The 71773-nt window shown below is 36.5% G+C and overlaps 7 protein-coding genes across 7 annotated transcripts; 5 read left to right on the forward strand and 2 right to left on the reverse strand.

The window, feature by feature from the left end:
• Positions 1 to 10020: 10020 nt before the first annotated feature.
• On the forward strand, positions 10021 to 11029 carry LOC116113085 (DNA-directed RNA polymerase subunit beta'-like). Its single transcript, XM_031399239.1, has 2 exons — positions 10021 to 10239; positions 10835 to 11029. The coding sequence occupies exons 1-2, from the start codon at positions 10021 to 10023 to the stop codon at positions 11027 to 11029; spliced, it is 414 nt and encodes a 137-aa protein (XP_031255099.1).
• Positions 11030 to 11671: 642 nt separating this feature from the next.
• LOC116113086 (indole-3-pyruvate monooxygenase YUCCA6-like) lies at positions 11672 to 13765 on the forward strand. Its single transcript, XM_031399240.1, has 4 exons — positions 11672 to 12301; positions 12531 to 12779; positions 13137 to 13259; positions 13565 to 13765. Exons 1-4 carry the CDS (start codon positions 11672 to 11674, stop codon positions 13763 to 13765), a joined length of 1203 nt encoding a protein of 400 aa, XP_031255100.1.
• Positions 13766 to 18976: 5211 nt separating this feature from the next.
• Positions 18977 to 21433, reverse strand: LOC116113087. The gene is made up of 4 exons (XM_031399241.1): positions 21199 to 21433; positions 20425 to 20969; positions 20122 to 20325; positions 18977 to 19357 (listed from the first exon to the last, which is right to left on the reverse strand). Exons 1-4 carry the CDS (start codon positions 21431 to 21433, stop codon positions 18977 to 18979), a joined length of 1365 nt encoding a protein of 454 aa, XP_031255101.1.
• A 14371-nt stretch (positions 21434 to 35804) lies between these two features.
• Positions 35805 to 36991, reverse strand: LOC116113180 (transcription repressor OFP7-like). Its single transcript, XM_031399340.1, has one exon. It carries the CDS (start codon positions 36989 to 36991, stop codon positions 35894 to 35896), a length of 1098 nt encoding a protein of 365 aa, XP_031255200.1. The 3' UTR covers positions 35805 to 35893.
• Positions 36992 to 49531: 12540 nt separating this feature from the next.
• Positions 49532 to 51456, forward strand: LOC116113035 (probable polyol transporter 3). The gene is made up of 2 exons (XM_031399171.1): positions 49532 to 49689; positions 49931 to 51456. The coding sequence occupies exons 1-2, from the start codon at positions 49584 to 49586 to the stop codon at positions 51325 to 51327; spliced, it is 1503 nt and encodes a 500-aa protein (XP_031255031.1). The 5' UTR covers positions 49532 to 49583; the 3' UTR covers positions 51328 to 51456.
• Positions 51457 to 58451: 6995 nt separating this feature from the next.
• On the forward strand, positions 58452 to 59974 carry LOC116113036. The gene is made up of 3 exons (XM_031399172.1): positions 58452 to 58798; positions 59052 to 59396; positions 59484 to 59974. The coding sequence occupies exons 1-3, from the start codon at positions 58511 to 58513 to the stop codon at positions 59955 to 59957; spliced, it is 1107 nt and encodes a 368-aa protein (XP_031255032.1). The 5' UTR covers positions 58452 to 58510; the 3' UTR covers positions 59958 to 59974.
• A 985-nt stretch (positions 59975 to 60959) lies between these two features.
• Positions 60960 to 63813, forward strand: LOC116113037. The gene is made up of 3 exons (XM_031399174.1): positions 60960 to 61422; positions 61513 to 61728; positions 63638 to 63813. The coding sequence occupies exons 1-3, from the start codon at positions 61192 to 61194 to the stop codon at positions 63716 to 63718; spliced, it is 528 nt and encodes a 175-aa protein (XP_031255034.1). The 5' UTR covers positions 60960 to 61191; the 3' UTR covers positions 63719 to 63813.
• The last annotated feature ends 7960 nt before the right edge of the window (positions 63814 to 71773 follow it).

Genomic DNA, 71773 nt, shown 5'->3' on the forward strand with positions numbered 1-71773 from the left:
AGTTGGCATTCTCAACTAGTGGTTGCATTATTGAAGACAAAAGATGCTCTTTAACAATGAGATGGTTGAAGTCATTATGTATCTACGGGATTGGACTCATGCAGACAAAAGACTATAGTACCACCCTGAAGATCCCGAACCACTTGACCTCTTCCAAAACACAGATTATGAATAATTTAATAAAAAATTATTTAATTGTTTAAGTTTAAATTAAATTTGCACATTGCAAAGCTAAAATTAAATTATCTCTTTAAATTAATTAAAACTATTATAACCATTTATTTATATTTATTTACTAATTAATTAAAAAATTAACACATCACCCCTAAAAAATTACATAACCCCCCTTACATAATTTTATAAGGATATAAAAAATTAAAGGGGCTAAATAAAATTTTTCAAGCTTGTAGGACCGATCTAGGCCTTGAGAAATCTCATGGGCCCAGGACCGGTCCTTCAAAAATTGGGCCTAGTCCCTCAAGGACGGGTCCCAAATTTGGGACCGAACCTTGAGGGCCCAGACTTGGGACCGCCTAGGCCCGGGCCTTGCCCACCTCTATGACATCATCTTCATTGTCTGTTCACTTTCCCAAGTTGAAAACATTCATTTTTTGGAACCAGAAAGAATGGGAAGAGTGGGATTGTGAGGGAGAGGAATTCATGCCATGTCTTGCTGGCTTGAGTATTGTACGCTGCCCCAAGTTAAAGGCACTGCCAGACCGCATTCTGCAGAGGACAACACTCAAGAGATTGAGCTTTAAAGAAAGTCCTATTCTAAGTGAACGATACAAGGAGGAAACAAGAGAGGACTGGCCTTAATGGAGCTTTCCCACCCGACCATCACGAGTTAGATATAAATTCATTCTCATTTACAATTACAATTCCTGATAATCTGAAATGTTGTCGGTTTCTTAATGAAGCTTTCCCACCCGATTTCATGTTCTCCTTCATGTCTGTCTTGCACAAGTTTAATGAAAATATTTTTATGAATTGGCCAACCAAATAAAAATAAGTCATGTCAAGATTTTGCTTGACAAAATATATAAATTCCGAACAATCAAAGTAGTGTGTCTAAATATAAGTTATAATAGAACCATAAATATTATATTGCATACCCTCTCAAGTGTTCATATACATCTAGATTGAGGTACAGATTGTAAGTTTCAAAGACACAAATTTCTTACATGATTGAATATTGTTCCATAGGTACCCATAAGTTAATGTCCATAAACTTGTCACAGCCCAAAGAAAGTCGAAACCCAACCAGGCCCATTATTCGATCATGTTGTTTGATACTATATACAAATCAATATAAATGGAGGTCCTACATATGTTTAATAGAAGAATGAAATAAATCGAGAAATGCTAGATATACAAAGAGTTTTTGTACAAAGTGATGTGGTAACTGTCACACCACCAGTTCAATCTTCTCTTTCTTTTCACAAACTAGTCGTGTGACACATACCACATCACTTTGTACAAAGACTTTTTATAAGAGTCATTGTATATCTAGCATTTCCCAAATAAATTAATGTAACAATCATTCAACATCAACTCCATCCTGCACACCTGATTGGAGAAAAGAACATTTTAAATCTATGTGCTAACTTTCAGAGCTCTCAAAATGCTGCCATGTCTAGTGCTTCTCACCAATAATTTTTGAGCATAACGGACCAATAGCAAAGACGACGGAGCAAATGTGCAGTTTAATAGGACTATCAACATGTCGAGAATAATACACCCCATAAGCAACTGCTGTTAAAATAAACTGAAGGGTGCCAGAAACCAATCCAATGATACCCGGTATTGAGCCAAAAGGCTTGCCATCTCCTGCATTATAAAACCAATAAAACTTGCCTTTCATTTTCCAGACATGCTTTCCTGGACTACACTTGAACCAAATCTCAATAATGCAAAATCCTAGAGTGACGAAAGATGTCACTGTAGCAAATAGAGCTAAATTGGACTTGTGTGCAGACGAAAGCTGATCGAGCGTGGCTGTTAAAACCTCAGTTACAACATTGGCAACAACCAGGACCCATTCCAATATCACCTGCAAGAAAGGATGTAATTAGAACTTGAAAATGAATATGTTTCCAAAAAAAATTCTCAACTTTGGTTAGATCTTTCACCGTTTTCCTAATACTTGTTCCCTGATCAACATCTGTGCAGCTTAAGTACTCGGAATCTGTGGGCGAACCATGAATAGGATGGATGTCATTGTTATTTTTCTCCTCTGTACTATCCTGGAATCCATTTGAGGTAAAAACTTGATTGACAAGATGGTTAAATGAAGACAATATCTTATTAAATTGAGTTCTCCAACGATCATTTTTAATGTCTATATAAATTAATATATCAAAACTTGAGATTCATACTTTAATATAGGAGTAATGTTCTGGTGGATTGCTTACCTTTTGACTTGAGTCATTTCTTATGTGATGTGCTTCATGATTGATCTCACTTTCAGGCAAAAGGGGTGTAGAGCTTTTACTCTCAGGAAAATGGGATGGAGCATTTGCTTCGAAATTATCCTGAAGAGCATAAACAAAACAAAATAGTGTAAACAAAATTAATCTAGCAAAAATCCACCAAGCAAATTAATCAAGTCTTCACAGACACCATATAAATCAAATAGTTATCTTGGTAACAGTGAGGTTAGAGTTAAAGCTTACATAAGCGATCTAACTTTTATTAAATATAATTTGAGGAACTGCAACAATAGGATGCTATATCATGTATTCTTCATGTTGAGATTTAGCTAAACCAAGTGTTTTGCAATATCAAGTGGAGTGAATATTTAACGGTTAAGGTTATTGAAACACAAATTTTTGACATAATTTCATCAGACAAATTCTTGTCTACTGATTTAAAACAGTTTGATGAACTTTTAATGAGAATTGCTAATAGTTATTTTTAATGCCAACTCAACTTTTCAACCATTGAATTTTCAAAAATCAAGAGTCTGCTTATTTATTTTAAAGATTGCATCATAAGTAACCCCTCAATCCGACAAGATACTAGAAAAGTGACACTGACACCAATCATCTCATATAAGAGTGTCCACCATTGGATCATTTTGATTCTTGTGCCATTTGTGGGATACCATTAGTATCTAACCCAGACATAGTAACTCCTTTTAGTAATTCAATGTGAGACTCCGGGACACAACAATGGAAACACAATATGTGAATTGATCAATAAACTATAGAGAGAAGGGTACTAACTTCATCTCCTTCAATTTCAGATAGATTGGCCATTGCGATCTTTGTCTCTCTGATAAAGTTTGGGCTGCTCTCAAAGCTGGCCGATTCAGAAGGCATGCTTAGTGCTTGAAACTTAATCTTTGAGATTGCATCATGAATACCATTTACTGGCTTTTTCAGAAACGACATCCATTCCTCTTGAGTCAAAGGATTACCTAAAAAAGAGTTATGAGACAATCAAAACTTAAACAAACTATATATAGAAGAAAGAAAAGTAGAATTTATCACTATCAAAAGAGTGAGTAACTAATAAAGTTTAAGCTAATCATTGCTCCAATAATATCATAAGCTAAGTAACGTGGCTAATGAAGGTTAATTCCCTGGGTATTGGATCTAAATAAAAAGCAGAATATGGGATGTCGACTCTTATCTTTTGTTGATCAGCGACACCCATATTTGAATTTGGGAAAAAGGATCTGCAATCCTCCACCTTATGACTAAGCCATGCCGCCAAAACTATACAAAATAGATGAAATATTCCCCGTTCGCTTGTTTTGTTTTTGGGGTTACTTTTTTTTTTTTTGTTCAATTGTACTTCTATCTGAAATCTCATGTTCCCTAATTCCTTGCCTCCATTCTCTCTTGTGAAGTGGTTCAATCACTTCAATTATTTCTATAGTATCTCAAAACACACAATAATGCAAATTCTCTCTTTTCTATTGACAAACCATATATGGATTTTCAGTCACAATAGCCAAAATTTAAGACAATATGGAAACATCAACTATAAACTATTGACTGGAAAACTCTCTCAAATCAGTTTCCCTGACGATAAATGATGTGACAAAAGCAAAAGTACATAACTGATAAAATGTTATAAGCAATATTGAGATATTTAAACTTCGATATCAATTATCACATTAAGTAATCACTTAATCCAAAAACAGAAACTATTTGGTGAATGTCTAACATTAATACTTAAATCTAGGTATGGCGAGGTGTTATGAATACAAAGATTTAGGGTAAGAATCAATTTAAGCAACTGTACACAAAAGATTATTTTAACACGTGATCAAGAAAAGTGCTCTAAAACAAATCATAAACAGAAATTTAAATTAATTCATTCATTCATTGAAATCAACATGGAATTGCATGTTTATTATCTCTTCTAGATGGCTGGGTTCTCCATCTTAGATAATAATTTATAATTTCCCTTTAATGAAAATATAATTTTATGGGTCTGGTATATCCTTGTAGCCGGTAACTTTTAATAAATGTATTAGGTCTNAAAAAAAAAAAAAACTTAAATGGGTTAGTGGTCAACATCGGTCAAGGGAAGTCAAAACAGTGGACACATATGGTCAACGCCGGTTAATGTCGCTGATTAATCACGGCATATTTAAATTAATAAATATTAAATTTAATTGGCAGTGTTTATTTGTTTAAAATTAATGTTGAGTAAATTGCATTAATTAACGCAATGGTTTTACACTTTTACTTGACATTATTTGATGTGAAATTTATTGCATTACTTTAAGTTTAAGACATTATTAAATGCTATGCAGTGTTGTCACTTGTCACCAAACACTTTATTGCATTAGTTAGCGTTATACAGTGTCTCTAATGCTATGCTACATCGCATGTCAAACATGCCCATTGTTTTACAAATTAAAGAAAAAAAAATCATTGTATATAACTATATATTATTGGAACTAGACTGAAAATATAAAATTGGTTTGGTCCAATGACTAAGGGAGGTTACATAAATTACTATAAGGAGGCTTTTAGTTAAGAAAATGCTATATTAATGGGAAGATAAACTACTTTAAAGATTACTGGTAAAGGAGTTTGGATCATATAATAATTTATTATAGAGAATGTTATATTAATAGACAGATAGATCACCTTAAAGATTACTGACAATGTTTAGGAAATGTGTTTGATAAATTAGTAGGTATATTATATTAATATATTTAGTTGGGAGGATAAATTGACGGGTATATTATATAGATTACTAAATTGCCCTTTATTTTAAATATTAGTATAGTATTGTTTTTTGAATCATTTATTTTAACCTCTTTACAATTGAAAAAACTTTATTTTGTAACAAAATCACCCTTACCCACCTTTAGCCACTGTCGACCGCCAACCACCGCTGGAAGTGACCGTAACGGTGCACGACCGATCGGATTTGGTCAACCATGCACCGGTGAGGCTTGGAAACATCTAGATTTGGTCGTGAAGCCAGATCTAGCCGTTTTACAACTAAAGACGTGGCCGTGAAACGGTCGACGTTTCACGGCCACAAATCTGGAAACAAAAGGTTTTAATGGGGGGAAAGTTTTAATAACACCCTCCCCCTAGGTATTTTGATTCCCCCCTATTTATCCTCCAAAAGTACTGTTTGTAAAATTTGTTTACGGTAATCTTATTTTACTTAACAATCAAACATCGTCATTTGCTCAATTTAAAAAATATTACCTCAAACCAAACGGGCCCATAATGTTATATTGAATATGTTTGGTTAGATTGAAATAAATTGGCAGGAACAATAGGTTATATGCCATGGGAAGGTTATAATTTTGAGGATGCGGTACTTATTAGCGAACATCTGATATATGAAGATATTTATACTTCTTTTCACATACGGAAATATGAAATTCAGACTCATGTGACAAGTCAATGTTCTGAAAGGATCACTAATGAAATCCCACATCTAGAAGCCCGTTTTCTCTGCAATTTAGGCAAAAATGGAATTTTGATGCTCGGATCTTGGGTAGAGATGGGTGATATTTTAGTTATTAATATTATTAATAATATAATATAATAATTATATTATTAATTAGGACTAAAACTGTAACAAAATTAAGATTATCAAGTAATCTTAAAATACTTAAGAAAGAGGTAGTATTCTGATTATCCTTATATAATCTTTTATTACTTGACAACCAAACATAGTAATGACAATAATATAAAATGATATTAATAGAATAATGAGCGATCACTCCAAACCAAACACACCCTAAATATTATCTTTGAGCTATCTTAGAATATTGGTCAATTAATTATCTTTGAAGATATTAGAATCTATATCTTTTTATACCTAGGGAAATTTAAATTGTATGGCGTAGATTTGTTTAATATTTTCACCATTATTTACAATTAAATAACAATTACAATGTTTACCCTATAAGATTGCTAAACAAAAAGGATAACAAAATAAAATGGCTTTAAAACCTTAAACTTTTAGATACAATTATGGATAAACATCAATTTGGTTTGGCAATAATGTCATTGTCTTCTCTTAAGAAATAATTTTCTACAATCTTTGACAAGTAATTGTTTAACACAACCAACCACAAACGCTTGAAACCCAAAGTTTTGGTAATCCTTGGGTTTATAACTATTTCCTCCTAAGGGGTGAGGAAAGCAACAAAACATCCAATGATTTCGGAAATTAACAAATGGACCCAAAAAAATTGATTCCCTTACCATATAAGGACTATAATACCGTTTGTCTAATTATTTTTTATTTTCAATTTTTATTTCTTAAACTTTTATATATTAACAAAAAAATTGAAAAAATAAAAACTGGAAAGTATTTCAAACTTTGTTTTGAAAAGACTTTAGTATTATTTATCTTCTTATGCTTCACTCTTTCATTTTATTTGATTCATTTTTTAGTACGTAATTATATTAAATTTAGGTTTTATAATTAGAGAAAGTGTAATANACATTCCCTTCTAATATTCTCATTAGTTCTCAAGAAAGTTGCCGAGTAATTAAAGAAGCAGATTAAGAAGATGGAGAGGAAGAGTTGTTGTGGAAGTAGCTATTCAAGTTGTGGTTCTACACCAAAGATGCAAACTACACCTGTTCAGGGGAAAGTTTCAAAGAAAGAAGAATTTGTGAAGCCGAGGTGATCACCAAGAATGAAGCTGCTCAGGCTGCTGCTGCTTCTAAACCTGCTGTGATGGAGGAAGAACTGTGAGTGTGAAGAAGGTAGAACATGTGAAAGTGAATTTGGCAAATTGAAAGATTGTGCTCTGAAAGAGCTTGAAGTTTTATCGCACACAGAAAAATAACATAAAATGACATCTGAATATGTTTCCTTACTGTCATTTTGAATTTGGTTTTTAATATGCTTGCCTACAGCTGTTGTGTGTAAAGCCCTTTCAATTAATATACAATTTCAAGATTGAAACAACTATTAAGAGTTAATCAAACATGAGTAATATGTATGCTGAAGAAGGAACATGCATTTCTCTGCATAATATAAACTAGTCAGTATTTTTGCCTACTCAAATATTAACATATATCGTTAATTATCTTCGTATGTTCTAGTATGAGAAAGTTGAGAAAATGTTTATAATTGACATGCTTGTACCTCGGGCGGTGTAGCTTAAGCCCATATTGAGAGCAGTTCTAATATCTCAAACAGTGGCAATTTATGACACTTTAAACTCCAGGAAACAGTAGTTCTGAAGCAAGTTAATGTTGCAGCCTAAAGTAGGTGATAAAATAGCTGGAAGACATGGAAATAAAGGTATCATTTCAAAAAATTTGCCTAGACAGAATATGCCTTATTTGCAAGGTGGGAAGACCTATTATGAGTACCTTCGCAAATGAATGTAGAACAGATATTTGAATGCTCGCTCTGGTTAATGGAGGATTTGCTAAATAGACATTATCGAATAGTACCTTTTAATGTGAGATATGAACAAGAGGTTTCAAGAAAACTCGTGTTTTCTAGTTTTCAGAATTATACGAAACCACTAAGCAAACAGCGAATACATTGGTATTTGAACCCGAGTATATTAATTTAGAGCAATTCTTAATTAGCATTCTCAATCCCTGAAATAATCTATCCAAATAGGACCCATCCTTTATGCCATAACATCCCAATATTAATATGTCAAACTTTTAGGAATTGAATATTTCTGAATCTGGGGGTTCTTTAAAATACCCAAATAGATGTAACTCTAAATGAAACAGAATATGATCATTGCACCACAAGCCTTATGCTTTCTGCAGAATTTTTAAATCCCCTGAAGTAACTTACTGATTGATTTCTGTGTTTTAATCTTCATACATATGTATGAGTACATAATTCTTCTTTATGCATGGGTACTAAGCTTTAGGGTGGAACTTACTTTGAAGAGGACCAGCTATCTTACAAAGGCGAAGAACATTGCCACAAACTCGTTGCAAAGCACAGCTGAATGACATGACAAGTACTGTAATTAAAAATGGTATATCGAAGTTTTTATTTGGAAGAATGTTCATGATCTTCGGCATCGTGAGGGGATTAATTAAACATGTGTCTAAACCAAGGTTTTAAAACCCGATCTGGGGAGTGACCTGGTTAGGTCACCGAGTTGACCAGTCGAACCAGTTCAACCACTAAGTCGAACCGTGATGTCATCATGTTGATGTCAGCGTGATGACATCATTCTAACATCAACATGACATATAAAAAATAATAAAATAATAAAAAAGCGGTTCAACCATTAGGTCAAATCGGTTGGACCGGTGGATCGTAACAAAAAATCTGGTCCAACTGGAGTTCAAATTGGGTCATTTGAAATTTTCGGTTTTTTAGTCGAATCGACCCAACTCGATCATCAGTTCCCTGTTCAACCAGTTAAACCGACCGAGCCAAGTCGAGTTTTAAAAACATGGTCTAAACTTCAATAATCAATAGAAAAGATAAAGCAAGCAAAAGTTTTCCATGTATTTAGAAGACTAAATGGCTTTTTCCCACCCAAGGTTTGCCTTACTGACATTTCTCATTCAAAAAGTTTCAAAATACCACTTTCTCACCTAATGTTTATATTCCATTAATATCCAAACACACTTCATTTTCTCAACCAACATTCTACAAGTTACTAGGAGCCACGGTAAGAAGCTTTTTGTAGATTGAAGGTTGATGGATCAAATAATAGTAAATGATTGAATATTTGCCGTCGAAAATCAACTAAAAACAGAAAACCTTAACTTTGCGATGGCCAACAATCAATTAGATATTAAGTGTCCAAGTGAGAGAGATTTTGTAGAAAAGAGACCGGAGGTTCAAATAGCGATAACGAGAGAATTTTGCCATCGGAATTGACCGGAATTAGCTTTAGGTAGTAACGAAATATTAAGCCAGACCTTTGAGTGGGAAAAAGTCGTTTACTCTTTTTAGAATACCAATGTTGTTAACTAGATAGTTTATGTAGGCAGCTAGAAGATCAAATGTTTAGGATTAATAATTCATGATTTGTGCACTTTCGAGGCACATGCATGGCACTCATGAATTTGGAGAGGCACATAAAGCTCTCGGGTTCATCAAACTTTAAATGAAGAAGAATACCACCAGCCTCATTGCCTCTGTAGTTGTTTTGGCCGGAGAATTCAAAGGAAAGGAAAGAGAGAAACTGAAATAGAGAGAAGGTTATGATTTCATTGCATTAACATTACAAATTTATACAACAAAACAGTCCACTGTTACACCAACTTTTCAGAGATATTTACAAATTTGAAATTTAAAACCAAAGCTTACAATTAATATAGCCTTAATCGCAGCTGAATACACCTAAACTCATCACCAAAACATATCAACTTCAGCAGTTCTCACACGGAAGAATGCAAGGCAAAAACAGGGGACTTTTTGGCGCCAAAAACACTTCAAACTCCTAACTGAAATTCAATTGAATTTCCAGAAAAATATCACTGCATCAACAGCCTCTCCTATAAATACTCGACATTCCCTCTAACATACTCATCAGTTCTCAAGAAAGCTGTCAATTGATTAAAGAAGCAGATCAAGAAGATGGAGAGGAAAATTTGTGGAAGCTATTCAAGTTGTCGTTCTACACCAAAGATGAAAACTACACTTGTTCAGGTGGACATTGCGAAGAAAGAAGATTTTGTGAAGGCAGAGGTGATCAACAAGAATGAAGCTGCTCAAGCTGTTGCTTCTACGCCTGCTGTGATCTCAACTCCAAAGACTGAAGAATCCGTGAATGTGAAGAAGGAAGAACCCGTGAAAGTGAACGTGGGAAAATGAAAAGACTGTGTTCTGAAGGAGCTTTTNTCGTTCAAGAAATCGCGTTTTCAACTGATGAATTTCGATTAAGCGACGTGAATAGTTTGTGGGGCTTGTTTTGCGAAATTTCAAATTTTGAAAACTTTCATTATTTCTGATTCGGCCCACATATGTTTTAATCTTTTCATTTTAACCTATTTTACGTGTTTAAATAATCCTAACTATGCCAATTCATCTTCTCTAAATTATAAAAAATTTGATGAACAGTTTCAAGGCCATTTTCTTAAATACATACTTGGGGGGACCGCGCAGCTAAATTTTCTCCTATAAGTACACATGATATCTATATTTGACTGAGAACATGGGTTTCATGAATCCAACAAATTTTTTTTCTCACCTTTTGTTGCCTCTTATCTACATTTCTTTCCTTAAAAGATCCATATGCTTTCGTCATGTTCTCTATCAAACCGTCTTCTTTCTTGCACTCAATATAGCAAACAAATATAAGTTTCTTTCAACTTCGATATCCATGTGCAAGAGATTAGAAGGACATGCTATTTTGTTTTACATCCATTAATTTGTAAGGCATTCAATGCAGACATTGATGGGGGATCAAAAGGCTGTTCATGTACCTTTAACTTTAGAGGCTCAAGCAGAGGCCTATTTACTTATGTTTTCTCATATGAATCTCTTGTCTCCTGCTATTGGGGATCCCATTTCGGTACCGATTCAAGATATGCTTATTAGACTTTTTGTATTAACAAATGGGAATCATCGATATTTGTGCAAATAGGTATAATCCCAATCCATGTAATCAAAGAAACTATCAAAATGAAAGAATTGACTATAATAGTTAGAACTATTTAAAGGAAAAATATGAAAAAACGAATGACTTTATTATCTTTTTAGAAACTGGTAAGAAGTAGGCAAGTGGTAATCCCAGTTTTTGCAAGCATGTTTCTTATGTCTTTCATTTTTTTCTTCTCATGCTTATCTAACTACTTGGATATATACCTTTTCACCTAATGCATTGGAAACGAATCTCATTCTCTACACAAATCTCCAATAGCTTCAACAAAATTCTTCATAAAAAGATTTTCTTTCCTCACATGCACGAGTACTGTGAGGGATTCATTTAAATTTATTGTCAACTATGTCTAATTGTCTATTGTCTATATTATCTATCATGGATGTCTTTTCCTGATTGTAGTTATAATAAGAGTCTAGCAAAATTTTCGTCTTTATCTTCGAACATCTTTTATTTTCATTATTAAATGTCCTAAAAAGATCAAATTTCTTGGTTCTATACTGTGTTTATTTCCACTCTGATTACGATTTCCTGAATTGAGTTTGTAGCAACAAAGTAACGGAGGTAAATCCATCTCACGAGTTAAATTAAAACTGAACCTAACAACTTTTCACAAAGTTAAACTCAATGGATGATGAAACAATGAACTCCAAATCCAAAATTTTTTGGACCCGAGGACCAGTTATTATTGGTGCTGGACCCTCGGGGCTAGCTGTTTCAGCATGCCTTAAACAAAGAGGAATACCCTCTTTGATTCTCGAAAAAGAGAGCTGCATAGGGTCTCTATGGAAACTAAAAACATATGACGCTCTGCAGCTTCACCTCCCTAAGAAATTTTGCCAACTTCCTTATGTGAAATTTCCTAGTGAATACCCAACATACCCAACAAAACAGCAGTTCATAAGTTACTTGGAGGATTACGCTAGTCACTTCTCGATCAATCCCATGTTGGGACAGGAGGTTCAGTGGGCTAAGTACGAAGAAAGCAAGGAGTGCTGGCGGGTGAAGACTAACGAGCACGAGTACAGGTGCCGGTGGCTCATTGTAGCAACTGGAGAAAATGCAGAGCCTGTGATGCCACGAATTCCTGGAGTATCAGAGTTTAGGGGAACATTACTTCACACCAGTGCATACAAGGATGGAGCTCCATTCAGAGGAAGGAAAGCTTTGGTAGTGGGTTGTGGTAATTCAGGCATGGAGACTAGTTTGGATCTATGCAAAAATGGTGCTAAAGTTTCTATAGTCATAAGAAATAAGGTAAATTCATGCTCTCTTAATTTCCCCAGCTACTTCATTTCTAATCAGTTATTAGCATGGCATGGCATGAAAGGTGCAAAATAATGCACTTCATGTGTGACAGTTTTCTAACATGCTTCATTATGATTGTCCATATTTATACTAAACTATTAGTAAATTCATGTTTCAGTTTCTTTAAAATGTTTTCTTGTGATTTATGAATATATTTTTCAATTTTTGCCGCTGGTAGTTCCATATATTACCTAAACAGGTCCTGGGTAATTCAACCTTTGCTCTTTCAATGTGGCTGTTGAAGTGGTTTCCTGTAGAAACAGTTGACTGGTTCCTTCTTCTCTGTTCAAGACTTATCATTGGAGATACAAATCAAAGTGGGATCAGAAGGCCTGAAATTGGACCCCTGAAGCTAAAGATTTCTGTTGGAAAAACCCCAGTTCTCGACGACGGAGCTTTTGCGAAAATTAAGTCTGGTGAAATCAAGGTCAACATAACTTTTACTTGTATATTAGACAGATAATAAACTATATTATCATAAATAGATCTTTTGAAAGCTGCTATAAAAGCATAAGAATATAACGAAGAGGACCATATTTTCTACAGTCAAGGTTTGGATAAATTAAGCTTGCAATAGCCGTCAATAAAAGTCAACTAGAAGATATTAAAAGTTAAAACAATGATTAGTTTTTGCCTTTTTTAAACATAAGAACTAGTGTAAAAGCATAAGCCATTCATTAAGAGCTTTATTACTATATTTTCAGATAGAGCCTGCATGTTTATAAAGGTAGGCTATATTTTTCATGTCTAATTTTCTTTTCTTTTTTCGGTTTCTGGGACATAGGTGGTGAATGCTATTCGAAAATTCACAACCAGTGGTGTTGAGTTTGCTGATGGAACGTTGGAGGATTTCGATGCGGTAATTCTAGCAACTGGTTACAAAAACAATACTACATCATGGCTTCAGGTATGGGTTTCTTATGTTTAAGGTTGTTGGAGATTTTGTATCGACTAAACATGTTTAAACCAATGAATTTATAAGAGTGGACAATTTTCTCTTAATAAGGTATTTTTAAACCAATGAATTTATAAGAGTGGACAATTTTCTCTTAATAAGGTATTTTAGGTGAGGAGTTAGACACAAAAATCAATAATGATCTACAATAGACCTTTACTGTTTGACTTCAAAAAAGTATATTTTATTATTTTAAAAATATTAACGTTAATCTTGTTTCTTTAGTCATCCTAATTAGTTTCTTTTTGCAACACAAGGAGGCAAAATATTTCTTCCATCAAAAGAATGGTCATCGTAAAAGCTCATTACCCAACAATTGGAAAGGCCAAAAGGGAGTGTACAGTGTGGGTTTCACCGCGCAAGGTCTACTGGGAGCTTCCATGGATGCACAGAAAGTAGCTGAGGATATAGCACAGCATTGGAACTCCACGACAGAGAAATACTGTCTTGATGGTTAACTATTATTTTCACTACAGCGTATCAGTTATAGCTAAGCACTTTTATCTTGTTCGGCTATGGAACAAAACTATGCTTTTATAGCTTAAATAAAATAAATTGGATCTGTTGTAGATTTCTCTAAATTCGCTAGAATCAGTGACAGGTATCGGATTTGTGTATCATATAGTTTATGTCATGGGAATGAAAGTTCATACTCGTCCTAGATGCTAAAGCCTCGGTGAATGAGAATTAAAGATAAATCTCTTCCTTTGAAATATTTTAGAAAATTATAATAAATTGGCCGATCGCGCACCGATATGGTTGTTTCCGACTAGATCTATAGTCAGAATCTAGTCGTTGTTAACGGCTAGAGTTTTGGCTGTTGACAGCCAGATCTCTAGTTTTCATTAACAGCCAAAATCTAGCCGTCATCAATGGCAAGATAGATTTGGCCGTTAACGACCAGATCTCAGTCAGATCTCTGACCGTAAATCTGGGCAAAAACGGCCAGATCTAGCCAATCGTGCGCCGTTTCAACCACGTCGACGGCGGTGGCAACCGATGGTGGTAATCTTGGGTGGATTAATTTTCAGATTGGAAGAAGAGAAAAATGAGAGAGAGAACTACAGAGAAAGGAGAAAAAGAAAAATGTTTTTAGTTGAATAGAGTTGAAAAAATGTTTTCAATTGAATAGAGTTGGATAATCTGAAAACAAGTCCCACCCTCTTTTCATTTTTAGGCAAAAAAAGATCTTATTTAAGTTGGATTAATTTTCGGATTGGATTGGTATAATAAGTAAACAAACACATATCTTATTTTTTAATTCAAATAGGATAACATAATTAATACTGATCCATAATAGTTTAACAACAGGGACTATATGATCAAAGATCAATATTCATTCCAAAGCAGATGAATCTAATGTGAATTTGTATGTACGTTACCTAAGTTCAATTTTACACTAAAGAAACATAAAATATCTTGTATGAAGACAATCTAACCCACATGGAAGAGAAGTTACATCAGCACGTGGTTAAATTTCTCGAACTGTGGAACCACTAATCGAAACAGTTGTAGCTTGAAGTACTAAGTACTAACTAGTCCTTTAAAGTCACCACTGAAACAAGGCTGGTCCCGTCCCACCGTAACTATTGAAATCTGCAAGATCACTGAGAAAGATTGTCATTACCATCCAAGCTCTATGGTCCAGTCAATAACTTCTGCAAATAATTGTAAGGCCCGCACGCGGGCTTTGACGAAATTCTTTATGCCTTTTTGTGGTGAAGTCATAATCGTCTGTTCCTTTTGAGTTTTGATATTGATACTTATTCACCACTTCTTCATTGTTGGTTAACTCATAAAATTGGAAATAAATAAAATAGATCTGCTTAGATGGTTTCCCATGTTCAGACACGAAATATATAAGAAGTAATTGTTGGAATTGTCGACCATTTCAACAATAAGAGACCATATAAACGCATTCGGGGGTTTCGTTCCCCGATCAAGGGAGCAATACCCCTGGGCCTGTAAGTGGTTTAGGCCTATTCTATGAAGAGTTGTTAAAGGATTTTTTTTAAGTAATTAATTCCTAATTAGGTTTAGGGTTAGGAAAATGAATCTTGTACTATTAGGTTTTACTCTTTAAACCTAATATATAAACTTAGTTTTCTCAATGACAACAAATTATAGGGAAAATTATTTTCATGGTAACGAGAAAGTGAGACAAAATTTTAATAATTAATATTGACTATATTAAACGTAACATGTTTATTGGTTGAACCAGAATAAATTGCAAGTGTTTTTTTTCTATTTATTTGTATTTGTTTACTTAATGATTTTAATTTTGTATTACTCTATATTGTTTTAGTAATTAGAGTATGGATGTATTAGTAACTATGGAATGTGCAATAATTAATAACCGAAATTGTGGAAGGTACAACTCAAATCACTGCTGATTTCCCGTTCAGCGAAATAATTTGATCGCAGGCCCCATCATCAGTCATCACATTTATCTTTCTGTTGATAGAGCACAAGCAGACAGGAGCTGATGTGAAATTTTAATGCAAAGGCTTCTTTAATATATGCATGTATTTATATTACAGAATTTTTTTAAACCCTTAAGATTACTACTACTGCTATATTTTCTGTCTGTACTACAAAAGAAAAATGATACTGTAAATATCTCTTTGAGAAGCATGTGATTACTGTAAGGTATCTTTTATTGATGTCAAAAGGTAAAACTTCCAAGCATCGCATTAAATTTAGCAGGGAAGCTCTTAAAAAGCCAGGTAATTGATTTAACAACTGGGAAAGTCAAAAGATGACGAACTCCAGGATCTTTTCATTAGCTGATGCTCTGTTTCTACAACCAGAAAAGCAAAACACGTTCAAATCCTGGTAATTCTTGCCGTAGTTTGAGTCATGTAATAATGCGATAACTGAAGTATTTAATAATGGGGTTCCTAAATAATATGAAAACTAAATGCCAACTCTGTTAAATCTAATGAAGTAACAGAGAACAAGAGATAAGTGTCCTCAGACCTCAGCAATCTCATTATACTGTTCCTCAAACTGGTGAAGATACAAGAATAAATAATAGTACATTAACCGTAACTATAAGAAGTATCAAATAAACCAAATATTTTTTTTTTTTTTAAATAAGCTAAAGAAAAACTAAAATATAACTACTTAAACATAATAAAATGAAAATATATAAAATCATATTATTTACTTATGTTTTAAGGGGTAGCAAAATGTAGGGAAAGCATATTTACTTATCCATCTGGTCTTTCAATGTGTATGAGTGAAGCGAATATCTCTCTCCCATGCATCTCCATTAGAAATGAGCTTGAGTGCATACTGCTAATGTGACCAAAGAAAACAATAATTTCTACAGAATGTTGAAATCATGTAGTTAAGAAAATGCCTTGTCTTGTGTACCCCAAAAGGTAAAACAATGAGATCTGCTGCAGCATGTTTTTTAGTCGATCAGAAGGGCCACTTAATCGTTACTTGGAAGGAGTGTCATTTCAGGACTGAAGATGACAAATTTTAAGCACAATAAATTAATCTTGATGCAGATCTTGTTTTTCATACTCCAATTTCTTTTTGTAGTTATCTATCACTCATTTAGGAGCAAATGCACTAAACATATAACATATACCCAGAACTTTAAGTAACACTTAGCCAGCTAGCTTGTGTTCAAACAACCAAAAGCTTATCATTTTTCAATTGAAAGAAGAATTTCCAACTTCCTAGAAACCTAGGAACATGGCTGGGTCTGACTAGGGGTGAAATCGAGTTGAGTATCTGGTTATTCGAACTTGACTCGGTTACTATAGTACCAAGTTCGAGTTCGAGTCTAATCGAGCTTGATGAATCGAGTTCGAGCATGGTCGAGCCTGATGAATTGAATTCGAACTCGGTACCTAAAAGTCGAATTCGAGTTTGGTTAATCGAGTTTTAGTAGAGTTTTTCGAGCTTAATTGCTTTTTGTATAGTGATCGAACTCGACTCGTGGAATTATTTGAACTACTTGAACTTAAACTCGACTCGACTAATGCTGAATCGAATTCGAGCCAAAGCCGAGCCGAGCTCGCGACACTCAGTTTTCACCCCTAGTCACACAAAAGAGTAATACTCATATACAACATTTCTCATACAATATGATGTGGCAAACGATGATTAGGTGAAAGTTTATTTTTAATTTAAAATTGACTAATCATCTTTTGTCACATTATATTTTATAAAAATATTATATGTGTAGTATTATAACACACAAAACAATCAACTCCAATATGACACAGTGGGCTTTTTATGTACAAAGGGTACTTAACAATTGCGCCCACATATAAGCCCACTCACGGGGCCTTTAATTCACTCCTTTAAGTCATTGAAAGCAGATTCATCCTTCTTGGGCCCTTGGTTGTCTTCATTTGAGAAAGGCAACAAACAAAATATTGCAAACGTCAAGATACGATTATACATTACCGTGTAAGTGCTTAATCAAGCTGTAAGCAGTTGGGAGTACACGTATGATATGGATGCAAATATTAAAGTTCATTTGCATTACATCATATTGAAAGTATAACTTTGTCATGACATAGAACATATATTTTTCTTTCACATTTGCACATATTTATTGCATCATATCGCTTAGTGCTATTTCTACAAACAACTTTGGGGCCAAAATTCATATCAATGTTTAGGAACCCGACCCGTCTACTAACTCGGCCAGGGAGTTGGGTTGTGGGTCAAACAGTTGAATCGGTCGGTTGGATCGATGACATTATCATGTTGACGTTAGCATGATAAAAAAATTAAAAAAAAAAAAATTTCCATTACCATCATATAACCAAAGTTTACTACTAATTACATCAAATACATAAACAATCAGCAAAATATGAATATCAAATCCATCAAAAAGACTTCCATTACAATGAGCAAAATATGAATATGATCTATATCATATACATAAACAAAAAGATATTCAATTCCATCCTTTATTGATTTTGCTTTGCACTAAAATCATCATCATCACCATCTACAAAAATTTTAGCAACAAATGAAGGTCATAAGTTAAAAGTTAAAACTTTTAATTACCTTGTGAAACATTTGCTAAGTTTGAATTATATTCATAATGATCACCAACACCTGCAGGGGTTAGATCTTTTTCTATAAAATGTTTGTTCCAATTCTTCATAATTAAGATCACCATTCTCCTCTTCATTGTCAACTATCCAAAATTCGGTTTTATCTATACTTTCATAATCAATAGGATCAACACTCATTTTCTTGTAAAACCTCCTGAAAGACCATAGTTAAATTAAATATCAAAAGCATGACATATAAAAATATCAATGAAAATAAGAGAGAATACTTTAGTAATCCATAGTTGCCAAAGATTGTACCTATTTTTCAAATACAAGTTGTAATGAACAAAAACAAGATCATTCAATCGTTGATGCTCCAATCTATTTCTCTTCTTTGAATGTATGCATTAAAAAGCACGCAATTTCACTCACACCCCGAAGAGGTTGAAGTTTGGCTTAGAATTTAAATTGCAAACTTTTGAAAAATCGGAATACTATACCCATATGTCCTCCACCATTCATCTAATTGCAAATTAGACATAAGAAGTAAACATATTAATCTCATAAGTCATAACTCTAAAATTGGACTTAAAATTAAAAGTTTAAAACTAAGAAATTTAATAACTATTACATACCAAGTCATATGGTTATGGAGGTTTGAAGGGCATGCTCACGAGAAAAGCTTTCTTCACGGTCTCGAAATATCCTACTATCATCACTAACTTTGACTTGCTCACGATTAAACATACTTGCTTTCCTCTCAATAACATCAAGGAGACCACTCATGACCTCCAATTTCTTACAAAAAGATGCCTCGTCATGTTGAAAAGCTGGATTCAAAAAATAAGCAGCAAGATGAATATCACGGCGCAATAGCTTATCCCACCGTTGCTTAATAATATTTGTATAAGGCTTGTACAGTGTCTTCTTATACTTAAATAACTTCTTAATCCTCAATCTCGCTCGGTACATGCCATCATACACATATCCTATTGCAGGCTTGTCATCTGAGTCTACAATCTGTTAGGGCCAAAAATCGTCTTTAGCCTGACGAGACCCAATAACGAAATAAACATGTCACGGCCCAAGGCCTCAGCCCAATCCTGATTGGGCCTATGCTTAAAATCACCTTGTGAACTACCCACTCTATGAGTTGGGCTATCCTATAAGTTAAGCTAAATTGGGTTTCAGTCCATTAGCTTGCAACAGTCCATAAATAGGAAATCAGAATACTATTCTATTTCCTCTTCTACTAAGATTCCAAATCTTACTCAAACTATTAAACTTAACCTGATAAAGTCAGGAAATCATATTTCTTTCCTGATAGGGATTATCTCCCAAAATAGGACTTAGTGACCTACTAAAATTCCAACCCCTTAGGTTCACTATATAGAAAAAGGTCTGCCATCTCATAAAAGAGGAATCTCCCATAGTCAATCTACACTACGCAAAACCATCTATTTGCTATTGAAGTTTTTGCTCTCAAGAACCCGACGCCTCCGTCGTAGTCCTAGCCTCCGACAAGACTCTTGGTAATTCTCCATCTCCTTAATTTTTATCAAATAATCTCTTTCAGCCTTGCTGACTTGAGCGTTGGAGTGCCTACGACAAACACCACCCTGGTGCTTTTTGTAAGCTTCATGCTCGTCCTTTCATGTGTGCACGTCTAGCAGATTGTCAGTGGCCTCAACCTCATGGGATCATACCTTATTTTCATGGCGGTAGATTTTTTGCATCTACACAATCTGCAGCACACACATCAACGGAGCCACAATTTGGGAAACCATACCCATACCATCCCAAAATCCATAATCTAGAATTATGGGAATAACCTCCTTGCCTTTATGACTTCTTGCATATCGAGAACCCACAAAAAATCTATTTGTCAACATTGCTTGCAAGGTATGTTTGTGCTCATGAAGGTTTCTCAATGCAATGAAAGTGGTTGCAAAACGGGTTGCACCCGAGCGTACAATTTCTGTCCAACCCTGGTCAAGTGATAGATAGTAGATGTCAGTAAATCAATAAAAATATATATATTATGTTATGATATGAATTAACAGGAAAATGAGCTAAAGGTATATAACTTGTCTTTTCCTCAACCAAGCTAACAAGACTAAATGATTATACACAAACTTCGTCACTTCATATGCACGTTTGGCAAGATTAACTATATGATTCATCTCAACTATATCATTTAAAATCAAATTTATGCAATGTGCTGCACAAGGCGACCAAGTAATACTCTTATATTTCTCGGACAACATTCTTCCTATAGCCTTATAATTTGTTCCATTATCAATGACAACATGGACAATATTATTAGGTCCAACCCATAAAACCATTTTCTCAAACAACTTGAACAATGTAAAGGCATCCTTTACAACATCTAAAGCATCCATTGATTTAAGAAAGCAAAATCCTTTAGGACAGTAGACAAGGAAATTAATCAATGGCCTATGTGAGGTATTAATCCAACCATCAACCATTAAGGTACATCCAACCTCTTCCCAAGTCTTCCTGTAATCGTCAACTAGTAACTTCACTTCCTTCTTAGCATCCATCAATAAATTGATATGCATAGCATCATAATTTGGATGTTTATACCCTGGACCAATTGTAGCTATGAAATCTACCAAAGGCTAGAGATAAATTGAATTCACAACATTCATTGGGATGCAAGAATCATAAAAGAAACTTGGCAAAAGCCATGTCTGCTCTCCATTTAGCTTCTTTTCTCGCCAAAACACCCTTAATTAAGGGCTGAGAACCAGTAATAGTCCATGGAGCAAAATAATCACTAATCCCAACTAGTCTATTTCTCTTAGTGTTTGTACATTATTTTTTATACCCTAAATCACCTTCATTAATGGTCATTTCTAATGGAAGGACCTCTTCACAAGCTTTACCAATCATGTCACCCTCAAACCCATATGCAACAGTACCATAAGGATTTGCATGCTTACGAAACTCAATTTTTTCTATGTTTTTTTCCCCAATTTCTTTAATTGCCTCTCGCATTTGGAATGCAACATCATAGAGAACTTTTGAGCATTTTCCAACTTCCCCCTTTATTCCTACGAGATATAGTTTCATTCGATAAATATCTCCCCCTCTAATTATCTTGCCGCAATATAAACATGTTAATATCTTTCTTCTATTTTCATCAAGGCTATCAACAAAATGTGCCCATGCAACATCATTCTTTCCTCGAACAAATTTTGAGGAAGCACCCGTGAACATAGAATGATGTGCAGACCCAGATGATGAAATTCTTGGTTTTTATCTCTTCCCTGGCAACCAACAAAAACAATAAATAAAATCAATGTCATTCTTGAACTATAAGGTAAAGATAACATGATATCAATTTCTATTAATGCTTGTGCAGACTTGCGTGGGGGTCTTTTGAATGACTAATGGAGAGTGATTAGGTGCATTCCTTAATTTTTGAACTATCAGGTTTAGATGACTTCCACAAAATAACAAAAAATTTTTGATAAAAAAAAAAAAAAAAAAAAAAAAAAAAAAAAAAAACACACACACATACACATACACACAAAATAAGTAAACAAACAAGAATGAACAAATGCAATTTCATTTCAAAACTACAGTTTCTGATAACAATTTTCTTAGTATTACATAGTTCATCTTTACCAGTATTTACAAAACAAAGCAACTTGGCAGGTAAAAAAAATCCTAGGTTGTTGAACTATAAATAATCAGACCGTATACACGACAACAATAACCAAGATATATACACCAATATACAGTTGCTACGTAAAATAATTACAAAAACATCCTACAAATGCAACAATATTTAATGAAGATAAATGCATGTTAACTGAATTTTGATTAGGTGAGGGATCATACTATATGCACATTTTAACAAGTCTAAAACGTTTTCACAAGTTTGATCTAAAAGTCACATAATTTCTCACATCACACCACTTCATTTGCCGTCCCAATTTTCTTCTAGTCTATAAAACTCTGTTGAGCCATCACAAGAATTGAAGCTACAACACATCCCAACTCCCAACGTCATTCACAAATGGGGCAATGCATATATCTGAATTAATAAGATAATAATAATAAGAATTGGAAGACAATTTGTGTGATTGAGTGGTTTCTTCAATTCTGAAGTTATTCCCCCAACCACCCAAAATCATTCAACATCGCAGAATCAAAATCCGCAAACACAAAGCAAAACTACTCAAAAATAAAATCCCACAAGCAGCTCACCCCAAAATCAAAACAAAAAATCCAATTAACAATAGCCCAAAAACACAGAGTTAGAGACATGGAAAAAATTTCCAAACGCAACTTACATACATGAATAACCATTGACAAAAAGGCAAAAACTGAAGAACTAATTTAATTGCAAGTTCGCAAAAAGAGAGAGAGAAGAAACCTTCGACTTTGCAAAGTGGAGACTTGGAGAGATCAAAGGTTGTAGAAGATTTGTGCGATTGAGTGGTTTCTTCAATCGATTTGTGATTCGATCAATTTGTACAAGAAGAGAGAAGAACTAGTAAAGTTTTGATTGATTTGTGCAAAAAGAGTGAAGGTTGCAAAGAAGAGAGTAAAGATTTGTGTGAAATGAAAATGAATTTTGGGTTTAGGGTTCAAAAAATCCTAAACCAGTTTTTTAATATAAGTGACCCAGTTTGGATCCCAAACCGATCCAATCGGTGGGTTATTACTATTTTACTAGTCCAAAGTCAGGTTTTTTATTGAATCGGACTGGTGGAGGCCCTAGGTCCCGGTCCAAGTGGTTAAACCGACTGGTTGGAGCCAGGTTCCTAATCATTGATTCATATCACCAAGTCTAAGCATAAGCCATCATTTTCACTCGTTTGGTCTTTGTTATTTCTTCAAAGAACACAATTGTGAAATATTTTTTTTTTATGATTTCATTCGTTGTAATTCTATCATATATATAGTCCATAAAATGAACATTTATAAGGAAAAAATAAAATAAGTAATTACAAAATATTACATGAAATATCCTATAATTAAGAGAGAAATGAAGGTAATAGTATCATTTAAGAATATTGACCATATCAAACTCTTATTTTAGGACATTATCCCTTAATTCTAGCACTCCCCCTCAAGTTAGAGCATGGATATCACACATGCCTAACTTGTCTAAAGAGTCATAAAAAACGTTGTTGGCTATGACTTGCAACGCCCTCATCGCGGTACGTAGCTTTACGTATTCCTTAATACCCTTAGTTGAATTTTGTTAAAGGTATCTTGAATAAGTGTGAAGAAAATGCCTTAAAATTTTATTAGGGGTAAAATGGTCTTTTCACTCATAATTAGTTGAAAAAGTGGAGAGTGAAAAGAGATAGAATTTCATGGAGAAGTTAATAAAAATGAGGGCATTGTTGTAATTGACTAAGGGACATATATGAAATTTCATAGAAAGTGCAAGGGCAAAATGAGAAAGTAGAAGTAATAAATGAGATATTTTGAGTTCATTCTTGAAAAATCTATCATTCTCTACTCCGTCACACGCCACTTTCATCTCCAAATTCTCTCATTTTCTTCATCAAATTTCCAAGGAAATTTAGAGGATTTTTTGTTGGATTTTGGTAGATTCAATCCTAAGCATCCAAAGGTAAGAGTTCTTACAATTTGATGTGAGATTAATTTTTAAAGTGTTGAATTCTTATAGTTATATGTTTAGGGTTTAAGAAGAAGAGGAGATCTACCCAAAGGGAGAGTTTCTAGTGTGGAACTACTCAAGATCAAGGTAAGTAAATCCAACCCTAAGTTTGATTTGAGTTGTACATGTATGTATGTGCTTATGTTTTTGAGAAGTTTTGATGAGATTGATACTTGATGATAATTAAAATTCAGCCATGAGAATGTAGACTTTGCCTATATGGTGATTGATGGAAGTTTGGTTGAATTTAGAAAGAGTTTGAGTAGACTTTATGGAGTGTAGTTTCCTAGCCAGGTTTAGTGTTGATTTAATGGAGTTTTGCTCCAAATATTGGTGGCTTAAGAAAGAAGTAGAAGTGTAGCCAAATAGAGTTTGAGTATGCATGCAATTTGTTTGATGAAAATCCTAAGAGAAAACATATTACCATGGTTGCCTTGTCACAGCTATGACAGTCTGAGTGATTTTTGGGCATCTTACTGGTTGAACTGAGTTGAGACTTAAACATAAAAGTTGTAGCCCTATCTCTAAGCTTTAAAACAAGACCAAGATTGTAGCAATCCGATGTGTATAACTCGAGATATGCCTTCATGAATATGACATGTGAAGAATGAATACCTCAAAATATTTTTTAGTCTAATAATCTATGATTGATTTCAAGTATGGGAATGTTGTTGGTAGAAAATACTAGTTCTCTAATGATATTTTTATATGCCATAATGCAATCTCACATTCTCAAATTTGCATTTAGAAAGAATAGCAAAGAATGAGCATAGTTCCATGCACATACACATAGATGAGAATAGTAAAGAATAAAGAAAAAGAAAGAAAATAATTAATTGTAAAAAGAGAAGAGAAGAGAAAGTTGTTGCAATGGGGAACCGTGAGTGACAGAGAAGAATAGTCCCACATACACGCTGCCTTCAGTGAGCGGCCTCAGAATCAGAAAGAAGTAAGTGTACAGTTCGTTAGAAGTGTATGTGGATGAGAACTATACCAACAGAATTTACCTACATGCACACCGCCTTTAGTGAGCGGCCTCAGAATCAGAAAGAAGAGTTGTACAGTCCAATAGAAGTGCATGTAGATGAGGACTGTACCCACTCACATTGCCAGGGTTCCGAATCCATGCCTTAATCGAGTCTGATCGGTATAGAAAGAAAGAAAAGAAAGAAAGAAAGAGTAGAACATAGAAAGAAAGAACAGAATAGAACAGAAAAAAAAAAAAAGAATAGAACACGGAAAGAAAGAAGAGAAACAGAAAACAGAAAAGAAATTGCATTCTTTATGCATTTATGCACATGCATCATGACATTCATATTATTCAGAATTAGTTTCTCCAATTGAGCTTACATGTTAGTAAGTGAGAAACAAGAATAGAGAAAGAACAGAGAAAGAACAGAGAGAGAAAGTCATTACATTTTTGGTATCAGAGCAAAGATTTGAGAATTTGACAGTGTGCCTCTCTCGTCACATTGATGTTCCGTAGCCGACCGCTGTAAGTTATTTCTTTCCTTACTTGTAGTAGATGAGTTCATTGCATTGACTAAAAGTGTTGGTGTTATGTAGATGAGACGTAGAACTAGAGCAAGCAGTAAGAAGGCAATGAGTACAGGTGAACCTTCCAACCCGTCAGAATTTACTTCCCCTGTCCTCGATGAAGCGAGGATCCGTAAGTATATAGTAAGTCTTGGTAGAGACTCAAGGAGGCTCGATATTGGAGAGGGTTGAGACCCTAGTTATTGTATCAACCCCCAAAGAGGAGAGAGAAAGGTCGGTACCCCCGATAGTATAGAATCGTATTGAGCCGATATATGAGTTGCCTTGTCAACATCAGCTATCAGCATTCAAGGGTACGACAGACCCTATAGTGGCAGAAAAGTGGTTTAGGTCCGTGGAGTGTACGACAGCACTGTTAAAGCTGATGCCCCCAATAATAGAGAGGTACGAAATAAGAAAATATTTCAACCCAGGAAGAACATGTGGGTTTGGCAGAATAAAATGCCAAGAACTGTTCCATTAAGAAAGAGTTACTAGATGGTGTTAGTGTGGTAACTAAGGAGATCCTTTTAGGGGAGTCTGTGGTGATCCATAGAATGGAGTTGCCAGTGGATTTGATAGTGTTTGATATGCCCTATTTTCATGTTATTTTGGGCATGGATTTCCTGGGGAGATTTGGAGTAGAGATTGATTGCTAGAATAAGAAAGAAAGATTTAATCTTGATGATGGTGATAAGTTTAATTTCTGTAAGGGCCACCAACTTAGTATGTTGATTAGCAGTGTAAAGGCCAGAAAGATACTAAGAAAAAGGTGCTCGAGGTATATTGCTCATGTAGTGCATAATAGTGATGTCCCACAACTAGAGATTCAGATTGTGCCAGTAGTCCGAGAGTTTTTAGATGTATTTCCAGAAGTTTTGTCGGGTTTACCTCTGGAAAGAGAAGTAGAATTCAGCATTGAACTGGCACTAGGGGTAGCACCAATTTCTAAAGCTCCTTACTGGATGACCCCAACTGAGCTTCAGGAATTGAAAAAGCAACTTCAAGAACTCTTCGACAAGGGTTTTATTCGCCCTAGCCATTCTCTTTGGGGTGCTCCAATTTTATTTGTAAAGAAGAAAGATGGATCCTTACGGATGTGTATGGGTTACAGAGAGTTGAATAAAGTGACAGTGAACAATAAGTATATGTTACCTCGCATAGATGAATTGTTTGATCAGTTGAAAGGAGCAGCCGTGTTTTCACAGATTGATTTGAGATCGGGTTATCACCAAGTAAGAGCTGTAGAGCAATATATTACCAAGACTGCTTTCCAGACTAAAGATTGTCATTATGAGTTTGTGGTGATGCCTTTTGGGTTAACCAATGCCCCAACAGTCTTTATGGACTTAATGAACCGAGTGTTCTAGGATTGTCTTGATCGATTTATAGAGTTGTTTATTGATGGCATCCTGGTGTATTCTAAGATAAAAGAGGAGCATGAAGAACACCTAAGATTTGTGCTACAGCGATTGAGAGATAAGAAGTTGTTTGCCAAATTTTTGAAGTGTGAGTTTTGGCTAGATCAAGTTATCTTCCTTGGCCATACTGTTTCAAAGGAAGGTATCTCAGTGGATCTGAGTAAGGTGAGAGCAATTCTAGAATGACAAAAGCCAAAGACATCTTAGGGCTAGTAGGCTACTCTAGAGGGTTTGTAGCAAGGTTTGCTCAGTTAGCTAAGCCGCTTACAACTCTTATCAAACAGAGGAATGCCTGTGAAGACAGTTTTCAAGAGTTAAAGAGAAGATTGACCATAACTTTTATCCTCATTTTAGGGACTTGGTGTAGTATTGATGTAGTTGGGTAGGGTAATAGCTTATGCTTCTCGACAGTTGAAAGAGTATGAGACGAGATACCCTACGCATGATCTAGAGTTGACTGCTATAGTTTTTGCACTAAAAATATGGAGGCATTATTTGTATAGAGCAAAGAGCAACATTTATACTGATCATAAGAGCTTGAAGTACTTCTTCACCCAAGGGAAGCTGAATATGAGGCAAATGAGATTGTTAGAGCTGGTAAAGGAACAGATAGAGGTGATACTGGAAAGTTTTGCCTGGTTAGAAATTCAACCTACTTTGTTGGAAAAGATTAAAGAAAAACAAGTTATTGATAAGTGGTGTCAGAAAATAAGTCAGCAATTGCTTGAGGGCAAGATATCAGAATTTCACCTGTTAGATGGTGTCCTCCGTTTCCGGAATCGTATATGTATTCCCCAAGATGTTGAGTTGAAGAAGAAGATTTTTGCGAAGGCTCATGAAACACCACACACTGCTCATCCTAGAGGAACCAAGATGTATCAAGATTTAAAGAAAAGTTATTGGTGGCCAGGTATGAAGAAAGATATTGGAGATTATGTGGCTAAGTGCTTGGTTTGTCAACAGGTGAAAGCAGAACACCAAAGACCATCAGGTTTGCTTCAGCCATTCAGCATTCCTGAATGGAAATGGGAAAGTATGTAAAAAGATAAGAAAAGAGAAGGTTGTTGCGATGGGGAACCCGTGAGTGACAGAGAAGAATAGTCCCACATACACGCTGCCTTCAGTGAGCGGCCTCAGAATAAAAAAGAAGTAAGTGTACAGTTCGTTAGAAATGTATGTGGATGAGAACTATACCAACAGAATTTACCTACATGCATGTCGCCTTTAGTGAGCGGCCTCAGAATCAGAAAGAAGAGTTGTACAGTCCGATAGAAGTGCATGTAGATGAGGACTGTACCCACTCACATGGTCAGGGTTCTGAATCCATGCCTCAACCGAGTCCGATCGGCATAGAAAGAAAGAATAGAAAGAATAGAACGAAAGAAAGAACAAAAAAAAAAAAAAAAAAAAACACAAAAAGAAAGAACATAATAGAAAGAAAGAAGAGAAACAGAAAACAGAAAAGAAATTGCATTCTTTATGCATTTATGCACATGCATCATGACATTCATATTATTCAGAATTAGTTTATCCAATTGTGCTTACATGTTAGTAAGTGAGAAACAAGAATAGAGAAAGAACAGAGAGAGAGAATCATTACACGACTTCAGTAAGAACATCAGTTAGTTGGTCTTCAGTCTTCACAAAAGAAAATATAATGATCCCAGCTTCAAGTTTTTCCTTAATGAAGTGTCTATCAATTTCTACATGTTTCGTCCAGTTGTGTTGAAAGGGATTGTGAGCAATCTCTATAGTTGAAGTGTTATCATTGTTGAATAATTTTGTCAAACTTATATATATTATGTGTGTGCGCTATAGTTGCGTGTGTGTACATGTATGTCAGACATTTGCATGTTTCATATTTTTTTGCATTTTATCTTCAAGTGTGTGCACACTTTTTTTCTATGCTAGCATCGCATGTCTAACTATCCTTTGGCACATGTTGCGAGTTTTACTTAATAGCTAAGATATTTTCTTGGCATCTTTTGTGCTGTCATTTGGACCATTTACAGGTGTCTTAATATCCTTCAAAGGTCCAGGGAAATTCAGCTTTATTTCTCTTTTGTTGTGGTCATAAACTAAAGTTGAAATGTTCCTCTTTTGGACCAACTTTTGGTCAGCCTTTGTCTGCTGACCTGGACATATTTGGGGAGCACGAAATTGGCCTTTTTCTTCTCCCTTCTTGCAATATTTTTTGTGACCTTTTTTATGATATTTCTTTCTATTCTCTGAAACTTTCAAAGGGTTTATTTCTTAAAGGTTCCCCATATGTTTTTGTGCCAAACAACTTATCATCCTTCATCTTTGTTGAGTTAAAAGGAAGTTCATCTTCTTCCTTGTTTGTCTGTCTTTTTGAACCTTGGATATTTTATTTGCTTGTGCTCTAAAATTTTTAGAGAGTATTTTTGCTCAAAGGTACACCATATGTTATTGTGCTAAACCTTCACCATATCTTATCCTTATTGAATAAATGTTGGAACTTGGTTCCATTGTTGATGTTGGAGCGTGGCTTTGGCGTGTGAAACTTGGGTGGAGCTCAAGTATTCTTCGAGTGTGTTCCTGATGTGAAGAGATCCTAGGAGCGACAAAACATTAGACATTCAGATGGTATTGTTTAGTGTAACTAGAACATGGAGTTCTCTTTATTGTAGCTAAAATCAACTTTGAACTATATCTTGTAATGTTTGTTATTTAGTGGATTTGCTTCAATCTGGACGAGGTCCCATGGATGTAAGCTAAGACTGGTTTTAGTCAAACCATGTATATGTTGTGTGCTTTATGTTTATCACTTATGGATGTTGATTCATGCTTAAACATGATAACCATTAATCAACTTGGTAAAATCTTTCGCTGCACTTTAAAAATGGGTAACCTAAATGTTGAATAGAGTTCAGCTACTCTAACAATCACAATACAACTTCATTGCATCCTAAGAGTCAACACCCATGTCCCTTAGCAAGTTCCTCAACCATAGTAAGTCACACACTCTAAAAGTCATATTTTTATACTCAACTTCTGCACTTGACATTGTTACTATCAGTTGCTTTTTACTCCTCCAAGTCACAAGGTTTCCCCCTACAAAAGTAAAATATCTTGAAGTAGATCTTCTGTTATTAGTTGAACCAGCCCAATCCGCATCAGTGTAACCTTTTTACCTTGAGATGATTATGCTTGGTGAAAAGTAACCATTTACCCAGAGCAAACTTCAAATACATCAATATATGTTCCACGACATCAATGTGAGGTTTACGAGGATCATGCATAAAGCGGCTCACTACACATACTACATAAGCAATATCTAACCTAGTGTGGGACAAATAAATCAATTTTCCCACAAGTCTCTAATACTTTGCCTTACCAAACGATGAAACAACTTATGATTTTGTTCAACATGGGTATTCACAGGCTTACATCCAAGCATACTTGTTTCAATTAACAAATCAAGAATGTTTATCTGTTGAGATAAGAAAATACCATTTTTTTATTGGGCTACCTCAATCTCACTCCTCCTTAGCACTGGAAGACATATGAAATGCCTTCTTGTTTTTTGGATGCCAATTAGGATATCTATGGATTTGAAAGCATGTATCCATCGTATGACTGCTACCATTACAGTAAGTACACTTCCGATCCTTCTTTAAGGTAAGTGTTTTACAAGAGGCCAATACAGCCCCTTTTCCAATATTTCCTCCCAACAAAACATCTTGGCAATTAGCTTCTGCACAAACCATAGCATAAACAACTTCTATATTTGGAAGTGGTTTGGTAGCAAGTACGTGACCTCAACCCCATCTAATTGAGGGTCAAGACCCGCTAAAAACATATACACACGTTGGGAATTTACCTTTGTGGTATCTTTCACAATATCATTGACACATTCCAGAGTACACTCATCAATATCATTAGGTTCCTGCCATATTTTTTGTTGTTTGCCAAAATAAGAAATAACATAACCTCTATTCTGGCTGACAGAAATGACTTTGCAGTGTAGTTTATAGACTTTTGATGCATCATGGTCGATCGAATATGTTTGTTTTACAGCTTCCCATACTTCCTTTGTCGTAGCCAACTAAAGAAAGAGGGATCTGATGTCCTTTTTAATTGCATCAAGGAGCCAAGATTTGACTAAATAGTTTTCATCCTCCCATGCTTCATATTCCTCCAAATGAACATCTTTTGGCGCAGCCTTAGTACTCGAAATAAAACCCCAATGTTTCCTTCCACTGATCTTATTTTGAGCATTCAAAGACCACTCAACATAATTGGTACCATGAAGCCGTTCGAAGTGATTAAAGAAGGAGCCTCCTACGTATAGAACCCAACCGATATAATAGTAGATTCATTCTTCTTTAGAGAATCATAATCACTTTCTTCTGAATCAATCATAGTGATAAAGGCCCTACAAAAGAATTTCGCAATGGAATGATATGAATAGAAAACACTGGGCCAAACTTAAATTCCTAAGTAAAGAAGAGGAGATTGATATATATATTACAAAATATTACAAGAAATATCCTATAATTAAAAGAGAAATAATATTCTATTCTTAATAGAAAAACAAAGGTAATGATATCAATTAAGAATATTGACCATATCAAACTCCTAATTATATGATTGACCCTATCATATCAACCTCCTAATTATATGAAATTATTCCTTAATTTTAACATTTTATCTAGTATATACATGATTTCACTAACTACTGCAAGATTTGAAATAATTAAGAAATCAAAAATTCAAATCATTATTCAAAATTTACCGGTATGCAACTGAATGCTAGCCATTAGAATCTTGATAATTACGACTAAGAAAATTAGAAAGAGATTAAAAGATTACCATAACAGGCCTGAAATAGTTTCAGATTAAGTGAGGTACCAAATCTCAGAACCAAGTACAAGATTCCAAATTCACCAGAGTAGAATATTATAATACCCTCAGATTAATTAACTCAAGTAACAGATTGCAGAAATTGTTTCAAGTTCCAACTTTCCTTCATTACAAATTCAACAAAGTGGACATGCCTCAGGTTAAGCAGAGTACTGATATCAGAACTGGGTTCAATATTCCATACTTTGCAGAGTAGACCATCATTTAACTCAGGTTGAGTAGAGTACCAAATCGCAGTACAAGCTCACAAGTTGAAACTATTTCTTTAAAAAATGCAGCAAAGAGGATACAAATCTTGTAATCCCTGATTAGTGATCTAAATTTTTTCTTTTTCCACTGAAAGGAAAAGACTGGAATCATAAAAAATATTGCAATTAAGACAATATATAGTTGATTTAGTTTCTATTCGGCTATTCCTGCTGAATAATTTAAAGAGCTTCAGTACAGTCTCATCCAACAAAGATAATGCAATAGGTTTAAAATTGCAGCTCTTCTATGGTTGGCTTCAATTTAATTGATTGGCTTAGTTGATCATACTGTAAAATGCTATTGTGTAAAAGAGTCCCTGCTCTTTTAGAACTTAAAGAAAGGTTACAGACGCTCAAACTTCTGGAAGCTACAAAATTCTTAATTCTTTTAACAAGTTCATAGTGATCATGAATCATTTTTGTGAATTGTTATATTATGTACACGCATGTGGCTCTTGCCACTAATTACTTGTTCATTTTTTTTTTTTTTTTTGTTGATCGAGGGTGTCGGGGCAGCTTACACGCACTTCAACTAATCTGATAGAATTTGAGATGGGTCTGACTGCTCACCCAATAAAGCATTGTTGAATGAGGGAATCACCAAAACCCTTTTATAAACCAAAAGGCTTAAGCGTGCCTGGTCAGTATGGTACTTCAATACTCCCCCTTTTATAAACCAGAAGGCTTGAGCATGCTTGGTCAGCGTGGTACTCCAATACTTCCCCTCACGGTCAAGCCCATGTGGTAGGTCATGCCTGTTGATGAAAGTAGTTGCTGGCTCTAACTCCTGAGCCGTTGGTCAAGCATTCAGCTCAACTAAACTTGACTCTAATACCATGATAGAATTTGAGGTGGGTCTGACTCCTCACCTGATAAGGTCTTGTTGAATGGAAGGATTACCTTCTCTTATAAACCAGAAGGCTTGAGCGTGCTTAGTCAGAGCCAAGGTGAATTGAACTCAGAACCTCTTAAATAATACATCCAAAAGTCTTAGTTAATCACTCGACCACTCTTTTTATTTGGAAATCTCACACTCCAAATTTCATTGCAAATCACTTTATGGCTAATGTAGTATATCCAACGTCCTGAGTATTTAATCATTTACTTCTACCAAAAACCGAATTTGCCAAGTGCTGTTCAGAATGGAGTTGAGGGATGAGGCAGATCTCAGAATATAAAAAAGTTAGAACACAATCTACTTTAATTAGAAACATTCAATTAAATCAAGGAAGCAATCTAATTGAAAACATTAGCGGACCCGCTAAAAGCTACAGTTTATGCTATTTCTGTATCTCCAAAATCACATTAATAGAAAAAGGAATCCTGAAAAGATAATGAAGCTAGCAAGAAAGTGGCGTATTTCTCTCTTGTTTGCCATTTTTTTCTGAAATTGTGCTTGAGTTCTGCAAGTTCACATGCATATATGATATATGTGACCACATATCATCAAATCAGGTGAAATAAATTACACAAGCTAGGTAAGATTCCCATGCCATCATCAGGCTGTTTGTGACAGAAGAAGAAATATCTGAATCGCCAAACCTTATCTGCAATATGCAAAAAATATTCTTCTTTGGTCCATAATAAAATCCTCACAATGAAGAAATTCTTGTGAGAAGTGATAAACATATTATTTAACAATATATTTCATTTTACGCTATCTGAGGGAAAGGAAATGCAAGGCCAATAAAAACAAGGATTCCGTTGAAGCCAGCGGATAAGTTGTCATTTCTCATGGGTCTAAGCCCAAATCCCACCCCATCCTAGGCCTCATCTGAATAAAAATCCGTAAATTACATGGATATGGTGGTGGGTCTGAGTAACTTCAATATCTATGACTGACAAATAAAGTCCTGATGAAGATAAGACTATTAGCGAGCACAGGCTATAGAATACAAGGGATCCAGGTATATAGGATGCGAAAGATCTAATCTCTTTTACCAAAAAAAGCTGTCGTTTTCATGGGAAGGGGGTCTCTCTGTCCTCATTTAGTCAGTTTCATAAGGCGGGTAAAGAATCTCTGTACCGTGTCTCAGCATCGCCCAATGAAGTATTACTAGTTACTGCTTTCATAATTCCTCTTGCAATAGGGTAAATTTATTTTGGACTTTGCCGTGTGATTCACGAAACTTAAAACATTTGGTAACCCTATCTACAAGCTCCTCTCTTTACTGCTGTGCTTTATCACATGCTCCTACCTGACCAATTTAACCAAGGACACTTATTAGATACTGATAGCTAGATATTCCACAGTAGGAAAAGCCCAAGCTTGTGACTGCTTTGGTGGTGGGAATCGTAGATATATGAGGGTATAGCTGAACAACGTGATAAGTATTAGTACGTACCCGAAGACTGCTGAACAACGTGATAAGTATTAGTACGTACCCGAAGACTGTAGCTGTTACCTGATGCAAAATAAAGCAAAAAAAAAAAAAACACTGTTTTACTCGCTTTTCCAGGCACCCATTTCAGAATAAAACTTTCACATTTTGAATTTACATCCCTTCAGCCGATTTTCCCAAGCCAACAGTATAGTGCTTACAAATTTCAAAGCAAGGAGCCTAGCTATTGTATGTAACGGCCAGTGACACTCTGAATAATTAGATGGCTTAAAGTAGAAATTCTGGAGATCAAATTCAAATTAAAAGTCACTTAATCTGTTCACACTGATTTAAATAGCAGAATGAAAGGGTTATGCTCCAACAAAATGCGAACATGTGGACCCAGAATGATAAATTCCACGTGCACAGAATAACACCGGACAGAACGGGGAGGATCTCGGTAATTCTTAGTCTCATCTCATGCCTTGTGATCGTGGTCAGTCTTAATGATGAACCGATCAGCGCCTGTCAAGTGACGGTGTCCTGGAAAAGTATAGACCATTTGTTCCTTCATAGCTGTGGCCCATCAACAATCCAGCAAGTTTGAATGGGTCCATTTTGTTCCACATGAGCCTACCATTAATGTTCATGTTTCTTTACAAGAACACAAAATAATACTTGTATTCTTAATCAACATAAAAGCCTGCAAGTCCGCCATGATAACCATACAAGAAATCCCGAAACAAGCACAATTATGGAGAATGTGCATGCGGGAGAGAGCACAAATAATGTAGCTAGTTTGGAGTGTTTGAGAATACTATTTACCAAATTCTTTACATTATTTATTTTTTTTTTTTTCATCAAGTCAAATATAACCATGATCAACAAATGATTATGTTCATCATGATTGCTATGGTCAAATGAATTTGATTAATTTCTGATTAAATACTACCCCAAGACGATAAAGTCACACAGTACTGACCAAAGAGAAAGAAAATAGTCAAGCAATTAATATGGTCAAAGAAAATAAATTGAGAAGAAAGGCATCTTGTCTTTTATCAATTCAATTTCTAGTTAGGTTGAGCTTACAACTTTGATTGGATGTGCAGAAATCATCAGATCAGTCAAGTTTTTTTTTTAATGATTTCCAAATACTAGTCGCAATCGGTAGGCTGTACGTGAAGTATACTGTTGCATGAACTGGAGACCCAGGGCTCTTCAAACAGTACAACTTGCAATTCATTGATAGTTCAAACTCAACATATATGTGTTTATATTCATCCTCTGATCATAGAAAAACCTGTCGGCACGTAGGAGTAAAGCGGTGAAATTAACTACTTTTACTGGATGATGAGTGGTGAATTCAAGGGTACATAAACCCTGCAATTAAACTACATTGATACATTAAAGAGAAGGTTAATTAACAAAGTTAACATAAACCAAAGTGATTCTTTTTTGTTAACTACTGGTTTACTTCAAAGACCCCTAGAAACTCTGAAACTACCTGATCTGCGGTAAAACATAGCTTCCCATATCTCAGTGAAAGCTTCCACAATAACCCTATGATGCTGCCTGGAATTCAAGGACAAAAAGCAATGCAAGAGTTGCTCCAACTCTTGCTCTTCAAACATTTGCTTCTCCAAAATCATCTCCAACATGGATCCTTTGAAATCCTCGTACGGATCCTCAGATTTCTTCACAACAGCAAAGCTCTCTCTCACTTTCCCATCAACAGTACATGGTATCAGCCTCTGTAGGAACATGGACAACCTCGCTGGAGATTCAATTTCCGGAGAAGAAAAATTACCCTTTTTATTTATCACTTGGCTTGTCTTCAAAACCGACCGTTTTACCTTCTTGACCCTCTTCTTCTTACGGGTGCTTACAGGCCTGTTGAATGGTATTTCTCGTATGGTTTCAAGTTTGGGATAGAACTCTGAAGAAGAATAATCAGTGGATAAGCTTCTAGAAGAGGAAACTAATGTTTCAGTTTCTTCATTGTCTACATAGTCGACGTCATCATAACTTTCACTGCTAAATAACTCGGTATCAGCCGAAGATGTGCTGATGCGGGTCTTTGGCGGTGTCCTTTTCTTCTTTCTACCACGTCGTTTTTTCTTCTCCGTGTTTGGTGGTGGGGGAGGAGGCAACAAAACCTCGTCATCACATGACGTGTGACCGGAGGCTGAGGCTGAGGAGTTGTAGATTTTCTGGCGAGGGGTTTCGTCAAAGATTTTGGCCACCACGTGAAAGTTGTCTTCTTTTTCCCAGTGAAACTCTGGTGTCAGTGGAGATTCAGAGTAGTCGGTTAAACAGAGGTTCTTTGAGCTGGATCTTGAGGTGCAGCCGCATGCTATGCATGTGATGGCGGAGGAAACGTGGCGTTTGAAAGAGGAGTGGCGTGTTTTGGGGGTTGGTTTTGGATAATGGAGAGTGATGGGGTTAGGGGTGACCAAAGAGAACTGGAGGACTGAAGGGACTGGATTTGACGGGAGAGTGGATGGGTCTTTAGAACGGCAAGAACGGAAGGATGGGATGAATCGGGATATCCGGAGCTTGAAACCCTTAGCCATTGTTTTGTCTTGTCGGAAAAGCTCACCTTCAAGACTAATAAACTGTGTTTGTGTGAGAAAAAGTAGGGTTTATATAGGCCGTGTGAGGTGTGACGAAATAAATGAATTATTTTTAAAACCACCTTGGATGGTAGACCAAATAAATGAACTATAAACTTCCTTTATTACTTGCTACAGTTCAAGTACCAGAATCTTTTTTTGTTTTTCCGACCAAATTTTGATATTTCAGAGAAAGAAGGCGAGCCAGTAATCCACATCCACCCGTGATTATACTTTATACAGAACAAGAGATAGATCGTGAATGCATGTTATAAATTGTCATACGATAAATGCAAGCCTTTGTTAATGTTATTGAAAGTTTCTACATACAGAATACCTTCTATTATTACCATTCGATACCATAAATTGTTTCATTATATAAAGATAGAACGAATCTATGGTGAATCCATTTAATTACAACATTTTCTTGAATAAAGCAGTACATTATATATAGTCTTCTGTATATAATATAATATAATATAAATGTACGTTAGTATAAAGTTATAACAAAATATCAGTAATATGATCATTACTTTAATTGTAAATTAATCTAAAAAGATGTAATTTAACTATTTAAAACTATTTATAATTACTTTTTAGAAAGACCTTTTTATATAACTTTATTTGAAATTACAAAATTAAAAATCATTTTCAAATATTTGAAAAGTTTTTAACAAATAAAGACTATGATAGAACTCTTTTAAAAATACACAATTTTTACTTATATTCAACACTACCTTATTATTTGTGACTGATAACTGATAATAACCTATACCATGTATGCTTGATCTTGAACTTACATCTTTTTGACCCAAAGGCCAGTCATAGGCTTGTAGCATTTGACCTAGGTAAACTACATAAAAATATTATTTCATTTGATACTGTTTTACAAAATAAAATTTTAAAAACACCCCTATAAAGAAAAGCAATCCAGTATATAATACTTCTGATTAATTAATTTTTTTTTTTTTTTTTTAATCTATGAGGTATTTAAGTCAGTTTGTATGTATCTCTCCTAATCCCCTTTAAACTTGAAATTGTCAGAGGATAAGAATTCCAATAGCCACTATTCTTAGTACTTTGAAGGGTTTTATGAAACATTTTTTACTTTTTTACTATCAAACCATGCCATAATTGTTTCAGATTGATTAAGTTGGATAAACTTCTTATTTAATTCGTAATTCAAAGAATATAAACATTAAATCTTAATTTTAAGTTTCCCTTTACCATTAACAAAACAATTCTAGCAAGAAGTATAGCTAGATTTGTCCTGGCAGCTGGTCTCACTGGCAAATTTGTCTTGAATTTGGAGGGAAGTTTCCTATATTATATTATGCTTAGGCCGTCTTCCAAGAGAGCTGAGAATTTCTGAAAAATATTGGAGACTAATCATGATTATAATCCAGAGATGTACAACGTGCACTGTCGGATTCTGTAATATATTACAAAATACAAATACTCAAACTGATCATACACGTGGAGCTTTTTGTCTCTTTAATCCAAATCAAATTTTGAACGCAGAAAGACAAAGTTTATTAATTAAAAATAATTCATATAATAATATTTTGCACCAAACACATCCTTTCAGTCTTTCAGACTTCGGAGTCCCAGCTAATAAAATCATGAGCAAGTTCATATCTGAAAATTCGGATTACAAATTTCGGCCGGTTCGTTTCCTTAGTAATACATATTGATACAATTCCCAGTTTCATTTTCTTTTTCCGACCTTTATTTGTTCATCTGACAACGTCTGCCATGCTGAATATTTAAACAACATCAATAAACATTGCAAAGGGAGACCTTTTACTAAAGAAATTCGAGTTCATTATTTCCATCTAACCTTATCTATTAAATTCTGGATAATTATTGGAAAATGATTAAAGTATGGGGACACTGCTCTTGGTATATTGATTTTTAAAAAGGGGCGTGGAGAGGAGATCTGAAGCAATGGAATTGAAGCTCTGATATGATGTGAGAAAAGGTTAGCAGGTTTGCGGAAACGCTGGCGCTCCCATGCATTAACTATATGTACATCGACACATGGGTAAAAATTTATTGCTTTAACAAAATAAGTAAAAAGGTAATTAAAGCAAAAAGATTGGGAAGGGACCTCAATGATGTTTAAATTTTAACCTCTGGGTGGGCACCTGACTAACTGATTCCATGGTTTCTTTCGCTTATAAGAGAAAGGATGGCTAAATTGTCAAAAGGAAAATGAAAAGCAAGTGTTGTTTTCTCCACTTTTAGCTTAATATTGATTATTATATCTAAATAAAAGCATGCAAAAGAGCGAAGCTTTTGTATATAGAATATATATAAATATATGTGTGTGTGTGTGTGTTGATGAAGCAGACCCAACAGAGAGAGTAGACTACTCAAGAAAAAGTCGATACAAAGAAGCGCTTAACAAAGATGGGTGGGGATCCAAGGAAACAAAATCATCTTTTGCATGCAACTGTCTTCCCTTTTTCGTTGTCTTTTTTGCGACATGGTCATTTGGCCTAACCTCCTTTCTTGTGTTGGGCATCTCACTCAGCCAGACACCCAGTCAACCATATCCGTTGCCCCAATCCCAATCCCAATCCCAATCCCAACTCTCAATTGTTTTTTAAATTTCCAACTTTAAGCTAAAACCCATGGGCCGGGGTATAAACATGCATGTGGAATTGTCCACACTCACAAATTAACTTGTTCTACAATGGGCTTTTTTTAACTGAAGTCTTAGTCTGTAGATCAGCTAACCTCAAAATTGAATATGTTGTAGTGTCTTCTTTTGCTTTTGTTTAAATTTGTGGATTCACATCTGTAACTTACAAACAAATCTAACGAATTGAAATTGGATTCTCTTTTTGGAAGCGAGTTTTGATTACAGGCTCTAAATTATAGCCGTTAACTGTTTTTGTGGGCACTGGAGGTGAATTCGAAAGAACAATATTCTTGTAAAAATATACACTGTAGTCCTATCGAATGGTCAAGAAAGTATTTGTTGGACTATCGAATGGTTAAGAAAGTATTTGTTGGACTATCGAATTTTAACACTAACGATTCGCACGTTCAAAGTGCTAAGAGAGTTTTAAAAATTACACGTGATGGATCCATTTGAATATGGTGTTGAGATTATATATGTTACAGAAACATAAATAATAGACTGACAATAGAGGTTTTTATAGTAGTTCGAATGCTTAAAGAAAATCCTACATCCACTGTTATTTTATTATTCTCTAACTATTTTTTATGATATTACCCATAAAACATACAAAGATGAAGAAATACTTTGTTTTACAGAGAGAAATAATGAAGCTCAAATCTATGTCTAGCTCTCATATGCCCAACCCCCCTTTTCGTGAAGAGAGGTGCTCATTTATACACCTTTTAGGTCAATGTAGTGAATGCTTATGCGAGTTGTTATGACATGTGAGGACTATTCCTTAACCCTTATCTTTTTATTTTGATAAAGTTGAGACAAGTGTACAGTCCTCATTTACTTATAGATAAAACTTGAATCTGTTGGGTTAGTGACAGTCATATCTCTTCTGTCTTAGAACGATGTGATAACTCCTGGACGGCACAAAACCTTTCTAAACTCTGATTGATTGATGCTAACATCAGTACAATTTTATAGGCACAACAGTATTAACTAGACGAGCAGTATCTCATATGTGAATATTAAGCAGCTCACCATAAATTCCTGCAGTTTAAACATTATTATCACGATAATGTGAACTGTATTTTAAACCGTTCATACCATTGTTAATGCAAAGGGAAGGTTGGTCAGATATGCTTGTGGATTTTCGAGCATGGTTACTGTAAAATTGAACAAATTCAATCAAAGAAGTTCACGATATTCAAACTGTTGACACTCCTATCAAAGTTGGCCTGCCTACCCAAAATTTGCAAATCCTAGCAACCAACCAGCAAGTGACAAAGTTAGGTCCATCAGGGTGATGGACAGATTCATATCTTTATTGACCTCTTTAATTAAATCTAACCTGTCCTTCGGAAGCACGGAACGGTCCTTGTTTGCCCAAATAAATTTTTTGGCCCGTACACATTCAATTGAATATTGAACAAATAATTAAAAATGTACATATCCGTATTGATCTTTTCGTTTATATTAATCTTTTATTAATTACTTTATAATTATTTATTGATAAGGATATTTTGTCCTCTTAATCGGTGTGAATTGAATGATCCGCAGCGAAAATATAATAGATAAAGAGTAATGTTGAGAGTGACCATACGACAATGAAGGCAAAGAATATGGAGAGGCAGGTATTAGATTTGAGATAAATAAAATATAATTTCAGGAATGTAACGGGGCCGGATCGATTTGTCTTCAAAATTATGCTTCTTTGATCAAGAAAATGATAAGGCACAGTATCGTTGTAGGTTTTGTGAGTGACAAATTCATTCATAAGATGATGTTCTTATGTAAAAAGTTTTACACTTTTCACTACAATTAAATTTTATTTATCTCTCCCGTTTTGCATTTTGAATCAATTTTATAAGTATTTTTGTCAATGTAGTTTGTGTGAACACATTTATTTATGATGGTTGCACACTTTCTTATTTAAGCACAATCGTTTCTTTAGTTCACACATGTTACGACATTATGAATTGATGTGTGCACATTCCTTTAGACTGTTTTTATCGCATAATGTGTGGCCACATTAGAGTCTGATGTACCAACAGTTGTTCAGTCAACTTTTTTATACAAATGTCATGTTTTCGTTTGTTGTTATGATATTTTTTTAAGGTCTAAGATATGGATAAGTGGTTCATATAAGATGTTAAATATCTCAGATGTGGTCTTGAAAATTCGTTTTGCTTTTCAAAAGTGGTCATAACAAAGTTGATAGAAACTTTCATCTTTTAGCTAAACGCGTGTAGAGGTTGTTGGGTGGCTATCTAAGGGTTCCTTGTGCAAGAATTCTATTTAATCTCCTTCATTTTTGCATTTACGTTTGAACCTAAATATTCCTCTTATTGTTATCTGAAAATCCTTAGAGGTTTATTTCGTTTTAAGGTCAGATTCCTTGTGCTTTGGTAAGCTTAAAAGTATCATGTTAACCTTTGTTGCTTTGAGTGTTGTTGGAACGTGGTTCCATTGATGAAAAGTTTGATGGGATTTCAAGCCGTGGAGCTGAAGGGTGTCTTTGGCGTTGAAGTTTGAGTGGAGCTCGAGCTATCCAAGGGGTGTTTTGGATTCAAGCAAGCTATGACAAGATGGTGGATCATCCAAAGGATGCGCTTCGTGAAAACAGAGAATGTTTTACATTTGTTTGCTTAACTACAACTTTGTAAGGAACCTTGAATGTTTGTTGTTGACATGTGAATGACTGTACAGACCACATTTAGAAGATTTGTAGTAATCTCCAAATATGTAGTTTAGGTAATTGCCTTGTATGTATTGATCTATATTTATTTCCTTTATTTGGTTTCCTTACACATTACATTTACAATTGTATGTATATACATGAAAAAATATATACAAAAATTATTCTATTTCTCTTCTTCCTTGCTAGTAATTTCTCGGCATACTCAACAACTTTGGTTGCTTCTCTTGCCTCTCTTGTACTCTTTGGTAACTTAGTTGCCTCCTCGTGCTTGCTACCACACCAGCTTCTTACATTTGTTATAGTGAATTTATTTCGTCTGGACATGGTCCCATAGATGTAGGGAGTTGAATAAACCATGAAAAAACCATTTGTGTTGTGGATGTTTAGTAATGTGTTGATGATAAATGGCCAGACCCACAAGCACAAATGAACATGATTAATTTTGTCCGCATAAGTTGAATGAACTTGGTGAAGTCATAAACTTTCAAATATAAAAATCCATAAAAAAATAAAAATAAAATGAAGGAAGGTCCATGAAAGAGACAAATTGTTTTATATATACCATTATCATATCACAGTTTCTGGTAGGTACAATGCATGTATGATGTATCGAATACTAATCTCCATTCTCCACTATAAGAAAATGTCAATATCAGACATGCATTAGCTTTTGGGTGGCAAAATATTTGCCACTGCAATTGGGTTGTAGCCGACACAATTGACGACGAATGACTTCTGCTGGCAGAATTTGGGATGCGTTTGGTTCAATATTTCTATCTATATTTCCAATCATATTCTCCAAATATTATTTAGCACGTTATTCCAGAAATATTAGTGTATTTTTTAATTACTTTTAGACCCTTTAAGTTTATTAATTTTACTAAATACCCTCATAAAAAAGTTTAAAAATTAGCAAAAACACTCCCACCCACCCATACTTGTCAGATTCCAGCAACCACCGTCGTTGGTAGTCAGAATCTGTCACAACGGTGAATAACTGATTGGAACTAGTCAGTTATTCTCCGATTTGGCCGTCACCTTTGCGGCCGTCAACCACCACATTCGACCATAAATCTGGCCTTTTTCAGCCAGATTCTGGCGGTGGTGGTCAGAATCTGGCACTGCAAGTGGTGGGGGTATTTTTGTTATTTTATATATTGGGGTGTTTAATTAAATTAGCAAACCTAGGGGTTTTTTTATAAATTTATAAATTTTATCTTGTAATACTCCTTATTCAACTATCCACTATTATTCCCAAAATCTTATCCAAAATAATGAACCAAACGTACCTTAGTATTTTCTTCTGGGCCTCATTTCGTGGAATTTAAGAAGGTTCAACTTTTCAGCAGCCTCACCCCGGCCACCACATATACTCGTACACTATCCACCCACTTAATTTGAACATGCCCTTGTTTTCGACATCACTATATCTTTACCAATCCAATTTCGAGGCGTTGCTGCATCAGCAATGTTGGAAACTAGAAAGTAGAGACTAGAAAGCGAAGCCCTACATTGCTCACTACTAATTGTCTACCTCTTCTTCCTTCCTCACATAACACCTTATCACAACAATATTGGAAACTAGAAAGCGAAGCCCTGCATTGCTCATTCCTAATTGTCTACGTCTTCCTTCCTCACATAACACCTGATCACAAGAAAGAAGATTGGAAACATACATTTTTTTTTCCTAAAAATCATGATGATTGAGAGAAATTTAAAAAAAAAAAATATATATATATATATATATATATATATGACATGTGTTTATTTAAACAAACTAAACTATTTGTTTAATGTATGGTCCGTTTGTTTTCATATTTCATATCTTATTCTCAATCTTATCTTCAAAATAACTGTTTGTTTCATTATCCTCAAAATGCGATTATATTTTCTTCAATTATTTTTAAATTCCTTAAGTTTATTAATTTAACTAAACACCCTTAAAAAAAAGTTTAAAAATTAACAAAAACACCCCCACTCACCCACATTTGTCAGATTCTGGCCACCACCGCCGGAAGGTGGTAGGAATTTGGTATAATGACACATTACCGACTGGATCTGGCCGGTAGTGTGTCGATCTATCATTTTTCGGTCAGATCCAAGACCAAAGATCTGGCCGTAGTTGGTCATCAACGACGGCCATAGATATGATCGTCGACGACTAAAAATGGAAAAGGCCAAATCCGTGGTGGATTTGGCCGGAAAATGCCATATCGGTACACGAACAGCCAGATCCGGTCGTTCGTGCGTCGTAACACCAGATTTCAGCAGTGGTGGCTGGAATCTGGCAACTGTGGGTAAGGGTATTTTTGTCATTTTATAAAATTTTTATATATTGGGGTATTTAGTAAATTAGCAAACCTAGAGGGTTGTTTTTGTTAATTTTCAAATCCTACTCGTTATTCTCATCCAACTCTAAAAATATTAAAAATCTTATTCAAAATAATAAAACAAACGGACCCTAATTATTAAATAGATGGTATACGTAATTATTATTATTATTATTTTATGACAAGGGTTCTGGGTCAATTTATGTGTACCTCAACTAATCTCTCGGGATCCTAGAACTATCGGTCGAGTAAAAACTCTAGTGATCACCCCTATTAACGATTGTGGAGACTTGAACTCAGGAGACCATGTTAGATCTTTCTCTTACTCTTTTACCCTCAAGGGTACTCAAACTTGGGTAATCATATTAGATCCTCCTCTTTCGAGAAATATATGTAATATTTATTTGTAAGTTTAGTTAACAAGACTACGGAAGGGATGATACAATCATTTTGTTAATGTGCTTAATAACTAATTTTGATATGAATTTTGAGGAGAAAACTCTCACGCCTCTTTTAAGTATTAGTGCACGTGATAATATTACATCGATTAGTGGTTTTTAGAGTAATACTACACCAACAACCATTTCTCATAAATTTTTACTCACAACTCTAACGTAACAATTCGTAATTAATTAGTGGGATCTATATGAGACCTGTTGTAAACTAACTAATTACGAGATGACATGTCAGAATTGTGAAAGAGAGTTATTAGTGTAGTATGTTTTGTGGTTTTAATGCAATTACTGTAGCTCATGCATCTTCCAGGCCGCCAAAACCGCTGCTCGAGAAATTGGACAAATACGCCGAACTTGGGCATTAATTTATTGTACCTTAATTATATTGCTACCTTAATTATATTGTTACTTTAATATAATCACGATAAAATCAAATAAAATAAATCGTTCCACATTCTTAGGCTAAGTACAATTCCGTTGGTCATCTATTAAATTTTGTTGCAAAGAAATTTTTAATCTTAAATAAACAAGAATCAAGTAGAAGATAAGATGTTCTATCAATAATCAGGATCAAGCGGTTATAAATATCCTGTGTTTCTTAGATAAATTAACAATAAATTAATAGAGTAAACGACTTTTTCCCACCCAATGTTTGCCTTAATGACCCTTTTCCATTCAAAAAGTTTTAAAATACCATTTTCCAACCCAAAGTTAATATTCCATCACTACTTAAAGCTAATTCTGGTGGAGAAAATTCTCTTTGTCACCATCATTTAAACCTTTGGTCTCCTCTATATAAAACCCCTCTTACTCTGGTACTTAATTTTTCACTGATTGTTCGCTACCACAAATTTAGGGTTTCATGTTCTTTGATGATTTTTGGCTGATTCCGATGACGAATATTCGTCAGTCACCACCATTCATCCACCAGCCTCCACTCTATCAAAACCTCTTATCCTGGCTCCTAATAACTTGTCGTATGCCCGTTGAGAAAATAAAGTATATTTTAGGTATTAATATAATATAAACGTTAGGTGGAAAAGTGGTGTTTTGAAACTTTTTGGATGTAAAGTGTCATTAAGGCAAACTTTGGGTGGGAAGAAGTAGTTTACTCTAAATTAATAACAAAAATACAAGTTATTTCGGTTTTATAATAGGCGTTGCTGCATCAGCAATGTTGGAAACTAGAAACTAGAGACTAGAAAGCGAAGCCCTACATTGCTCACTACTAATTGTCTACCTCTTCTTCCTTCCTCACATAACACCTGATCACAACAATATTGGAAACTAGAAAGCGAAGCCCTGCATTGCTCATTCCTAATTGTCTACGTCTTCCTTCCTCACATAACACCTGATCACAACAATATTGGAAACTAGAAAGCGAAGCCCTGCATTGCTCATTCCTAATTGTCTACGTCTTCCTTCCTCACATAACACCTGACCACAAGAAAGAAGATTTTAACCATACATTTTTTTCCTAAAAATCATGATGATTGAGAGAAATTTAAATATATGACCTGTGTTTATTTAAACAAACTAAACTATTTGTTAAATGTATAGGGTCTGTTGGTTTCCATATTTTATATCCTATTCTCAGTCATATCTTTAAAATAACTGTTTGTTTTATTATCTTCAAAATACTATTATATTTTCTTCAATTATTTTTAAATCCCTTAAGTTTATTAATTTAATTAAACATTCTCAGAAAAAAAGTTTAAAAATTAACAAAAACACCCACACCCACCCATATTTGTCAGATTCCGACCAACACCGTCAGAAGGTGGCAGAAATCTGGTATAATAGCAAACTACCGGCTGGATCTGACCGGTAGTGTGAGGATCTATCATTTTTCGACCAGATCCACGGCCAAAGATCTGGTGATAGCTGGTCATCAACGACAACCATATCTTTGGCCGACGGTGACGGCCAGATCTGGCCGTCGATGGCCAGAAATGACTATAGATCTAGCCTTTTTCAACCAGATTCGTGGTGGATCTAGTCGGAAAAGGCCATATCAGTACACGAACAGCCAGACCCAACCGTAAGGCAAGATTCCGATGGTGGTGGCCGGAATCTGGCAACTGTGGGTGGGGGTATTTTTGTCATTTTATAAAATTTTTATATATTAGGGTGTTTAGTAAATTAAAAACCTAGATGGGTGTTTTTGTTAATTTTCAAATCCTACCTCGTTATTCTCTCTCAACTCTAAAAATATCAAAAATCATATCCAAAATAATAAAACAAACGGACTCTAAATATTAAATAGATGGTATAAGTCATTATTATTATTATTATTTTTAATGACAAGGGTTCTATATCAATTTATGCGTACCTCAACTAATCTCTCGGGATCCTATAACTATCGGTCGGGTAAGAACTCCAGTGATCACTCCTATTAACAATCGTGGAGACTTAAACTTGGGAGACCATGTTAGATATTTCTCTTTTAGATCCTCCTCTTTGAAGAAATATATGTAATATTTATTTGTAATAAACAGACCCCTTCAAGTAAACAACTTTCTTAATATATTTTATGTCTTCTTGTTGTCGATGTGTTTAGTTAACAAGACTACCAAAGGGATGACAAAATCATTTTGCTAATGTGCTTAATAACTAATTTTGATATGAATTTTGAGGAGAAAACTCTCACGCCTCTTTTAAGTATTAATGCACGTGATAATAAACATCTATTAGTGGTTTTTAGAGTAATATTACATCAACAACCATTTTTTATAAATTTTTACTCACAACCCTAACGTAACAGCTCGTAATTAATTAGTAAAACTCATATGAGACTCGTTGTAAATTAATTAATTATAAATTATTATGTCATAATTGTAAGAGATGATTGTTAGTGTAGTATTTTTGGTGGTTTTAATGCAATCACAGTAGCTCATGCATCTCCCAGGCCGCCAAAACCGCTGCCTTGAGAAATTGGACAAATACGCCGAACTTGGTCATTAATTTATTGTACTTTAATATAATCACGATAAAATCAAATAAAATAAATCGTTCCACATTCTTAGGCTAAGGACAATTCCGTTGGTCATCTATTAAATTTTATAGCAAAGAAATTTTTAATCTTAAATAAACAAGAATCAAGTAGAAGATAAGATGTTCTATCAATAATCAGGATCCAGAGGGTATAAATATCCTGTGTTTCTTAGATAAATTAACAATAAATTAATAGAGTAAACGGCTTTTTCCCATCCATTGTTTGCCTTAATGACATTTTTCCATTTAAAAAGTTTTAAAATATCACTTTTTCACCCAAAGTTAATATTCCGTTACTACTCAAAGTCAATTCCGGTGGAGAAAATTCTCTTTGTCACCATCATATAAACCTTTGGTCTCCTCTGTATAAAATCACTCTCACTTTAGTACTTAATTTCTCACTGATTGTTCACCACCACAAATCTAGGGTTTCATGTTCTTCAATGATTTTTGGTTGATTTCGATAGCGAATATCCGTCAGTCACCAACATTCATCCACTAGCCTCCACTCAACCAAAACCTCTTATCCTGGCTCCTAGTAACTCTTTGTATGCCCATTGAGAAAATAAAGTATATTTTAGGTATAATAGAATATAAACGCTAACGTGGAAAAGTGGTGTTTTGAAACTTTTTGAATGAAGGCAAATTTTGGGTGGGAAAAAGTAGTTTACTCTAAATTAATTAAAAAAAGCTAAGTTATAAGCAATTCTATCATTATGAAACAGAGCAGTAATTAGTGTGCCGGTTCAATAATCTTTATATATATATATATAATCTTTTCTAGTAACTGATAACGTGTTCTTTGTTTATAAAGTAAGTCTTAACTTTCTGTTTTACATGAATGGATTACTCTTATAAGATATAAGTGCAACGTGTCTAGATAAGTAGAAGATTCAAATCCATCTTCATATTTTAGTTTTTAGCTCTTTTTTACCGGAAGAAATTAGATTCCTGGAATTGGGATTCTTGATTAGGAAATAGATCGAGTTTCCATGATTATTTTCAAATTACAATCCTGATGAAGGAAGATATGTGGTGAATCATAATTTTAGCCCGAATTAAAAAAAAAAAAAAAAAAAAAATTTATGGACAGTGCAGGATTATACAGAGTCAATGCGATATCACAATGACGATTTTTTCGCAAATAGAGATCAGATTGGTTCAGTCTCATCTAAAAATGTCAAACCATATGGATAATGAGTGCCGAATATTAATATTACCGAAATATTAATTGTATATCCTCTTCCTAATTAAGCCACTGGTTAGCTTTACAACCTGTACTAGTAGGTAATCGCCAAACAAATTATCTATATTTTGAACCTGAAACTAGTGGGTACCACCAGAACTGTTCCTGTTTACTTTCTCATAATATTGCTCACCTTGAATTCTATATAATAAACGTCCCCCCTTGACACTTCCAGGCACAAGCAGAAACATGACTATGGTTTCAACTGATGGTAATGGCGATTCCCACAAGTTTAACAAGTATGCCGCTGCCAGTTCCGTAGTTGCATCTCTCATATGCATCATATTTGGATATGGTAATTAATTTCTATCTTTTCTTTGCTTTCATGTTCAATATCTCCATGTCTAAATCTCTGGTTATGTATATTGCAAATTCTAGTTTAACCATGTCACAAACTTCATCTTATCTTATTTTCCTTTACCTTGAATATAGTGAATGCACTGAAACAGAGTTTTGATTTTGTAAGCAATGTAAATACATAAAATTATTAGCTTTTTATCTTGATGAAAAAATTTATTCTACCTTTTCATTTTCAGACACTGGTGTTATGAGTGGGGCTATGATTTTCATAAAGGAAGACCTGAAAATCGACGACGTAAAAATAGAAATTCTTGCCGGAATTCTTAATGTCTGTGCGTTACTTGGTTCCCTTTTTGCTGGAAGAACATCGGATTTTATTGGGCGGCGTTACACCATAGTCGTGTCCGCCATCATTTTCCTGGTCGGTGCAGTTTTAATGGGCTATGGCCCTAACTATCCCGTCCTATTGACTGGAAGGTGCATCTCAGGAATCGGTGTAGGCTTTGCCCTCATGATAGCTCCAGTTTATTCTGCCGAGATTTCATCTGCAAAAGCGCGAGGCCTTTTATCCTCTCTACCAGAGCTCTGCATTAGTCTTGGTATATTATCAGGTTATGTATCTAATTATTTCTTTGGGAAATTAACTTTGAAGCTTGGCTGGAGGTTGATGCTTGGAGTTGCAGCCATTCCTTCATTTGTCTTGGTCTTTGCCATACTAAAAATGCCCGAGTCTCCAAGATGGCTAGGAATGCAAGGCCGTTTAGGAGAAGCCAAAAGAACACTGTTGCTAGTTTGCAATTCGGAAGAAGAAGCTGAAAGGCGCTGTCGGGACATAAGGGTTGCAGCTGGATTTGATGAGAATACCAAGGAGGAGTTCGTGAAGCCTGCTCACAATAGTCGCGGCAAAGGGGTATGGAAGGAGCTTCTGTTGAGACCTACACCTGCTGTTCGCAGGATCTTAATTGCAGCCATCGGAATACATTTCTTTGAGCACGCTGTTGGAGTTGAAGCGGTTATTTTATACGGTCCAAGAATATTCAAGAAAGCCGGAGTCAAGTCCAAGGATAAACTATTGCTGGCGACGGTAGGAGTGGGAATCATAAAGACTATATTCATATTAATAGCCACTTCTTTAATTGACAGAGTTGGAAGGAGGCGCCTTCTTCTAATAAGCACATCCGGAATAGTTGCAGCTCTAGCAGTATTGGGGTTCAGTTTGACCATGGTAGAAAACTCAAAAACGGAACTCTTATGGGCACTGACTCTCAGTATTGTTTCTACATATGCATATGTAGCTTTCTTCAATATTGGGCTTGCGCCAGTGACATGGGTGTATAGCAGTGAGATATTTCCCTTGAAGTTAAGAGCACAAGGAATGGCCATTGGTGTTGCTGTGAACAGGCTCATGAACGCCTTAATATCTATGACTTTTATTTCAATCTATAAAGCAATCACCATTGGTGGAGCCTTCTTTATGTTTTGTGGCATTTCAGTGGTTGCTTGGTTTTTCTTCTATTTTCTCTTGCCTGAGACAAAGGGTAAGCCTTTAGAAGAGATAGAGGCGCTCTTCTCCAAAGGATCTAAGCGAAAAAATTCTGCTGATATTGAGACGCAGACAGTAAACAATGGTTAGAGTGCAATGGACTAGCACTAGCAGCAGTAGAAATGAAATTAGGGTGCCTACAATTTCTAGATGTAGATATAGTAATTTAATCAGAAGGGAGCTAAACTATATATATGTACATACATGTAATTTTCTACGGTTGGTTTGTAATTCCATCTCTAATTAATTTCTGCTGCTATAATCTTAAAGTTTTGCTTCAACTTTTATATCTCAAGTGATATGATGCTATATCATTTGATCCTTATTTTATATGATATTTTTAAGAGTATTTTACGGAATTAGATGGAGTGAACTGATGATTGAGACTAATGTTTGCATAGTTGATCAATTTATTTTACATATATTAATATTAGATCGTGTGAACCTTAGAAGAAAGTTAGAAATGCAGATACATAAATTTAGGTCCAACTTTGATACAGGCCAAAACCGGTACGCCATTCATCCATCCATCCCACTGAAAGCGTCCATACTGTCACGACCCGCTTGCTTGGTGACTCAAGTGGGATGCACGTTGCTTAGTGGCTAAGTATACTTCGGAGTTAAGTAAACTTAGTGGCAAAGACACTTAATGGATAATGCTTATCCATCCACCTAAGGTTGCCACCTAAGGGTGCCACCTAGTGTTTACTTAGGAATTAAGTAACTTAAGGACTAAGTATTCGAATGTATCTAGTCATTTATTTGAGGAGGTTTAGCCTATAATATGCCACCCCTCCCTTGTACATTTCATAACTTGAATCCTTTCAATCAGAGTTTATATTTTCTCAAGCTTCTCTCTCTAAACTTTATACTTTAGCTTGTTAGTTGTGAGCGTTAGGCTGCTTAACTCGTTTCCGAAGGGTTTAAGGCCGCACGAACTTAGCAAGAAGTTAAGTGCGTGACAAGTGTATCAGAGCCTCGGTTAGCATACCTCGGTTTTTATTCAATGGTGAAGACACTGTCGCTTCAACAAAGGGATCCAGGACGGCTGATGGAGGGGCTTCCGAAGAACGTGGTCGCTCGGAAGAGTCGACCCCAACCCCAACCCCTCAAGGCAGAGAGGTAAGTCCAAAGACTTTATTTCCATTTTGACTCACGCTATCTTTTAGAAAAAGGGTGAGCGCACAGTCGATGAGCTAGATCATCGGGTGGATGAGCTAGAAACGAGGGTGTCCGAAACTCACACTGTTGCGAAAGCCATGTGCTTCAAATGGAGTCGTTAAGGGCGGAATGGGGAAAATCCTGAGGAGTTCGAAGGGAGCGTGCCAAAACCCGTCATGTGTTTCCAAACGAAGTCAACGGCACCCTTGTTCTCTAGACGAGGTTGCAAGCTGATTTAGCGCGATGCAAGCGCGCCATGGTGGCAAGAACCGGCAGTAGCGTCGTTGAAAGCCAACGAATTGACATACCAAGGCCTAAAGCTTTGGTGGCTCACGCAAGGCACAAGAGGTTATAACTCTTGTGGGGGACTAGACAAGTACTTTCGGGCCGTGCGTCACGAAGGAAGCTGCGGATTGAAACTGCAGTCCTCTATCTCACAGACACCGCAAGGTTGTGGTGGAGGAGACGAGAAAGGTATTTGCACTATCTCTCACTTTTGATAATTTTAAAAGAGAGCTTCGACAGTTTTACCCACGGAAAATGCCGAGGATGAGGCAAGAGCTCGCTTGCGACGGATCAAGCAACAGGACGATCCATGATTATATCAAGGCCTTCACCGACTTGATACTGGATCCCGGAGATTGTCCGACAAGGATTCACTCTTCAACTTTAGGATGGTTGCAGTCATGGGTAAAAAACGAGCTAAGGGCTCGGGAGTGCAAGATCTTGCCACGGCCATAGCGTTCTTACGAGTTTGATTGATTAGCAGCCAAAAAGAACCCACCGGCAAATCCAAAGAAAGAAGAGTGTAGCTTTGGTTAAAGGTGCGGGAGATAAGGGCATCAAGAAGTTACCGAGACACCCGCCAAGACAACTCCTCATCCAAAGGCAAGGACAAGGCAAACGGGGAGAAGGGCTCCAACAAACCCCGCAACGGCTGTTTCTTTGCAACGGGCCACATTGGGTGAAAGATTGTCCGGAGAAGAAAGCTCTCACTTCCCTTATAGCCAAGCATCAAGAGGGCAGCCGGCCGAGAGTAGTAGTGATGGGGCACATATGGGCGTGCAATTACTCCAATGGGATTCAGTCCGCACCAAAACCCAAGCCAAAGGGTTGCTCTATGTTGATATGGCCATCAATGGGAAGGCCACCAAAGCCATGTAGATACGGGAGCTTCGCATAATTTCATTTCAGGAAGCGAAGCACGTCGGCTAGACATCAAGGCTTCAGGAGGTGGAGGCACCATCAGGCATCAACTCAGTGGCACAACCGATACAGGGAGTGGCTCGACATGTCAGACGACAATGGGAACTTGGTCTGCTACTTGAATTTCTCGTTGCACCGATGGATGCCTATCAAGTTGTGCTTGGCTTAGAGTTCATGGAACAGTCAGGCATTTCCCTTGCCGTCAACCACACCATTGTATAATGACGGGACAACCTTGTGTGTTGCCTACTAGCCGCTCTAACCAACCAGGGAACAGTACTTTCAGCCATGCAGTTCAAGAAAGGCGTCAATAGAAAAAGGAAAGTTACTTGGCCATCCTCAAGCATATGATGATGAGGAACCAATCCCCGCCAAGGCAGTGCCCCGGAAGTAACACAAGTACTCGAAGAGTTTGTTGATGTCTCACCGAATGAGCTGCCGAAAGAGCTACCACCTAGAAGGAGGTAGAATCATCAGATTGAGCTTGAGCCGGGCGCCAAGCCACCTGCTAAGGGTCCTTACCGATGGCACCACCGAATCTACCGAGCTAAGGAGGCATTGCGGGAACTTCTGGATGCAGGTTTTCATCAAGCCCTCCAAAGCTCCTATGGAGCCCCGGTCTTATTTCAAAGGAAGAAAGATGGTTCTTTGCGATGTGCATAGACTACCGAGCTCTCAACAAGTAATCTGTGAAAAATAGCTATCCCATTCCTTTGATTGCGATCTTTTTGACCAGCTGGGATGCCCGTACTTTACCAAGCTAGATTTGCGGTCGGGCTATTTCAAGTGCGCAGACTGAAGGCGACGAGCCAGACCCTTGTTTTTACAAGGTATGGGTCTTACAGTTTTAGTTATGCCATTTGGTCTAACAAATGCACCTGCTCCTTTTTGTACTTTAATGAATAAGATATTTCATCCATATCTCGACCGGTTTGTGGTCGTCTACTTAGATGACATAGTAGTAATATGCAAAACTTGGGAGGAGCATGTGCACCACCTAAGGAAGTGTTCCGGTACTGCGGGACAATAGCTGTATATCAAGAAAGAGAAATGCTCTTTCGCCAAGCCGGAATGTAATGTTCTTGGGTCACAAGATCAGGTGGCAACTTATGATGGAAGGTAAAAAGTGCGGGCTATTCAAGAGTGGAAACACCCACCAAGGTGCCGGAGTTCGATCCTTCCTGGGGTTAGTTAACTACTACCGCCGATTTACAAAGGCAACTCAGCAAAGGCAGCCCCGTTGACAGACTTACTCAGAAAGAGAAAGCCGTGGGACTGTCTAAAGAGTGTCGACCGCCTTTGAAGGTTGAAGCTGCAATCAGCAAGGAACCAGTGCTTGCCTTGCCAAACCACACCAGCCTATAAAGTGCACACGGACAGCATCGACTTTGCCATCGCGGGGGTACTCATCAGAATGGCATCCGATTGCTTATGAGAGTCGAAAGCTCAATGAGACTGAGCGGCGTTACACCGGCAAGAAAAGGAGAGTGACAGCCATCACCATTGTTTAGTGTGGCGGCACTCCTTACTAGGGTCGAGTTGTTATTTTGACAGTAACGTCGCAACAAGCTATTTTCAGACCCAGAGAGTTAAGTCCGAAGCAGCACGGTGGCAGGACTTTTCTTGCTGAGTTTGACTGTTTTGGAGTACAAAGCCGGCAAGACCAATGTGGGTGGCGATGCACTAAGCCGCAAGGCCGAGTTGGCGAGCTCATCAGTCACAAGCGCATTGGCTGACCGAATCAAGCAGGGACTCCAGCATGAGCCATTGGCTGAAACATCATGGCCTTGGTGAGAAGGAAAACCCGAAGGTTTTGGTTGACTGATGGCTTACTCTACACCAAGGCAGCCGCCTTTACATCCCGAGATGGATAATCTGAGGAAGGAATTAATCAAGGGTGTCATACTCCTTGTGGGCAGCCTCCAGGTATGAGACGTACTCTGCTCTCTTAAAATCTGCCTACTATGGCCTGGGATGCAGGATAGTATCGAGGGATATGTACGTACGTGCCTTTTTTTGCCAGCAGACAAGGTAGTGCCAACAACCGGCAGCTTACTACAACCGTTACCCGTGCCCGAGAGACCATGGAGAGTGTCTCAATGGACTTCATCACTTGTTTGCCAAAGTCTGAAGGGCCGGAAGCATCATTGTCATTGTGGACAGGTTTGCAAGTATGCCACCTTCATCCCGCCATCCACCGATTGCACAGCAGAAGAAACAGCCAGCTTTTCTTCCGCAACATCATCAAGTTATGGGCATTCCGACAAGCATAGTCAGTGATCGAGATCCTCGGTTCACCGGGAGATTTTGGACGAGTTATTCAAGATACTAGGTTCGAACCTAGACTTTTCGACCAGCTTTCATCCCCAAACTGATGGTCAAGAGCGTGTAAATGCACTGTGGAGCATATTTGCGGCACTATGTTGAGTGCTAGCCAGCGGGATTGGGCAAAGCTCCTGGACACAGCCCAATTCTCATTTAACTTGCAACGAGCGAGGCAACCACAAAAGCCCTTTTGAGATCATCATGGACGGCACCGAACACACCAACCCTCTTTCCCTAGCTACACGCTACGATGGGAAAGCCCTGCAGCCTTCAGGTTAGCCAAATCATGGCACGAACAAACTGAATTGCTCGTGCAGCCCTACCAAAGCAGCAAAGAGAATGAAGAAATGGGCTGACAAGAAAAGAAGGCATGTTGAGTTCCAGGAAGGTGATCTTGTTCTTGTAAAGCTTCTGCCCCAACAGTTCAAGACATTGAGGAGAGTGCACAAAGGCCTAGTGCGCAAATATGGGGGCCCTTTCAAGTGATACAACCATCGGCAAAGTCTCGTATCGACTCCAACTTCCTCCGAATTGAAGATACATCCGTTCTTTCATGTAAGTTTGTTAAAACCATTTTCATGAAGACCCAGAGGAGCCATCTCGAGTCTCTAAACGACCACCCCCGCTGTCGTAACAGCTTTGACAAGGAAGTCGAAGAAATATTGGCCGATAGAGTCGTTCACCGACGGGGAGTGCCAATTACCCGGGAGTACTTCATCAAATGGAAGGGACTTCCCGATAATGAAGCCAGTTGGGAGACCGAAGACTCATTGTGGCAATTCCAAGACTCCATCCGTATTTATAAGGATAGTGCGACGAGGGCGTCGCAACATTAGGTGCGGGAGAGTGTCACGACCCGCTTGCTTGGTGACTCATGGATGCACGTTGCTTAGTGGCTAGTAAACTTCGAGTTAAGTAAACTTAGTGGCAAAGACACTTAATGGATAATGCTTATCCCACCACCTAAGGTTGCCCACCTAGGGTGCCACCTAGTGTTACTTGGAATTAAGTAACTTAAGGACTAAGTATTCGATGATACTAGTATTTTTTGAGGAGGTTTAGCCTATAAATAGGCCACCCCTCCCTTGTACATTATACCTTGAATCCTTTCAATACAGAGTTTATTTTCTCTACTTAAGCTTCTCTCTCTAAACTTTATACTTTGAGCTTGTTAGTTGTGTGAGCGTTAGCTGCTTAACTCGTTTCCGAAGGGTTAGGCCGCACGAACTTAGCAAAGAAGTTAAGTGCGTGACAATCGCCTGTAAAGTGGTTTGTTGATTTATAATTTGTTTGGTTTTCATGATTTTCGGTTTTGTGTGGTGGAATGAAAGAAGCTATGATGGGTGATTCACGGGTCATTTATAGCATTCAATTAATTCTCGAACTCTAAAACTACTACCGGATAGTTCAGTAACCATCCTTTTAGAGGTTATGAGGACTCATTGAAGTATCTTACTCTTTATCATCAAGTGGATTTAAATTGAGAGATCATTTTGATCTGTTTTTGCTTTTGGAAATAATTTTATTAATTTATTAAAATTTATCCCCGTGACCCTCAACTTTTCTATGTTTATATCTATTCATTAATTTTATTAATTTTGGGGATATGTGTGTGTATATATATATATCCACTTCTTCTCGTATGATTATTATTTTTTTTTCCTAAGAAATTAGTTAGATTCGGTTTTTGGTTGTTTAAATTAAACAAGTTACATGGTTTGGTTGGTCACTTGTACTGAAATCATGACTCGAACTGTTTAATTTAAATTTGTGCTTACCTTGAATTCTTTTCTTCCAAATATTCTCAAATACACTATTCTTGATTTATATTATATATTCCTTTAGGTCTTGTATTGCACTTCATATTATTTTTGATAAAAATTTGCAAAATAATTTTCTTATTTTATGTAGATGCATCAAACCAATCGAGATTTTATTTTAGTTAATCATCACTGGATGCCCTGATAATAAAAAAACAAAATGAGATTTTATGAGTTTTTGAGTTTAAGTCTCCACAGACACTAATAGAAGCCCAGTTGAGGCTCTTACTTAGCTGACAGTTCCAAAGCTCGAGGGATTAGTTGAGGTGTGTACAAATTATCCGGACACCCCAGTGATTAAAAAAAAAAAAAAAAAAATTCATTTTGGCCCAAAATTTGACCTTGTCGATTATGCCACCCGAAGTACAAAACATTAAAACAGCTGGGGGGGTTTATGTTTATGGAGCTAATCACAGGGGTTTAATTTGCTAGATACAATTTGGATTGTCCTATGTTTATATTTCTGTGTATGTCTTTGATATTAATTTTAACAGGAAATGGGCATAAACAGCAAATTGTAACTAAGCTGATGAGAAGAAAAAATTTGCAATAACAGCATTGGGTTAGACGTTTCTTAAATTAGAAAGCTAAAAAAATAAAATGAATCTAGCTTATAAATCGTGCCCACACGAAAACTACAAGCAAGGAGAGCCCTAAGGCAGTCTCCCATTCTGATTTAGCAATTAACCAAACCTAGATACAGTCTTTCTTTCTTTAATTCCTCTGACAATAATTTCTGCAATTTTACTTAATTAGTTTACATGAGGAAACTTTGTCCAAATATGGAGAAAGAAGATGGCCTTGAGACGGTGCTCGAGGTCCCAATACCAGAAGAAATGTTCCATAGCATGGGTAACAATGTTCATTTACGATGGCAAAACATGTTATCCTGGATGAAAGCTCAAACTTCTGAAAAATGGTCGCAACCAGTCATTGCGAGTCGATTTAACGAGCTACGTTTCCTCCTTTACCTTGTTGGTTCTCCTCTTATCCCTCTCCAGGTCCAATTAGGCCACTCTGTTCATAAGCCTGTCAAAGATTGTTCCATCGTAAGCTTTCTCTCTCTTTCTTCCTATAAACAAAACAAGAATTAGCTTTCAATCTTCAAGAATGACATTGTATCTATGAAAGAGTTTTTAGAAATTACAAAAGATATTCACGATTGTTTTTTAAGATCCTATTTTCCATCCTGAAAATTGCTTTTGAGTTTACAACTAGTTTATTGTCCTGTACTTTGCTTTGCTGATAACCTAGAAATCCTGTAATCTTTAGCTAACAACACAAGTATTAATCAACTTTCAGCAAGCATCAACGGCAAAATACATTGTACAACAATACATAGCGGCCACAGGAGGACAAGCAGCTTTAAATGCAGTGCACAGCATGTGCGTAACAGGACAAGTGAAAATTACAGCATCAGAGTTTCGGCGGGGCGATCAAGATCCAAGCACAAATGTGAAAACCACCCACGAAGCTGGTGGATTCGTGCTATGGCAGAAAGATCCAGACTTATGGTATTTAGAATTCGTTGTCTCTGGCTGCAAGGTCATCTGTGGAAGCAACGGCAAGCTTTCATGGAGACATTCCTCTAACAGCCAAGCACCCATTTCAAAGGGCCCTCCTAGACCTTTGCGCCGCTTTTTACAGGTATAATATCTATAGATTTATTGAGCTCACCTCACCTGTTTATTTGTTAAAAGCAATTTCGTCTATACATATTTTTGTTTTTGTCAGGGTTTGGATCCAAGGTCCACGGCTAATCTATTTTTAGACGCTTCATGCATTGGGGAAAAGGTTATAAACCAGGACGACTGTTTCATATTGAAGCTAGAGACAAGTCCAGCCATTCGAGAGGCACAAAGCGGTCCTAATTACGAGATCATTCACCATACAATCTGGGGTTACTTCAGCCAAAGATCAGGACTATTGGTTCAATTTGAGGATTCAAGGCTGCTAAGAATGAGAACAAAAGCTGACGACGATGTTTTCTGGGAAACTAGCACGGAATCAGTAATGGATGATTACAGACACGTCGATGGTGTTAACATTGCACATGGCGGCAGGACACGTGTCAGAATTTTTAGATATGGAGAGCATTCTGCAAATCACAAGAGGGAGATGGAAGAGAAATGGAAGATTGAAGAAGCAGATTTTAACATTTGGGGTTTGACGGCAGATTACTTTCATCCTCCAGAGGACATCAAATAAAAATAATTAATATATTTCCAAACCAAGAAGAATATATGTAAATAGTAAATACTAGCTCAAATGCATCGGTTTTATATAATGAAATTTGCATAATATTTAATATATGAGTAAACACTTTTTCCCACCCAAGGTTTGCCTTTAATGACACTTTTTCACCCACAAAATTTTAAAATATCACTCTTCCACCTACAGTTAATATTTCATAATAAACCACAACCGATTCCAGCGACAAAAATTCTCTTTGTTACCACCATTTGAACCTTCGGTCTCCTCTATACAAAACCTCACTCACTCTTATACCTAATTTTTCATCGATTGTCGGGCACAACAAAGATAAGGTTTCATATTTTTAGCTGATTTCCTGTTGATTATGGTATCGAATATTCAATCGATTACCACTATTCGATCCACAAGCCTCTATTCTTCCTCTTGATTCCTGGTAACTCGTTAAACACCGATTGAAAAAATGAAGTATATTGTGGATATTAACGGAATATAAACTTTGAGTAGAAAAGTGATATTTTGAAATTTTTTGAGTTGAGACAAACCTTGGGTGGGAAAAGGTCGTTTACTCTTTAATATATTTGTGTTTGAGGCTTGGCACATTAGCCATCATCAGTGACAATTATCAACCTTTCTAATTTACTTTAAACCCATCATTAACCATGGTTAATTATCTATGGTAAATATAACCCCTGAAAATTAACCACTTCAACAAAAGTATGTTGCTACATGTTTTCAATTGAATATAGAAAGCACTTTCGGAATGAGACCAAAATTTGATTTAGTTTAGAAAATTGACATGAGAAATTGTGTAACAATATATAAAGAGTTAAAGACTAAAGTAAATCTAATAGTGAGTCTGTCCAATCTGAAGATCTCAGGAAAGCCCCAAGGCCCAATCCAATCCAATCCACTCTAAAACGCTGTCGTCCTTTGTCGGTGGCCTTTTAATAAAGCCTACACAAAACGCTGATCTCACATTAAATCAAAGGACGAGATGATACCGCCATGTTACACAAACCGAAAATCCGAAATCGGATAAAGGCAACAGCCCTTAGACATTCACTACGGTGGGCCACAAATGACAAAACATATTAATTAACTCGCCGTCTCCTTCCCAAATCCCTCTCATAAAATTCATTTAATTTCCAAATCTGTTCGAAACACATAAATTTACCTTTAAGTAATCGAATCCTAAAAGTAAAAAATCTCTGCAATTTGGTTCTTCGAAATGAAGGATGATGACAACCTTCCTGCAACAACCATAAATGTAAAGAAAGAAAGCTCAGATTTGAGTCTTTTGGGCAAAGGTCGTTACAAGGTTTGGGCACTAGCGGCCATTTTATTGCTGGCTTTATGGTCAATGTTCACCGGCACCGTTACTCTCCGTTGGTCAGCGGGCAATCTCAACCGTTTTATCGATGATCTTGACAGCCCTATCCACGACGATCTCGACGTCCTCGTCAGTCGCTCTCTTTAATTATTGCTAAGTTAGTAGATACACAACGTGTATGAATTTATGTTAATGCGGTTTTGTTTGTGGTGATTTTAGGAGATGGAAGAGAGAGAGAAAGTGGTGAAGCACATGTGGGATGTGTACACCAATAACCGTCGGATCAGATTACCGAGATTTTGGCAAGAGGCGTTCGTGGCTGCGTACGAGGAGTTGAGCAGTGACGTGGCGGAGGTTAGAGAGGCTGCCATTAACGAGATCGCTAAGATGTCTATTCGTTCTATTGATATTGATCCGGCTCCATTCCACTCAACGGTCAGCATTTGCTTTCGGTTTTGATTTGATATGTGCAGCACTGCTTTTGTTCTCAGCGATACATCATATTTTAAGAATTCGTTAGTTTAGTAATTTTCAATTAAGCTACTCTCATGATAAAACTACCATAAGTCAAGTATTTTTATTAATGCTGGATCCGATCCGTTTTATTATCTCCCTGATAAGAAGATGCTTTTCTGCGTTGAAAACTTGTTCAAGACATTTTAGCTTGGAAAGCAATTATATAGGTATGGTCTTAGGCTCTTAGCTGCAAATTCAAACTAGAAACAGTTCGTCTAAGCATCCAGCTGCCTGAAGTGTTTGAGGGTTTAAGTGGGTTAAGCCCCTTTGGGCTATGTTTGACTGATCTACAAAATTACTGGCCATCAAGTGTGACTTACTCAAGTATTTCTTGCTTGAGTGAAAATTTTGAATTGTAATTTCTATCCTTAGAGCATCTGGATTGCCTTAGTGACTCTGTCTTTTTTTTTTAATCCTGGTGGATAGAAAACATTTACATAGAGATGATAACATTATAAGGTTGTACATTGTGGCTAGATAGAGCTGGGGAAGTGGGAGAGGGCGAATACTTGATTGATCTAATTTTGTTTGGATCTGACTGAAAGACATTAGATTGAGGTTTGGGTAAAGAGGTTAGACATGCCTAAAGATCACTTGGAAGAATTTTTAATCGTTATATTGGTGAAAGGGATGGAGAAACCATGGATCACCTTCTTCATTGTTTTGCTATTGCTGCAAAGGTTTGGTTAATACTTGGTTGTTGTCCAAGTATTTAGCTGATTCTTCATGCCAGAAACATTGATTTAATTGCCCTCAAGTTGGAGGGCATCCCTTTTTTTATTTAATTTTATCTTTTAAGGATCAAGTTAGAGGGGATTGAAGAGATTTGGGATTTATAATTTAAGAGTTATACAGAATTCGGTTTGGTTTGAAGTCTGGGGTTTCAAGAAAACATTTTTCATGGTTATCCAGTTTTCTTGCCTAATTTTTTAAGGGACTTTTTAGGATTGCAATAAGTTAGCGGGTATTTAGGTTTGGTTATCCTGCCAGAGAGTTATTCTATTTGGCTCTGTTTCAATTTTATTGTGCTGTATAAAAGAAAAATAAAAAGAAAAAACAAAGTGTTATTTTACTGTAATAGAACCTGTAGGCTGTAGATATTAAAACTCATTTGTGAAAGCCAATACAAAACTCTGCTATGTTTTATTTCTTGATTAGAGACTATAATTAACATAAAAGGGAATATGTAGGTTTGCCTTTTTGGACCACTTTATTGGTGGATTTTATCTTAATTGGAGTACCTGTTTGAAGCTATAGACATGCCTGCTATGTTTATAATCAGGTTGATGCTATAACTTCTAGCTTGTTCATGTGCTTCTAGCCATACGTTGTTTGATGATCTTTACTGTTTAGCCTTAAGCATTTTGTAATATTTGATGAAAGTAATGATTTGGCCTTTGAGATTTTTTACTGGATCCTGTTTGTGCATGCCTTAGCTTAACAAACTGTTGAACCATAGGGATGCTCCATGTTCTTAACCTGTTCATTTAGTATTGTAGTTCACTGAGGGAGCATTAACAGGGGTTTGAATGCTTGTTTTGATAAAATTATCTGAAACCTGCTGCCATTGATATTTGCACGGGTTATCCCAGAGTGATATTAGAATTTATATCCTTAGATGCAAGGTTTGTTATATATTACTAGAGAATTAAACAAACTTGTCTCTTTGTACTTATTTATTGAATTGGCTTGATTTGATTTCTCAAATAACATAATTTTAGGATCTAAATCTTAACATGGTATTCTTATTTGCATTTCTTGTGCTTGATTAGTTATTTCCAGTGATACGAAGACTAACATAGCTGTTCTGTTCTTGTGTTTTTCTCAGGCGGCTAGACAATTAAGTACCAGTCTGAGGCAAATTGGGAGAGAAAGGGAAACTGTAACTTCAACCGGAAAGGTTCAATGATGTGAAGAGTGCTGAAGATCCAAGAATAGTCATCATCACTTTCCTCCAGGGCTGCACAGAGTTTACAGAGAACAGTGTTTGAACAAAAAAAAAAATCACTCTCTTTCCACGTTTTTTCATTTATAACTTATAAACAGTGACAATTTATGTATTTAATTAGGTTCCCCCAAAATTTTGCTGTCACGATCTTGTGTAGTGGGTGGAAGAGTAAAACAATATTTTGAGCACGGATAAATTTTAAAAGTGAGATTTTGTTATAAAAATTCAAGTGAGAGAATTCTTTGAAACTCTGCTTTCAACCGTATGTTGATGGCACAATCATGTATTTAAGAAATTTTATGTTGACAAATTGATAGGCAAGTAGCATACAGGTTGCAACCATATTTTGTAAGTTTTACTTGGTGTGAAATTGTAGACTTTGTCGTTTGAAGCCTGAACCTGGGATGTTTTAAATTTTGGCCTAAGATGTGTCACCATTTACAATATAGTAAATGGCATATTCTCATTCTAGGTTTAACGAAATCTCAAATTGATACATTTGGTTGTATTTATTTTTGTTGATGCTGATTTTTACACCAACGAATTTTTACGTGTATAATATCAATTGACTGTTCGATGCACGTGAAAATGGAATATATGAAAAGTAAAATGACTGTAGAGGGAGTTTTTTAAGTGGTTCGGACGCTAAGATAGCAAGTCCTACGTCCACTGATTTGTATTGATATTAGTGGGTGTCAGGTCGCGGTCGCGAGCTGACGTACATCAGACGAAAAAGTCAAAGCAAAGTTTACAAGAGAGAGATTTCCGTTTGTTCTTTTTTTTGTATGTAAAATGGCTGAATCCCCTTAATGAAGGGGTCTTCCCTATTTTATACTGAACCGAAGCGTATAATCATTGCTAAATCCGTGGTTTGGTGTAATTGTCAGTATATAATCTGGCTTTATGTCCCATTTCCCTTTTTCCAAGCTGACATCGCACGACTTGTTGCAGGAGAATGGACGCGTGTGGGCTCCACATCACTTGGCAGGTCTGACGTGTGCNGAATCGTAAACCCTATATGTTTAGCATAGACGTAAACATTCTACACTTTATATGTTTCATACTGACGTAAAAGAACTATATGTTTAATATAAATATAATAACGGTCATAGTCCACAAAGACGAATCGTAAACCCTATATGTTTAGCATAGACGTAAACATTCTACACTTTATATGTTTCATACTGACGTAAAGGAACTATATGTTTAATATAAATATAATAATGGTCATAGTCCACAAAGATGAATCGTAAACCCTATATGTTTAGCATAGACGTAAACATTCTACACTTTATATATTTCATACTGACGTAAAGGAACTATATGTTTAATATAAATATAATAACGGTCATAGTCCACAAAGACGAATCGTGAACCCTATATGTTTAGCATAGACGTAAACATTTTACACTTTATATATTTCATATTGACGTAAAGGAACTATATGTTTAATATAAATATATGTTTAATATAAATATAATAACGGTCATAGTCCACAAAGACGAATCGTAAACCCTATATGTTTAGCATAGCGTTAATCGCTAAACCAATGCTCTGAAATACAATAAATAATATCCGAATACATAGGAACACTTAAGCGATTCGTTGCTTTTACTCTTGCTCGCTTAATCGATCGGTAATCGCTTAAGCGATCTAGCTCGGGGCAGTTGCCCAGATCGAAAATCGCTTAAGCCATCCACTTGTATCGCTTAAGCGATTTTCATAAAACACTATTGATCGCTTAAGCGATCTCAAATCGCTTAAGCGATCGTGGCCAAGGCAGAATGAATCTTCCCCGATCTATGATCGCTTAAGTGATCTCATGTATCGCTTAAGCGATTCATTGCTTTTACTCCTGGTCGCTTAAGCTATCCATTTGTATCGCTTAAACGATTTTCGTAAAACACTCTTGATCGCTTAAGCGATCTTAAATCTCTTAAGCGATCTTGTTCAAGACAGAATGAATCTGCCCAGATCTATGATCGCTTAAGCAATCTTATGTATCGCTTAAGCGATTCATGGCTTTTACTCCTGGTCGCTTAAGCTATCCATTTGTATCGCTTATGCGATTTTTGTAAAACACTCTTGATCGCTTAAGCGATTTAGCGATCCCAAATCGTTTAAGCGATCTTGGCCAAGGCAGAAGGAATTTGCCCAGATCTATGATCGCTTAAGTCGCTTAAGCGATGCTTCCTAAACGAGTCTCTGTCGTTTAAGCGATTTAGGATCGCTTAAGCGATCTTTGTCAAGGCAGGAGGAACATCTACACAGATGGGTAATCGCTTAAGCGATATGACGTATCGCTTAAGCGATGCTTCGTAATAGACTCTTGGTCGCTTAAGGGATTTTAGATCGCTTAAGCAATCATATCTGGAAAAGTCTTAGTCATTTGGGAAACATTTGTACATCACTCATTTCCCTCCCAAATCCGAAAAGAATTTGTATCAATCAAATTCATCACAAATCAAAATATGTGAGACATCAATGTAATCGAAACAGAAAATAAAAAATAGGCATGGGATGCGGCAAATATCGAAATATATGGACAAGCTAACCATTACCCCCAACTTGGGTGAATCAAATAATCACACCAGTATATCACACGTTGTAGTGATACACAAAATGAAACAAAACACTAAAAAACCATTATCCGGCTTGGGTGAATCAAATAATCACACTAGTATATCACACGTTGTAGTGATACACAAAATGAAACAAAACGCTAAAAAACCATTATCCGGCTTGGGTGAAGCAAATGATCACACCATACATAGTAAATTCAACTTGCTAATAAGATATCTTATATGGACAAAAAAAATTATCTCCCAAATGTCAGATCCAATTCTTTAGAAAAATTTCCTATACACTGTCAGCAACCTCTCTGAGATCATTGTTTTGTACCATGCCTTCCCAACAGCCTTTATTGCAGATGCCTCCTCTCCTCTTGCCAACCAACCTTTGTTTGAGAAGTTTCATACCTTTTTATTGGGTTTTGTACCCTCAAAACGGATCCATCTGCCCATGGAAGCAGTCGACAGCCTAGCCCTCTCGACAGTCCTCATTGTTTGGTCATTCAACCCATCCATCGGGGTCTTGGTCATGTCGAACTCAATAAATTTCAGGGCATATACCCCACATTCAACACTACAATAGGAATAGACATTAGCATTAGAATAAACTTATAGAACAATTGTATTATATAAGTTAGTTTTATACAGAAGTTACCTTGACTCGTTTATTGGGCCGGTAGAGCACTTAATTGGCCACTTTTCGGTTAGTACTTCATCACCCAAGTGCCCAAACATCCCGCTGTCATGCAACAGTCACGGAACAACCTGGACAATGGCTCCAACTCCACCTGCAACTGCTTGTCTCGACAAATAGTGTGGTTGCAGTCAAGGATCTTCAGCAACCCCTGCTCTAGATGCGCAACGACTGCTATCCAGTGCATCTCTTTGACGAGGATGATGCAGTACACTCTTTTAACAAAGGCCCAACTGTGGCCATATTTGGGCTGATCCCCCCGTATATACTGCATAATTCTGTCATCAAAATGAAAATCATCAGGGATGCAGTCCAATTGTACCGGGGCCAATCTTTTTCGCTTCGGTCCTTTTATTGCACCACTAGCAACGACATTTTTAAGTAAAGTGCGATATGCCGAACCAAGCCTTTGGCCAAACGCCACATCAGTGATGGCACAGTCGGGATACAACAGATCACCAGCAATAGTCTGTCGTAGCCTCATCAGTGCCAATATCTCATGATGTGCTGCATCAAATAAAAACAACAAGATAAGTATGGAATAGGCAAAAATAAGGAAAATTAAGCAAAAATAACTCACCAAGTCCTCAAGCCACGTGCCCATCGTCAACAACTTCCTAAACCATTCCCGGGGATAATCCTCTGTCTTACAATTTATATAGCCATTACTTCCTGATCCATTGTAATAGGCATGAAAGAGTTTTTTCTTTTCCTCTATTGGCCTATACAAATCGACATTTGACTGCAATTTCCCTTGCCCACTTCCTCCCGCTTCCTCCATTTTTACATCCTCGCTTCCTTCGCCTCCCACCTCGCCCTCTCCATTATGACCGCCCCACTTCCTCCACCAACCTCCTCAACCTCCTGTATTTCTGGTTCTTCCTCCATTTGTTTCTTAATTTTCTTCTTCTTTCCCTGTGTCACTGCCACGTAAGGTGATTTCACAAACTTGCTCTTCCGACTCTCTCTTTTCAAGCCAGTTTGCACTTCAACCGCCTTTAATTCTCCACCAACTTCCTCCTCCACTGTACCAACCTTCTCTCCCAGCTTATCCACTTTCTCCTCCACCATTTTCATGCACTCTTCCATCTTGTCAAACCTTGCATAAATGACTGTTGTAAAACTCTCAAACAAGCCGTTTATGAGGTCAACAACCTCATTCTCTCGATGCTGATGTCTCGGCAAAGTGGTACTTGTTATACCGGTTTGCTGAGGCATACGAACCTCTTCCTCCCTCTTCTCCTCCTCCGCCTCGGACCTCCGACCTATTGGAGCTTCATCCTCCTCGGCATCAACCACGTTGTGAAGCAGTGGCCCTGCAACTGCCATCACATGTGTGACCCCTTCTAGGTCCCGCATCAGGCGGTCTATCCGTTCATCGCTTGCATCCTCCAGTGCATTGAAAGATTTGACATAGTCCTCTTCCACTTCAACCCCAGTAGCGGTGAGAAAGGGACGGACGAGTCCCTACAATAAGAAACAAAATCAATCAGATTAAAGCGACATTTTAAAGCAATTGCATATGCAAAAGCTTAGTCCTTTAATCTTACCCCAACCGCTTGAATCTCAACGTCTATTTGCTCGTAATCCGAATGGGTGTACCCTCTGGACATGCCACCGCAACATCCTAGGAAATTACTGTTGCACATCCAAACTGTTGAACCCTCCCCCCCCCCCCCCCCCCCCCCCCCTTTAGCGAAAACAGGGATGACCTCATACATCCAAGCCTATATTGTAAAAAAAAAAAAACAGTCCATATCATAATTCAAACACATATGTTACACAAAATATAATAAAAAGCTATTAATATTTACCTGCATTGCCCATGGGAAGCCAAACAAATTGTACGTGCTTGGTTTATCCTTCTCATCCCATTGGGACTACTTTAACTTCATGTCTACTTTTTTCAGGCTGCTGATGGTTCGCTCATATGATTTCAGTCCCCATGGATAAGAATTAAAGAACTTCAAGTTGCTTGCAAACAACAACCAATCTTTCTCAACAGCCTTTGTTAAGTCACCAGCCAATAAGATCGAATGTAAAAACAAAACAAAGCACACTTTTATCTTCTCTTTATCAGTATATTCAACTTTTTCTAGACTTTTCTCTAAACCCTGTGCTGTAATAGACTTAGCCCCCTGCAAAATCTTATTACAAAACTGTATGGCTCCCCGACTATTCTTTACTGCCTCCGCCTTTTTATCTGGCACTTCCCCACATCTTAAGCCCGTCACCAGGGCATATTCCATCATCCCAAAACGTAGTGGCTTTCCGCCCACCACAAACCACATTTCTTTTTTTTAATTGCATCTTACTGAGTGCAGCAACATGTAATGCACTCCCTGCCCCCAAAATGCCTTTTTCCAATGATTTCCGAGTCCTAAAAACTTACTGAAACAAGTGCCATTGAAATCTTTGTTACCATTCCTAATTCCATCTAAAATGTCATGTATTCTGTCAAAAACTTCCCAACTTGGCCTGACCGTCACCCTTGCAAGGAAGTAGGGCACCTTATCGCTTATAAGGTCTAACTCGTAGTCTGTGATGTTTATGGCCTGCATAATCTGCACAATCAATATAAACAAAATGTCAGCAACAAAAATTGACCAAAACAACTAATAAACAAAATATCAGCAACAAAAATTTACGACTGTGGTCGGTTAAGCGATTTCAGATCGCTTAAGAGATATTGACTCTGCCTCGTGCAAAATTGCTTAAGCGACCAAGAGTAAACTGAAAGAATCTTTTAAGCGACACAAACAATCACTTAAGCGATCTTACATCTATGATTCTGCCTCGAAAAGATCGCTTAAGCGATCTGAAATCGCTTAAGTGACTAAGAGTCAACTTAATAAATCGCTTAAGCGATATAAAAGATCGCTTAAGCGATCTTAGATCTGGGCAGGAGTAAAAGAGGTTAATCGCTTAAGCAATACAAATGATCGCTTAAGCGACAGTTCAGGACGTACCCTTGCTTCGGTGGCCTGCTAGTTCTCGCCGGCCTCCTTCTCGTCGTCTGAATCCTCGGAAGACTCCTCCTGCCCTGAATTCTCATCGGAATCCTCCTCATGGCCTGAATTATTGCCTGACTCCTCGTCTTCAGAACCGTTTGATGATTCTTCCCTCTGTTCTTGTGCCGCCGGTGTCTCCTCTCCCAGTCGACCACGTTCACTGATCGGATGATCCAGCGGAGCAGCCATTGAACTGCTTGCGCCACTAAAATCTAGGATTCGAAGTGGCGTTGGGTTACCGTCATCATTGTGAGTGTCAGCCATGGTTTTGGATTGAATTTGGTGTGAAAATTTGTAGTTTGGATAGGAAATGTGGGCTGTATTGCCAGAAATCGTATAGATTCCGTTTAGGGTTCAAGAAATTGATAGAAAATCGTGACTTATCACCGGAAATCGCGACTATATTCCATTTAGGGTTCAAGAAATTGAGTTTACGATTGAATATGGTGTGAAAATTTGCGGGTTGGATCCGAAATCACCTATCTCCTTTTGGTTCAAGAAATCAATTTTTGCCCTAATGAATTTCGATTAAGCGAGGTGAATAGTTAGTGGGGCTTGTTTTGAGAAATTTCAAAATTTAAAAACTTTTATTATGTCTATTCGGCCCAAATATGTTTTAATCCTTTCATTTTAATCCATTTTACATGTTTAGTTAGTGGGGCTTGGTCGGTTAAGTGATCTCTTCCAAGGAAAAATAAAATCTGCCTAGATAGATGATCGCTTAAGCGATCCTCTGGTATCGCTTAGCGATCTCTTCCGAGGCAGAGTAAAATCTACCCAGATAGATGATCGCTTAAGCAATCCTCTGGTATCGCTTAAGCGATTTCTCGCTTTTACTCTTAGTCGCTTAAGCGATCTCTTCTGAGGCAGAGTAAAATCTGCCCAGATCTATGATCGCTTAAGCGATCCTCTTGTATCGCTTAAGCGATTACTCGCTTTTACTTTTGGTTGCTTAAGCGATTTAAGATCGCTTAAGCGATCTCTTCCGAGGTAGAATAAAATCTACCCAGATCTATGCTCGCTTAAGGGATCCTCTTGTATCGCTTAAGCGATTCCTCACTTTTACTCTTGGTCGTTTAAGCGATTTAAGATCGCTTAAGCGATCTCTTCCGAGGCAGAATAAAATCTGCCCAGATAGATGATTGCTTAAGCGATCCTCTAGTATCGCTTAAGCGATTCTTCGCTTTTACTCTTGGTCGCTTAAGCGATTTAAGATCGCTTAAGCGATCTCTTCCGAGGCAGAATAAAATCTGCCCAGATCTATGATCGCTTAAGGGATCCTTTTGTATCACTTAAGCGATTTCTCACTTTTACTCTTGGTCGCTTAAGCGATTTCAGATCGCTTAAGCGATCTCTTCCGAGGTAGAATAAAATCTGCCCAGATCTATGATCGCTTAAGCGATCCTATTGTGTCTCTTAAGCGATTCCTCGCTTTTACACTTGGTCACTTAAGCGATTTTTGATCGCTTAAGCAATCTCTTCGGAGGTAGAATAAAATCTGCCTAGATAGATGATCGTTTAAGCGATCCTTTGGGATCGCTTAAGCGATTCTTCGATTTTACTCTTGGTCGCTTTAGCGATTTAAGATCGCTTAAGCGATTTCTTCCGAGGCAGAATAAAATCTGCCCAGATCTATGATCGCTTAAACGATCCTCTGGTATCTCTTATGCGATTCTTCGCTTTCAATCTTGGTCGCTTAAGCGATTTCAATCGCTTAAGCGATCATTTAAAAAAAAATCTT

Source organism: Pistacia vera, unplaced genomic scaffold (genome assembly GCF_008641045.1).
Source record: "Pistacia vera cultivar Batoury unplaced genomic scaffold, PisVer_v2 Contig673, whole genome shotgun sequence".
Classification (NCBI taxonomy): Eukaryota; Viridiplantae; Streptophyta; class Magnoliopsida; order Sapindales; family Anacardiaceae; genus Pistacia; species Pistacia vera.

Bases quoted from the DNA above. Each gene is read 5' to 3' on its own strand.
- LOC116113036 (XM_031399172.1), top strand. From the start codon at position 58,511: ATGAGGAAACTTTGTCCAAATATGGAGAAAGAAGATGGCCTTGAGACG. The intron at 58,799-59,051 runs GTAAGCTTTCTC...ATCAACTTTCAG, and splicing joins CTGTCAAAGATTGTTCCATC to CAAGCATCAACGGCAAAATA. The intron at 59,397-59,483 runs GTATAATATCTA...TGTTTTTGTCAG, and splicing joins CTTTGCGCCGCTTTTTACAG to GGTTTGGATCCAAGGTCCAC.
- LOC116113085 (XM_031399239.1), top strand. From the start codon at position 10,021: ATGGAGAGGAAAATTTGTGGAAGCTATTCAAGTTGTCGTTCTACACCA. The intron at 10,240-10,834 runs GTGAACGTGGGA...CATTCAATGCAG, and splicing joins AGAAGGAAGAACCCGTGAAA to ACATTGATGGGGGATCAAAA.
- LOC116113037 (XM_031399174.1), top strand. From the start codon at position 61,192: ATGAAGGATGATGACAACCTTCCTGCAACAACCATAAATGTAAAGAAA. The intron at 61,423-61,512 runs GTCAGTCGCTCT...TGGTGATTTTAG, and splicing joins ACGACGATCTCGACGTCCTC to GAGATGGAAGAGAGAGAGAA. The intron at 61,729-63,637 runs GTCAGCATTTGC...TGTTTTTCTCAG, and splicing joins CGGCTCCATTCCACTCAACG to GCGGCTAGACAATTAAGTAC.
- LOC116113180 (XM_031399340.1), bottom strand. From the start codon at position 36,991: ATGGCTAAGGGTTTCAAGCTCCGGATATCCCGATTCATCCCATCCTTC.
- LOC116113087 (XM_031399241.1), bottom strand. From the start codon at position 21,433: ATGAAACTATATCTCGTAGGAATAAAGGGGGAAGTTGGAAAATGCTCA. The intron at 20,326-20,424 runs GTTATATACCTT...TCACTTGACCAG, and splicing joins CTTGGTTGAGGAAAAGACAA to GGTTGGACAGAAATTGTACG. The intron at 19,358-20,121 runs GTTTCCCAAATT...TGGCCCTAACAG, and splicing joins TTTGGGATGGTATGGGTATG to ATTGTAGACTCAGATGACAA.
- LOC116113035 (XM_031399171.1), top strand. From the start codon at position 49,584: ATGACTATGGTTTCAACTGATGGTAATGGCGATTCCCACAAGTTTAAC. The intron at 49,690-49,930 runs GTAATTAATTTC...TTTCATTTTCAG, and splicing joins ATGCATCATATTTGGATATG to ACACTGGTGTTATGAGTGGG.
- LOC116113086 (XM_031399240.1), top strand. From the start codon at position 11,672: ATGGATGATGAAACAATGAACTCCAAATCCAAAATTTTTTGGACCCGA. The intron at 12,302-12,530 runs GTAAATTCATGC...TGCCGCTGGTAG, and splicing joins CTATAGTCATAAGAAATAAG to TTCCATATATTACCTAAACA. The intron at 12,780-13,136 runs GTCAACATAACT...TCTGGGACATAG, and splicing joins TTAAGTCTGGTGAAATCAAG to GTGGTGAATGCTATTCGAAA.